At 38.0% G+C, this 72,089-nt stretch overlaps 1 protein-coding gene across 1 annotated transcript; it reads right to left on the bottom strand.

Annotated features, from left to right (window-relative positions):
* Window positions 1-18,857: 18,857 nt before the first annotated feature.
* On the bottom strand, window positions 18,858-47,867 carry LOC149165225 (uncharacterized). The gene is made up of 3 exons (XM_089429751.1): window positions 47,316-47,867; window positions 46,953-47,229; window positions 18,858-19,034 (listed from the first exon to the last, which is right to left on the bottom strand). Exons 1-3 carry the CDS (start codon window positions 47,744-47,746, stop codon window positions 18,858-18,860), a joined length of 885 nt encoding a protein of 294 aa, XP_089285877.1. The 5' UTR covers window positions 47,747-47,867.
* Between the last annotated feature and the right edge of the window lie 24,222 nt (window positions 47,868-72,089).

Raw genomic sequence — 72,089 nt, 5'->3', positions numbered from 1 at the left:
ATTATTATAATGACATATATTGATTGTCACTATTTCATAAGAACAATAGTGATTTATGGTGAGACCTCTCATGACCCTCACTATTAATGCATGCATGTGGTGACATTCATTTACCATCACATTTTTATATTTTGGCGAGGGTTAAAAATGTCACCATAAGCTCATTGGTGATGGTCAAAATAGCTTCCATAAAAAAAATTAATGTCACCAAAGGCAACGTCATTAAAAGTATAGGTGTTGTGGTGACATTGAAGGTCCATCATGAATAGTGATTATAATGATAGATAATGATTGTCAGCATTTCATATGAACAACAATGATTTATGGTGAAAAATCCTTTATGACCCTCACTATCGATGTATATATATGGTGACATTCATTAACCATCACAATTTCTTATATATAAAATGAATTTTGATAATGGTCCTTTAACTACTCTCGCTAGTGATACATATATAGGGACGAATAGTGATCATCACCAATCATTATAAATATTAGGGTACGGTGGGATCGAACCACCAACTCCATGCTTGTAAAGAATGTGCTCTTCTGTTGAGCTAACACCCTTCAAAGAATTAGGCCTTTAAAATTTATGGACTTCTTTCCTTGGATAGAACATATATTCACAAGTCAAATGGTTTCTTTAATCTGGGCCATTCTGAATTATGTAACAATTCTTCTCTCTCTTCTATGTTATTCTACCCAAATTTCAAAAGTACCTATCATTAAAGGAAATAAGGTAGTTTACAAACATGTAGAACAACAATTGAGAAAATAAGATAACTTACAATCATGTATATAATCACATTAAATAATTGTGCCAAACATTGGTAGTTGCACTACCGTCCAACCATGTCCTTGTAACTATTGTAACCTAGAGCTTCATTTGGCCATCAGAATACTGAAAACTGCATACAAAAGCATTTTCAACATCATGATGGAGTAATTTCCAGAATTATTTTATTGGACACAACCAAACACGTGAAACTGATGAAAAATAATTTAAATGGACAGAAAATAACATACCGTGTTATAAACTGAATAAAAAATTGATGACACATTTTAAAATAAAACTACAATATGAACCTTCTCTTTTAATATGAAAAATATATAATTTCCACTAGCTGGATGGTAGGCATCATCATGTTACCATTCAAACACAATAATTCAACATAATCAATAAGCAATTACAAACACACAAGTACGAGAGATTTAACCATGTGATTTTGTTAAAATGGAGAAAAACCTTTATTATCATACATAATGAGTCATGTCAAAATTATATATATATATATATATATATATATATATATATATATAAACAGAATACCATTGGTTCCTAGTATTGATCCCAAACTGAATAAAAGATATCATCAAGTTCTCATTCTGAATCCTTATAGAAATGTCCACAACTCTTTAGACACATTCTTTGAACATAATCAACAATGAATTATAACCAACACATAAGTGTGCTAGATTAAAATAAATTAAAAAGAAAAAAGAATAATATTAGCATACATAAATACATGTAAAACAAAAGCAAAAAAATATTACGAACAAAATATCAATGATAACTAGAGCTGATCACTAAACATTGCTTGGTGAAAATCATGTTGAAGAATTGATGTACTGTGAAGGGTTGACATCCATAGATCTGGCTCTGATATGTACATAAAATATTATTAATTAAGGTGAGCCTTCCTAGAAATTATCAAGTGTGTGCTCTACCACAAAGCGAATAGCACATTTGAATTCTTGTTTTGCTATACAAAAAGCAAGAGAAGCCTTGCCCCTCTCTTTCTCTTCTAAGCTCAAAAATATATAAAAGTTCATTAATTATTTCCTACTTCACTTTCCTCTCCCAGCTTAAGCTTTAAATGTGGCACACTCTCTTTTGAATGTCAAGCAACACCAAACCAAACAACAAAGTAGATATGACTTCTCCTTAGAAAGGATTTTATGCTGCCACAACTTCCTATAGGGAAACCAAGTACCTTGTTACAACTCCATTCATATAAATCACTTTGACTCCAACATCAAATCCCTTTTGATTAAGATAGAAACTACATGAATGGTCAACGTGTAGACCACAGTGTGCTACATGAACAAGTTTTGTGTTCGAATATGTTGTAGTACTACTACTTCATGAAAGTAAGTTGTGGCCTGCAATAAAAACTAAGGGAAATTTTATGCTTTAAGCTTGTCCCTGTATAGGTCCAATAATCCTTTGTCTCATTCCTAATCATGTGTGACACCTGAATAAATGGTACATGACAACTTGACATCCTTACATTACTCCATCTTATCACAGATAATATCAATCAAAGGTTCTAAGATCAATAGCTTCCACTAATTTACTAAACACATTATGGCACAACATTTTGCTTCAAATCATATACCTTTAGTGTTTACTGCTTGTGTCCTACTTTAATCCTAGGTAGATAGTTCCTTACCCCTTAGGAAACAATCCTTTTATGGCTTGCACAACTTCAATCATTGCAGTGAACTCTACATGTTGTTAGGAAAATTATGCTGGCAATAAAGCTAGCATGTTTGTACCAAAGTTATATGACAAGGGAATGACATAGATGACAATCTATTTTTGATTGATATTAATGAATATAAAATTCGATTTGGGTGTTCCCCTCTAAGAACACGATTGAAACTTGGGTGTAAGGTGATCGAAATCCCATGGATCCAACACACAATAACCAAGAGGATAGCCTAGGTCAGTGGAGTATGGGAATCTATTTATTGTATTCTCTCATGGGATTGAATGCTTCTCAACTAATAAAAATCTCAAGTTGCATCATCTCATCAGCATGGAGTTTCTTAGCATGCCTCTCTAGTTTTGGCCCTTCTCAGGGCAGTTTTCCTAATGCATTGGTAATTTCCTTTGCCAATAACCACCATGAACATTTAAAATACCAGCCAAATAGGCACTATCTGCATTGAGGTCAACCTCAACCTGTCAAATACTTTACTCTTACAAATATATAATTCCAATGTCATAGTCTAAACAAATAGGTCAACCTAAATAATAAGATTAATGACTGGCCACTATTTGGTGAAAATGATGAGGTTCAGTCTCACCCCCCTTTAGCTAAAGATGCCCCTAAAGAAAAAGAATCATGTTTGAGAAAAATAGTAACTATTCACATCAAACATGTACAAGCCAAAGCATCTACATACCTAAAGGCAACAAAGCTCTACCAACTAAGGGAGTAATCTGACTAAAATGGAATAGTCATTGGGTTCCACTACAAAGTAACATGGAAGCCACCCTTAGCTCTTAATCCACAAACCAAAATAACCTTCTCCTAGGCATACCTAATGACTTACTTCTTATTAGAACATTTGGAAATCCTCTAAATAGGAAATGAAAATAAGTTACTGTACAATTTTATAATGAAGCTCACTAACATGATCTCCAAAACTAGCTCAAGGCTCTGCAAGAAATACACAAGGAGGGCATGATCAAAGAGACCCTTGCTCAGAATTTCCAGTGGAAGTAGTCTACTACAATGTTCAGAAAGCCTAAAGGAAAATCATGATCAAATGGGTTCAAAGTATATTAGTTTTCTAGATACTATTTACCTGTGGGAAGTTATTAGGATTGAGGCTACAAAATGTCCTGACACATAAATTATAAACTACTAATATTGCTTGTTAGTCTTATGTTATAAAAATTGGTGAACAACACAACCATCTTGACCAAATGGCCAATCACTAGTGTTATATTATTCCTCTACTACTAAAATGACATAAGACCAACTTAGCAACAAACCAAGTTGGCATGTAAAAGATATATTTAGTGTTACAACTAACAAAAAGTTTGCATCCCTGTTGTCTTACACCGTGCCTATTGGACTCTTTCTACATGCTCCTAATTTCTATCTTTCCCAAAATATATTAATAAATCTTCGTTAGAAATTTAGAGAGAATACCTACAAACCACCAAAACCTCATATGTAGAGGTCTCAACCTACATTCCTTCAAGCAATGTTTACTATCTGAAATGATTTTATAATCTCACTGAAGCATATTCATCTCTAATCAATCCCTGATTTGATATCTCCCCTTATCAAAATTTTCTACAAAACAAATCTTGAGTCCATATGATCTTAGGACTACCCCATATGATAATTATGGTCATTAAAGGTTGAGACCAACAGAACATGTGTCTCTTTCATGGAGATCACGAGCTCAAAACAAGAGAGGGGTCGAGCCTGTACATGTTGAATGATTAATATTGGACCACTGTAATGAGGCTCTAAGGCTTGGCATCCCCCTAGAGTGGGAGCCTTATATGAGACTGTCTCCAAACATCTTGGCCCTTGCCAAGTCACAAGTTCCTGCTAATACTGGTTTGCAGGCAGGGAGTACTAGCTACACAATTTATTGTAGAAGAGAAAGAGAAGCACTAAGTGCACGTATAGCTAATGTAATAAGTTATTTATTATTTAACAACTTCCATAACTAAGTGAAAGATGATGTGGATCAATAAATCTAATTATGGTCCTCAAATTTAGGGAAACTAACAACGCTATTTAACATTAGGAGACTCCTAACAAAACTTCATTAATTGTTTCTACTACCACTATAAACCACTTGAGATATAGAGAGATGTGTTTTTTCAAATAGGAAAATCTCACTATTTTATGAGGAAAATCATCTGTGTTATATTGTTCCTTCACATGCTCTTTCATCCCAGACAAAGAAGCAAAGAAGGTTTAATATAAAAAAAAAAAATTAGGATAGGTAGAGGGTAGTTGTAGGCATATTGCCCCACTTATTTACATGAAAATCACAAGGCTCCAACCTCTCATGTAGAAGTACCAAGCACTATATTGATATGTGAATTTCAAGAAAAATCCCTCCACATCAAGGTAGGAAAACATTAGATGGATGCAAATACCATGATAGAGCACAAATACTTACAAGTATAGGTTCTTAAATATTTGTTGTAAAAGACAAGGTTGATGTTATTCAAGTGGAGGAGAACTTGGTTGAGAAGTCGTTTGGACATTTGCAACCATAGGGGTCAAAAGTAACCAATATGGAAAACCAATGGTAAATATGGGAAGGGATTATGTTACAATATAAGGAGCACCAATATTTCCAAAAGAAGGAAAAGGACTAGTTTTCTCATCAAAGGAGTTATCTTGATTGGTAGACACCTGAATGGTTTCCATTAGTCTCAACCTAAGATCCACTAAGGATTTGTTCCATGGGAAGGATGTTGCTCCGCGGCCAATTAATTGATTTTAGGAATTAAGGACACAAACAAAACAAACGGTTGGCTAGGAATAAAGATTTACCAAGCAACCGTGAACTTCAACATAAACCTTGGTGAACCAAGGACATAACATACATTCAAGAAACCTCCTCCAATTTTGTGTTCGGTGTGATGATATACAAGGTGTCCGACTCATTTAACTATGGAAGGATAAAAACCTATAAAGGATTGCCAAAATATACTCGATGATATGTGGAAGTGAAGTCTATAGTAGCATTGTCTAATGCATAACCATTCGATGAGAGCATTTTGATATACTTTACGTGCATGGAGTGTTGTTCAATATACTGAAATGTATGTGGAGAATCATCTTATACACTCACATATGTTGAACACGATTTCACCTCCGAGATCCGACACTGGAAAAAAATGAAAAATCCTATGTTTAACGACACCAAAACACATTTCTAGCCTATTTTTGTTAATGTTACACTCCTTTTGTTAAATGGGGTGAATGTTATAGTTTATTATGAATTAAATTTCAATTTTACGGCTCAAAATTTGATGTCCCCTAAACACCCCTATGACGCAAATCTAGCATGAGAAAAATCACTCTTTTCAATTTTGATGATAGCTATCTAGTATAGAGAAGTGTTGTAAACAATGATGCAATTATGAAATATGCAGCAAATGAGAGCTTCCTAACTATATCTTTCAATTTCACTAGTCCAATTAATTTAAAAGCATTAAAATATGCCAAACCATGAAATATAATCTATGCAGGATTCCCCTTAAAACTATGCAGATGTAATCTATACACAATTTCTTTCCTGTTTTGGAAAGCAAAATTCTAACTATGAAAATGTGATGTTTCCAAGATAATTATTCAAAACACACAGAAGAGGATTCCAATGAAATCAAACTTTGATATTTCATGAGCAAAGGACTCAAACTAAAATTTGGTGAAAATTTCAAAATTCAAAAGAGATGACACTCAAATTTGATTAACACTCATACACAATTCATCCAAATGGTAGTTTTCGATAGGAACATCTCCCCCATGGACAAATGAATGTGGTTTTATGTTGATCAAATGGGAGTATGTTGATTTCGTTGTATACAGAAAATCCATGCATAAATGAAAATAATTCCTTTATGGCAAAGTCATCAATAATTTGATCAATATAGGAGGTAGTATAGCTAGCCTTTGGACAAGCTTGACTAATATCCCTGTAATCGATGCATAATATAATGGTCCCCTCCTTCTTGTTAACATGCACAATATTGGACACCCAATTAGTCAAGGGAACCGAATAGATGAAACCTTCTTTGAGTCATTTCTCGACATCAAATTTAATCGTAGTAGCTTTTTGTTGATATATTGGACGTAATTTTTGTCTAATAGCTTTTACGTCTAGGTAAGTCTTTATCTCAAGAAAATCAATGCTTGTGCTAGTGCCTAGAATTTCCTCATATGACTAGGAAAAAATGTGGTGGAATTCCTGAAATAGGGCTTTATATGTTCGAATATCCTTGAATGTGCATGAAGTACCAATGCAAATATTTTAAAAAATTGTATTTTGACTGAGATGTAAATGGAAATCACTATAGGTATATTTCCTAAATTCCTTTTTGATTTAGCTTGAAAAACTGAACTGGGCCATTTCGGACTATCTACAATCTCAGGCGAAAACATAGTTGAAAAATCATTCTTGATTTTATCAGGGTTGGGTAGAAAAGATGAATGATGATGATAATCATTCCATCAAATTTCATTTTAACTCATGAGCTCCATAATACTTTCATCAATAGAAAATGTATAGTCGAAACGATAAGGAAGTGACACTGATTCTAGTCAAGGTAAAGGAGAATACTAATCATTGATCATATTCACTCGATCAATCTCGGAAAAAGATGGGTCAGAAAATGATTGAACTACCTAGTAAGCCAATTGAAGCAGGTACAAAGGAAACTCATCTCCATAGGAGGTCAATTGAGACTCTGAAGGCACTATCCATAGATCAGAAGATTCCATAGTGCTTGATGTAATCATGTTAACCATGACAAAATTAGATGGAAATTTAGGTGGAGGGAGTTTAAAGGTTCGCACCAGTGATGAGACTTTGAGAAAGGAAACACCAATATCCTCATAAAGAGTAATCATTTCTCTGACAAAAGGTATGCTACCCGTAGAGTTAAGGTTAGAAGTGCAGTAAGACAACTGGTCTACTTTGAGAATTTTCCCTTTGTGAGGAAATTGTATCATGTTTGAAAACCACTACTAACATATTGTAGGTCCAACTTAAACCAAGAAAAAATTTGTAATCGAATTGAGCATCAACAAATTCAACATTGATTGTGATCACCTTACCCTCTAACTCTATTGGCAAATCATTGAGCATCCCATAAGGGAAAAAACCTCTTCCATTAAAGGATTTTAGAGTGGTAGGTGATTGATTTATAGTTGGAGAAGTTAAATCTTTTTAACAAGAAATCTACATGGTACACGTAGAAGCTCCTTTGTTGACAATTGTACAAAACAATCATCTGGTTTTGAGAAAAAATGGAATCTGAAATGCCAGTTGATTTGGGAATCTAGGCAGATGACTCTCAATATAAAAGTTAATTAGATTAGAATCATGTGGATAAATAGTTGCAATATATGACAACAATAGATGTCATTGTGTTGGAGATGTTTGCAGCACCTCAAGAGTTGACATAGTGAAAGGGGACATGGCCAGTTCTTCAACAGAGTTATAATTTTTTGTAGCTCTAGCATGTAGATTGAAAGGTGATTTTCGAAGAACACCTTTTGGAGTTGGTTGAATCATCCTTTTAGGACTCAAGTTATCAATCTGTAATGGTTCAAAAGGAGGAGGATGAATTGTACTTGAAGGTTGACCATATTAACTATTCTCATTCCCAATGACTAGAGGACCTTTAGATTCATAATATTTAAATCTCGCAGCTATCATAACTTGCTTTGAAGAGATCATTAAGATATATCATGTTGTGGAAGAGGAATATGTGCTATGAGAAGCACTTTTTTTTGTATTCAAATGGAAAAGTATCCTTCAAAACAACGGGAGTTGGAGAACCTTTAATGAATTTTGAAAGTGGGCATTTCTTTTTATAATGATCCTCATGACTAATAAGCTCAGGATAACGAGGTTTTCCTTTCTCATGAGTAGGTTTAGTTTTAGTGGGTTTCACTATCAGAAAATCATTTGTTTTTATTTACCATTCCTCTTATTTTTACCTTTGGACAATTGACTCTTGTCGGTAGATCATTCTATGGCATCAATTTTGTAAATAACCTCTCAATAATGGCTTTTGGCAAGTGAATCTTGTTTGACCAATGTCTGAGTAATTTTATAAATTTCTTTTTCTCCTTAGATTGTTGGCTAAGAGAACCTATTATACCATAAATGAAATTAGGTCCTATAGGATTTGTTACTATTTGATCATTAAAAATTTTTGGGCACGGAAAACTCACGATGTTCTCGTACAAGGTGCTATATTAAGTATAGATTAAGCATGAGAAATCACTTGCTCTTATGTCAGAACACTTCCCTTACAAAAATCCGTGTTAATAACGAGAATTAATGATTTTGTGAACAATTCAACTAAAATATGAACTGGATTAAAAACTTTGACTAACTGACATCTACATCTCCATTCATGTATATGATCAGAAATGTGAGTCAATTTCGATTGTTAGAAGGAAATCAATAGTTAGGTACTAGTATCGTATCAAATCAGTAGACAGAAATTGGTTGAAAAAATTTTTGCTATAGAGATAAAGTTATCGAAAACTTTAATTTAACGTTTTAATATAAAAAAATTATTCGTAATTTTATCAATAAAAACAAAATAATCTAACAAATTTGAATTTTACTATTTTGATTACTTTTAACTCTTTAACGATACTATAGCATCTCCTATGGGCTCTATATTAATTTTAACCCGCATGCAAATTTTAACCAATTTACGTATTATAAATTTGACATATTAATATAAAATCAACATATTAATCTGGCAAGTAAAATTGTTTCCAAAACTTTCGTACATTACATCTACATATGACCCCTATTATGGGTTGTAGGGCACCTCTTGCTGAAATCAAAATAAATAAAAAGATAAATGTAGTTTTTTACTCATTTTAATTTGTTAATATTATGTTATGTTACACATCTCATACATATTGAAAAATATAGTCCATCTCCCTATTGAATCATCAAAAATGGCTGCAACAACGTGGGGGAAAACCAGTCAGTCTGGACCTTGGTTAGCAGCTCATTTTCTATTTGGTGTAGTTGCTCCGACTAGGGATAATGTGACGAGTTTCCCAAAAAATATTTTCATAGTGTTGGTGCAAGGATATATGATGTAACGAGAAAGTGATTGAGCTAAGTGTAATCTAAGCTAACTAATAAACAAATGCATATATCCTAATTTAACATTATTTAACTATAGATATAACCAAGAATTAAATACAATATGCGATTTATAATGATTTCTTACAACAATTAGTAGTAAATATCATTCAACCGCAATAAGAAGTTAAATCATTTAACAATAATGATTTTGGATAAATAGTTAGACAAAATAATTGAGAGAAATTTATATTACATCTAAAATTGTTCATGTATTCAAAATAGAATCAGAGCTAATGCCATATAAAAGTGCAATAATTATATACTATAATTCATACTTTAATATATAAAACAATTGGAAGAAGAAGTATTGCTTAATACATAAATAAAACATAATCATAAGATAAAAGTACCATGTATGATCAGTCCTGCTCATGTGTTTCAGCAATATTGACCCAATTTCAATCAATCCAACACATTCTAAGAGTAAAAAAGTGCATTTCACTAGAGCATGTTAGATATTTAAAGAAAATAGATCATGTTCCATTCATTTCATCAAAACTTCCTCAAAAGTATAGAAGTGCAACGTTTTGAAAAGTGTATCTGATGAAATTTTTGGGCCCCTCTCTAAATGCATTAGAGCGGTTTAAATACTCAACTATATGTCCTAAAATAGATTATTACAAAAAAATAGGTGAGGAGGTTCAAGCGACCTTTCTGAGAATATGTAAAAAATAAAAATAAATGTAAATAACTAAATGACTAGCTCCTTTGAACTTGATCTCTAAGATCTCAAATAACAATCATTGGATTGAGATGAGGTAGTTGGTCGATTGCAGATTTTAACTGCCCAACAAATATCACATATGTAATTTCTAGCACCAATTTTTTTGTAGAGGTTGTTAAACATGTCAATGTCATCCACTAGATGTGTGGTTTCACTAAAAACTGCGGGAATGCTTCCCAATTCAGCATGTTTACCTCTATGATCGCATCCTTTTCTTGTGTTTCCTATCTCCATTGCTGCTCTAACTATTTTTCGTTAGGAAGAAATCCTTGTATACATTCCTTAACAAGATTGGTGCCCTGAAGATTTTCATTGATGGCTTCTATTATGTTGTTTGTTGTTGTTAATGCTATCGATGTTGCCCTTTCTACTTTTTTCAGATGAGAATCCCAATCCATGAATAGAATGTATTTATGAGATTCCTCTAGCTTCAGTAGGTCAGCCTTCCTCCCATCCTCTAATTCTTTCCAGGTGATAAACTTAGAAATCCTTTTATGGATTTCTTCATACTCGAGCCTCATCTTAATAACCTAGTTTGTTAACTCATCAGTCGTCTCACAATAAGGACTTATCTACAAGATTTTCTGGCAAAGTACTTCCTTCTATTGCAATAATAGGGTATTAGGGTTGAGTGCTTCATTAATGAATTCGTCGATTTGTGGATTGTCATTAAACTTATCTATTATAGCTTGTATCTGTGCATTTTTTTATGCTAAGTTGGCTTGGCGTTCTATTTTCATCTATTTTAATCATTTTGGAGTTGGGCTACTTGTAATTTTGATTTTTGATTAGACTTTTCCTTAGCCAATTGTTGTTCTAGCAAAACAATTATTTGTTCCTTTTCTTTCAGGAGCATTTGGACCTATGTTTCTTTATCAATACTTGTTGTGTCATAGGCTCTTTTGAATTCCGATAGCTTTGTAAGATTTTCAGATGGTTTCATGGGCGATTCCTTCCATATGATGTCCATTGATTCATTTTCTAGATCCATAACAGCTACAACATCCATATTTATTGTATTCCTTTGTCTCTTGATTATAATTATGTGGGTAGGGCTATAGAATACATCTAGAGGATGTATTTCTTCAATTTTTAGAAAAATTTCTGATGTAGGAGTAAAAGGAATGATCTCAACGTCCTAAATGCTCGTAGCCACTTCCCTTATCGTCACTAGACTTAACCATTATTGGGTTTACTTAGGAGTTTGTATCTCATCTGTTTTCTTATGGTTTGAATTTGTGTGAAGCTTTTTTTTGAACTGTTCTCATTCCTATTCCAAGTCAATAATTGGGCTTTCACCTGACCGAGTTGATGTAGAGGCAACTTCTGCTTGTTCCTTTGCTAAGGTTTGCTCGACCGTCTCTTCTGTAGTTCTAGCTATTTACTTTTTAGATTTTTTCTTGGTGTTTCCTCCCCCATTTTGAGATTGCTTCTCTGAGTGCTCTAACTCATGTGTAGATCTCTCTTGGGTTTCTTCTTCAGAGTTTTCTTTGGAGCTGCCCTCCAAGCTTACACTGGGAGTTGGCTCCCTTATTGGTTCAGTCTCCAATAGGTATAATGGGACCTTAAATAATCTCTTTTCCCTATCCACATGGAAAGCCTTAACATCATCTGGGGTTAAAAGTACAGATTCCAAATACAACACTTGTGAATATGTTTCTTCCTACTGGAAGAGGTCATTAAAAGCATCCTCTTTGTGGGTGAACTCCTTTACTTTTACCATAGTAGTAAAATCCTTACAGTGTTGTTTGGATCATATTTCCTTCCTGAAAATCTAGCTAATTTTAGAGATTTAATAATCTATGGTTATTTGCATGCATGTGTAAAATCATGTAGCTTAAATGCACCACATTGTAACAGAAATGTAGGCCAAATGGCCTTCTTCTACTTTTTCAGTCTTGTGCTTAATCCGCCTTCCCTTGCTGTTTGGTAGGCTATTTCTTTGGCCATTACTTTCTCGGGGAAATAATATCGAAGAACATGCGGTGAAGCAATGCTTCCAAATACTCTAATGTACGTAAAGGTCTCTTCCCCAAACCATCTGTCTACTAACAAGATATCTACCTCGACCTCTTTAAAAAACTTAGGGGAAGTTCTATTGTACACTTATTTATGGATGTGTAGCATAACTCCTTTACAAATTTTATAAAAATGGGAGTGAAATTGAGATTCCCACAAAATATTATGGTACATAAGGATGGGAAGCGGGTCCTAAACAGTCCACTTCCATCCCATATTGAGAAATTCACAACTAAAACATATTGCATCCTTTACAAAAGCACTCATGAAAAAGGGGAGAAACATTCTTAGATAAGAATTTATCTTCCTTCTATATTCTATAATGGCCCTAGCCAAATTGTCTGATATAATTTGAGCCCAGTTCATTATTGGTACATTCACTACTACATCTATCAATGGGAGCCATTCCAAGGAAAGCTTGGTGCTATGGGGTTTACCAAACAATCACATATCATTGCTACTGTGAAACTATGAGGGGGAGAAACGGATGTCATAGAGTACATACCTAATTTATCTCGTTTGAGCTTTCCCTCGCTTCATTTCCAAGTATGCGTGACATCTACTAGGTCCTCATTTTCCTTGGAAAATTTCTCAAGGAAATATTTGTTGCAAAAATTTTGTGGCTCGGGTAACCAGTACATTATTCATAGGCTACCTGCTGAGAAATACCCCATGACCTCTTGCCTGTGATTCTTGAATGTTCATTTTACAATGTCTACCTCGTCAATTATCATTTCACCATGCCCATGTATGGGATTATTTTGGTTGTAAAGCTATGCAGTGTAGGAAAGAACATACCATTTCGAAATAGCAGGCATCAAATGACTCCTGAGCATCTACCATGGCCTTTGATTCCAGTGTCCAGGTCTTCTCCTCTTCTGACAAGTTGTACATGGCCTCCGATGTCATAGTTCCTCCTTCTCGATTACACGTAGTATCAGAGAAAAGAGGGACCATTTCTGATTTCTTTGAGACAATTGTCTTTCTCTTCTTTCCCATTCTTTCTAACGATGCTCCCTGTAGATTTTTCTTGAAATGGAGCAAAGCAAAGTTATCGGATAAACACAAGCATGATTGAAAACGAGAATGAAAGATATAGATAACCTGAAAAGGTTACACGAAGGGAGTTTTAATCAAACGAAAATGAAAATATATCATATCACGTTGAGCTACTATTTAGCATTAATTCCATTAACCTATATGAAATAGCCACTAATGGTTCCTTATCGTTGCCTTTATTACTCATTAATGTACCGCATCAAAAAAACGGGAAGAAAAACTTTGAAAGTGGCGTACATAAGCTACGAAAATGTTGATTTTGCGATTATGATGCAATATCACCAAGGATAATTTTAGGGGCGAATGTTCGCCCTTTGGCGAAATTAAGGGGTTTTTAATTTTTAGTGGGCGAATATTTTGTATCATAGTACATTTTTACAAATCACCTCAAATAGCCCACCTTATTTTAAGGGAGAGGGTAAAAAAGGTAAATTTAGCCCTTGAAATTAGGAGTTACAACCTTCCATTCGCCCATTTTCAAGAATAGGTTTTATTTAAGTGAATCCATTCGCCCATTTTCAAGAATAGGTTTTATTTAAGTGAATCCTATGGGCCAAATACCATATTCATAAAAGAGGTATGGTAAATTAATAAAAATATAAATAAATGAGAGGTATGGTAAATAAATAAAACATTTTTTATATTTACTCCATAAGTCACCTGGTGTAAACAAATAAAAATATAAATAAAGTGGAGGTATGGTAAATAAATAAAACATATTTTTATACTTACTCAAAAGGTATGGTAAATAAATAAAAATATAAATAAACTAGACGTATGGTAAATAAATAAAACCTCTTTTTATATTTAGTCCATAACCCTCGTTCTATTTATGAAGGCTCAAGAAAGAGGTTTCATTTAAGTGAATCCTATGGGCCAAATACCATATTTGTAATAGAGGTATGGTAAATTAATAAAAATATAAATAAACGAGAGGTATGGTAAACAAATAAAACATTTTTTTATATTTACTCCATAAGTCACCTTATATTTACCAACACTCAAAAAATGGGTTATATTTAGGTGAAACCTATGGGCAAAATACTATGGGACAAATACCATGGACTAGATTGTTATTAATACCATGCAAAAAACCATTATTAACCCTAATATTAGAATTAATAAAAATAAAAATGGCACATGGTATTGACCCATGGTATTCACCAAAATGGCACATGGTATTGACCCATGGTAATCACCTGGAATGTAGCCTATTTAAATGGGGGAATTAAACCAGCGTAGATCCATCTTTACTCTGGATCTACTAACCCCCGAGAGGTATCAAATATCATGATATGCAAACTAGCATAGAGTGAAAAAATATTTGATCCTCTTGGGGCTTGGTCAAGAGTAAAAATGGATGTTGTAATTTAATGTAGGTTAAACATTTTAGCTTGGTTAAAATAAAAAATAAAACAAAAATCAACTATTAATTTTATTAATTTTTATAAATTACTAATAGTAATTTTTAAGCTCCAAGTTTATGATAACCCATGGTAAGCCGCAAGGGTTAGCTCAATTGGTCAAGCCGGGGCCTCGCCAATGGGAGGTCACAGGGTCGAAACCCGAAAGCTCTTGGGGTTAGGTCTGTGATGGCCGAGGGGTGTGACCCCCTTCAGGTGGGGTCCACCCTAGAGACTTCCAATCCTGGACGTAGCGGACCACTGACCATGGTATCCGTGAACCAGAAGTGAAAAAATAAAAAATAAAAATAAAAATAAAAATAAAAAAATTATAACCCATGGTATTGACCCATGGTAATACCATGGTATTCATGTGAGCATAGACTATTTAAAAAAAAAATAAAAATGATAACCCATGGTATTGACCCATGGTAATACCATGGTATTCATGTGAGCGTAGACTATTTAAAGGGGAAATTCTATCGTCTTAGATCCATACAAAGTTTTATTATTTAGTGAAAGACTCGCCAAGATCTTACAAGATTTTATAATTGAGTAAAATATTCGCCATGCCTGGTGAGAGATTCGCCAAAAAATTATATATACATATTATATTTTTGATAAAATCGCCTTCCATTTTTCCTATATACCATGGAGATTCGCCCATTTATTATATTTATAAATTTAGGGGGGGTTCTTAAAATTTTCCCTGAATATCACATATTTGGTTAAGCGATTTCTTGCAATTCATTAGGATTTTGTGAGATGTGAGATAAGCGGGATATACTTTACCATTTTAGAGCATAGCTTGTCTGACGGAGTTATTACCTTATAAAGCGCTTTCCCCTACATGGTAGACTTAACTCTCAATTTATAACACATGCTTCTATCGGGTCTGAGCTTTATTGCATTTTGGAAGCTCACACATTTCATAAGATTGGAATTTCTAAATAAATTGATGCGATGCAATGAGGTTGACCTATCCTATCACAATATTGTGTCTCACATGTTTCAATATGTTTTTTTGGTTTATGTCCTTTATGAGTGTTGATATGCGATTGTGATAAGATCTTCATTTTAAATGAAATTCCTTAAGTCTTGGCTTTTGAATAAAAATTCCAATTATATCTACATTAAGTGAGGTTATCCTTTTCATCACAATTTGAGGGTTTTGTTTGTTAATGAGGCTTGTAACACAGTTGGTCACGCGGTATGTGAAAAATCGAGAGTTGCTAGTTTTCAAAGGGTTTTGACTCGATAGTTTGATTTATTCCTAAAAGTTCAAAGGAAGGAACGTAAGTACTAAACTTCTTTCATGGAGGGTTTTTATTAAGGGGCCCCATTTATTAATTGAATATTAGATATTAAACTAGTAAATGGGGGGTTGTTGAATAACACAACACTCCCTTATCTTTTTCCAATAAAGATCCCCATTTTTATGTAAGGTAAATAATTGTTTCCTAATAATACATATCTCTAAACATTTTAAAGTGAGCGTAGTATATAAGGCTATGATCTCAGCCCATTATTCAAGTGGTTTTTTATTAATGGTTTCATCAAAGTAAACTTAAATATTTTTGATTTAATTTAAAATTATGACTTCAATAATTTCATAATTCTAAATCTACCAAAATACTTAAAATTACAATTGGAACACTGCAACTTAAAATTTAAACAATATTTCATTTATCAAATTTCAACATATACAAGCCCTCAGGGGTTAGAATAAATGTTCATGGGGTGTACTATTAAGAGAGTGTGTGATGTGAAAGCCAAGGGTTTGAAACTCCATGGGGAAATTCAGGATATGTTAAGGTCTAGTGTGGCCCAAACCATGTGTGATCCATTGGTGGTTTTGTGTATTGATCAAACATTTAAGTTTGTAATCATCATAGGACTCACAAAACTTAGAAAAAAAAAACTTTCAACAAGTAAAAGGAAATTTGAGTGTACTATATCAAATACCTACCAAATAACAGAAAAATCCCAATAGATAAAAGGAAACTTAAGTGTATTCTATCAAACACTTGCCAAATAATAGTGAATAGTATTCCTTAATAATAACTTGCTATCAAAGTTACAAACTTACCTATTGAATTATTTGGGACTTATAAAATATCATGAGCTTATACCTATCATTTAGTGGCAATTTTGGGTGACATATAAATAAACTCAATAAATAGTTCTAAAAGGATAAGCTATAGGTTTTTGTGGGAAGGATCAACCTAAAATAGGTTACTTCAAGGGTCAAATGGCAGAAGTTAGTTATACCATAATTGTTGGGAAAATGGTGCCTTAGGAGATGATGAAAGCCAGTATTACAGCAAGGGTGTTGCAACTCCTGGCTACCAACTTTACTTATCAACCTGGGGCTCGTACAAACTTGGAGGTGATAGTGCTATACGCACAAGTAAAAGTGAAGGTATTGTCTGTTGTCACTGTTCACCTGGTGAGAGACCCCAGGGGTTCCAAGCCAGACTTCTATAGAGTCAGAAAAAGCTTAATTATTTGATGGAAGGAGAACAAATCTATTCTAAGAGAGCTACTCTACTGCAATTGCATCAGCATGAGCCTCTATGTCAGGGCCACCATCTACATGGTCCCTTTTATTTCATCGTACTTCTATTATAGCTCACACACCTCTATTTATAAGAGTTGTATGTTCGGGTCCTCCTGTAGAGTGGTGAGAACCTCGAATGACTCCTCAAGCAATTTTGTACAATCCTTCACCGCAATGTTGATCTTTTCTATTCCTGTTGTACTAGCACTGATGCGCTGTTCCTTTACCTAAGGTGGATTTGAAGGTTTCACCTTCAATTACAACTCAGCTATCTAAATTTTTAGCTCTAGCTGAGCCTTAGCCATATCTTATTTTGCCTCATACACCCCTAGTACTAGACTCTGGATGCGCACCTCTATTGGTTCCTCTCCTGGGATGGCCAACTCAGGGACCATCTGGTAGGGTTCCTCAACCACCTACACTAGCTATCTGTTCTGTGTCATGACATCGTCATGCTTCGAGCTCAATTGTTTGATATTAATTCGCTGCTCACTCATCACCTAGAGCGCGCGACGCTTCCTGGCCTGTAGTTCTGTAGTCACTCTGTCTTGCAGAACATAGAGCGTCTCCTGAGAGAGCACAACCATGTTTATCCCAACTCCCTTCAGTGCACTAACCATAGGCCTGTCGGCCTCATTTTATGTAACCATTGTTCCCTCTTGTAGCACTACAGTGTTGTTCATACTGGCGCACAAAATTTACTAAGATACGTCCATTCATACTATGTGGTTGGTCGACATAGTACCAGCCTAAGGAGTGTGCACTTACAACTCCTGTATTTGTGCCTGCAGGGCCCACAACACCATCTAGCTTTCTTCCATGAGCTGTTGGAGGACCTCCATAGTGATGTTCCTCACTGACTTCGCTACGTCATGGAGATCCCTTGAGTGAGGGTGATCAGGTCGAAAGAAGCCTTGGAGGCTTTCGACTTCTTCCATGGCCCCACCTACTCTCTTGGGTGTTGTCACTTCAGCTATGTGGATGTTGTTTGTGGGTCCATGCAACCTTCCTCTATCTTTGTTTCTTATTCAGGTGAAGGCAACCTCTGATCCTCGCGCTCCTTCTCTGGTGCCTTTTTTTGTTCTTATACTACCTTCACAGCATCCTGCACCTCCTACACCTTCGCTGCTGCTGCTTCATTCCGTCGCTTCTTTGCCAACTATGCCATCTATAGTTTTTCCTCCTCCTTCTTCCTTTGCACAAAAAAGTTCTCTGATTCTACTATAGAGCTAGCTGGAGTGTGCCACTCCAATGGCCATAATTCAAGGATGGCGAATATACCATTGTCCATGGCCAGGTAAGGTAGCTCATTCCATTTCTTCATGGGGTACTTACGTGCCCTGATATATACATGATGGAAGTCTGTCTTGGACTCGACAAAGCTCTGTAAAATATTGTAGGTGGTGGGTGATAATTATGGCTTGCGATTAATCCCCATTCTAATGTTTATTTCGATGAACACCCAAAATATTTTACTGCCTCTGATCATCTGCGCATCTTTAGTTGCCCACAGCGAAGCGTACTTCGCTGCCTCCAAAAGATCTTGTGCAATTGTTCGGAACTGGCTATCCTTGGGCAATTTCCAAGCCACCTGCACTATGGACAGCAGCAGTCATGAATAGTGGAAAGTGTTCCCCTGCTCCTGTGCCTTGTAGCAATTTTCCAGGAACTCCCTACACAAGTAGTTCGCCTGGTTAGAATGGACCCCATCTGTGTATTGTGTGCCAAGTGCAACCACCGACATGGGCACCTCATTCCCACGACACTTCCACATAACCTTCCCCACCAGTATCTGCGTCATGACTTTGACGTAGTGTTATTGATACTGTAGATCGCATATCCTCTCTTCTTCTTCTACAACTTTAATTTCTTCTCCATGGCCTCCGGGATGGCCAAATCATGACTTTTACCCTCAAAGATATATGCAGGTCGTACCCCCTCCCCCAAGGAAGTTGGGTAATTCTATGAATTAGGTGGTTCGTGATGGGGATGGGCTCCTCCAGCCACAAGCCGCCATCATGCAATAGGTAGACCAGCTTCTTGATGACAAAGATAGTCACTGGGGAAATATGGTAGTGAGACACCAAGAACATGTTTAACAACACTACCTTCTCTACACCTCGCAACAACTTGTGCAGCTCCACCTCTATGACTCCTACCAGTGTGTTTTTCTTCTAGAGAATTAGCTGTGCGGTTGCTAAATGTAGGAATTTCTCATGGTCCACGAGATCCCAGTCTTCAACTTTTAGAACTGTCACCCATCCCATTTGCGGTCGATAAAAATGGTGTCATCAGGGAGCAACGAAGTTCGCAGAGAGCACTTTCTCTCATCTAGGTCCTTGGGCACCCTTTCTTTCCCCTTCCGCCGAGGAACATATGCGGGCAGCATGGTCAGAGGGTCCTCACACTGGGTTTCTTCCTCCATTTCTTCATCCTCCTCCTCTTGTACCAAGATTTCCGCAAGGTCTTCCTCTTCCTCATTGACTTCCAAATTTATCCCCTTCCCCTTTTCTTCCACGGTAGGTTTAGTCCTCATTGGGTTTCTAAGGAACATGCACACCGGTACCATAGGCTTCTTGTCTTTCTTGGGTCTCGACATGCATGGCGATTTAGGGATTTCTAGGACTATCCGATGCTTTTTAGGGCATCTCCTACCATCATGGCCTGCATGGCCTTTTGAATAGTCATTTCTCCAATATCACTGGCTTCTTCAGATGTTGTCATATTGTTGTTCCACAAATCCCTCAATGGCTTAGGTAAGTGCTCAAACAATGCCTTCAACTTCAAAAAATCACACAAATCTGGGTTCATGAATCTTTGGGTGCACAAAAGCTCAATTATCAAATGGCCAAGTGTTTTTTGCTGTGAAGCTCTTTGCAATTTATAACACTTTTTGAATTTGAATTCGACCATTCCCCCCAAATTCAGTTCATTAATGCTCCCTTGGCAGTAGATTTTCCCAACTCTAGCCCATAAAGTTCACCTTAAATGTCTGTTGCATGCTCCATTTGGTCTGAAACCAAGCATCACATCGTGAATAGTGAATGTAACGGTCACTTTCCAACCAACCCATGCAGCTACCCTTGCGCTGTTGCAAACCCTGTGAGACCTCACTACTGTACACAGTCTTGATATTGCACAACTCCTACCCAGAGTAGTTTATAGTCCTGTGCCTCCTTTCAGCTGCCTAGAGCACTAAGGTTATTCTTTCTATGGCTAGTCAGATGGCTGGGCCACCTGTATATGGATTCAACTGATTAACATTTACTTTTCCTAGGAAGAGTTCACCATTCAGTTTCACCAACTACACAGTGCCACCATCTGTGATCTCCTTAGTAATGTACGGTCCCATCCAATGCATTTGGAGCTTCCCTTCGAATTTATATAAGAATACCAAATCATTCACCTTAAAGGTACGCAACCTAATATGTCAATTATGCCAAGCCTTTTCGTGCTACTTTTGTACCTACTGATGGAATCCAACCAAAAACCATTCTTCTTTGAGTTCTTCCAACCATGTGAGAATTTCGTCCAGGTCTTTGCGGTCCATCATACCTGTGAGTGTTGTTATGTGTAGACTGGGGATGATATATTCCATCAACATTTTAACTTCCACTCCATAGACAAGCTCAAAAGGTTTCTATCTTGTTAGTTTCTTGCATGTTGTCCTATAAACCCATAGAACTGCGCGTACGCATAGGTCCCAATCACTTCGCTGTGCATTTCATACTTTCATCAATGCGGTCTCTAATACGTTGTTAAATTATTCTACTATCCCATTAGCTTATGGGTGATATGGTGTTATTTTTTGATGATACACTTGGAAGTCTTCCGTCAGTGTGCTGCTCATTTCATTCAGGAAATGTCTACAGTGATCGCTCATCAAGATCTTCAGAGAACCAAAGCGTATTAGTATGTCTTCAAATAGAAGCTTTGTGGTCATCATGGCTGTGCAATCTTTTATGATCTGTGCTTCTCCCCAATGAGTCAGGTACTCTGTTGCGGTGATAATTTATCTCATGACTATCTTTCCTTGAGGTTTGATATGTCCTACAAAGTCAATCACCCACTTTTCGAAGGACTACAATGTCATTTTTGGATTCAAAGTCATCTCATCCCTTCGCTATGGCTTACTCGTTCTTTGGCATACATCACATGCCCTTTAATGTGGTTTTGAATCCTGATGAAGGGTCAGCCACCACAACCCTCCGTGGAGAATCTTCTACGTGGTTTCTCTCCCTGAGTAATGACCTCCCATGGCACCCCCATAAGCGTCTAGAAGCTTCATTTAAACTTAGGTACCTACCTTTGCAATATCTCATCATTCCCCATCTTGTATAGATGCCCCTAATGATAGAAAAGTATGTCTTGCGCACCACTAGTTCCTTCTTCTGATAAATAGAGTAACCTTAAGGCATAGTTTAGGTTGTTAGAAAGTGTATTATTTCTTCAAAATGTTCATCCACTATGCACACAACAAAAGGCTGCACGTTGGGTAGTCCTTCCTCCAAACTAGTAGGTTCCTCCCTTGTCTCAATGTGCAATACATCATCTGGTCCTGCGTTCAACCATGGAAGTTTCACTACAACCTCAAAATCATATTCTTGGAACAATAAAGCCACCTACATATGTGCCCCCTCAACACAGGCTTATTGACCAAGTATTTTAGCATGGAAATCTCTGTATACATCTTGAAGTGTCCCCCTAATAGGTAGTGCCAATATTTCTGTAGTGCATACACCATATCTAGTCCCTCACGTATAGTGGTGAAATAATTCTTCTCTGCTTTAGATAATCTATGACTCACGAGTGAAATAGGGTGATCTAAGCCTTCTCTACCCTCCTGTGTGAGTACTTACCCCAACGCTATACATGAAGCATCCACATGAACATGAAATTATTTCTTCATTTGGGAAGACAAGAATCGGTGTAGTAACCATCTTCTCCTTCAATATATCCAAGCTTTTCTTACAATCATCTTCATAGCAGAGCGTGACATCCTTCTTCAACAGTTTTTCCATCGATGCAGTGATCTGTCTGTAACTTTTGATAAACTTTCGAAAGTACCCTATATGTCCCGAGGTAGCACGCATTTGTTTCACACTACGTGATGCTTCCAAATTTAGAATCACCGTGATTTTCACGGGGTCTACCATTAGCGCTTGTTTACAAGCCACATGTCCCAACAGGTTCCCAAGAGGAACGAGGAACATACAGTTCTTGAGGTTGAGCATGATTTGGTATCTTCGACATGTATCCAGCATCAAGCACAAGTTCACTACATGGCACTTAACCAGCCGAGATATAGTCTAGTCATCAAAATAGACGTCCAAAAACTTATCAATATATTCCCTAAACATTGCAACAACCAGCTACGAGAAGATAGCCAACACATTCTTCAATCCAAACAACATGACAATGTATTAAAGGTGACCCCATTCTGTCACGAAGGTTTTCTTTCTCCTATCCTCTAGCACGATTCTGACTTGGTGGTACCCTGAGAACCCATCAATTAAAGAATATGCCTCCTGGCTGCCTACATTGTCCAACACCTCTTCTTTGAATGGAGTTTGGAATGGATCATGTACACATGTGTCATTCAACTTTCTAAGATCCTTGCATATTATTATTTCATCGTTCTGCTTTTTCTCTTTTACCACAATCGGGCTTACCTAATTAGATTCCTCCATAGGCTCAATGTTGCCTTCCGTGCACATCTTGTCTAATTCTATGTAGATCATTTCCTCGTATTTTGGATTTAAGTGATATGACCTCTACTTAATTGGCTTTGTGTCACATTTCAACGGGATCTTCATTACCCCTAAATCCCCGATTATTACCTTTATGTTCATAAACTTGGTCAAGAATAAGTCCTAATATCCGTGAAGTAATTCATGACCTTGTCCACTGTTGCATCGTCCCTCTATCTCTGGAATATTAATTTTCCACGGGTCTTCATCCTCTTCCTCAGAAGTCACATTATAACACTCTAGCGCGCAACTTAACTGAATATCGCATTCAAGCTGAATTGATTCTACTATTTCCCGTGGTATCCTGAAGATGGTTGCTTCTACCTCCTGTAGTGTTTCATCAATACTATCCCATTCATCCTCAAAGTTGAAGGTCATCACAAACCCTTCTCCCAAAACATCCCATTCACCTGTCCCATGGCAAAGCTCTAATTCTATGTACCAGTTCATTAGTACAACATCTAGTTTATGGTAAAATATGTGCACTCACGTAGGTTGTGGCCTTTCCCCATAGGCCTGCGTCCACTTAGCTAGATGCATGCACGAATCATCCTACCCATTGTACTTATCCGTAAAACACACTCTAGGCTTCCCAAACTATGTGCGCATCATTCTCCTACATTTGTGCCAATCTTCAAAGCTCCCTTTTTGCGTAGCTCACCACCTCATGGGCGTAGCTTGTACTACCCAATTCAAGGCCTAAAATTTTTTCTTTTCCAGCACCTCGCTTTCAAACTTGTCCAAGAAAGTATCTACCTCACTTAACCCATCACAAGTAGGTAGGTCTTTCCCTTTTGCTGATATGTATCGCAGTGATCTTGTCATCATATTACAGCTCAACATGGCTACTTCGTGTAACCGATTTTGCCATCGCTCTACCTCCTCATTTGAATCTATAGTATAGGATCTCTCGTTCTCCAATGAAATTTGTCCATCCATGGTAGGATTTACCCAGTCTTGCTCTTGCACAGTTATCTTGTAGATACATTCCAAATAATCGTCACTTTCATAGTCGTGCATTGGTTCTGTATAGAATGATCCTTCAGCAGGATCCAAGGGTATAATTACGCGTAGAGACTTCTTCTCAAAAATTGTCTTATGCTTCTTTAGATTAATCACCCCATTCATGTCAGTGGCCCAATCGATTCCTAATAGTGCAGGATAGGATTGTTGCCATCAACAATCTCTATCACTTCAAAGTTTGTTAGCATGCTCACTCCTTCAATATCCACAATAATTCCCTATAGTCTCCCCATGATAGTGCACTCCTCAAATATGGCGTTAGAAATGCTACAAACTATTCATAGTGTTGTCCATCCATTACATTCATATTAGCTTCACAAAGCATACGCTTCAGCCTCTGATGTAGCTCCCAAGGAGTCTTTCCTGGTAGCATCATGATCTCTTTGAATCCAGTGATCGACTGTGCTTCATACTTCAGCCTACTAAATTCCTTATTTAGCACAATTTGGATATCCGCAATTCCCACATTAGGATTATCATTTGAGTTCTTAATGTACCACGTCAGCGCTTGATCCTGCAAAGCGCTAACTACTGTCGGTTTCTTTATATTGTCAACTATGACTCCCTGTGCTTCCCATGCAACTCTTACCATGAACCAAAATTGGTCTGAATCCTCATTTACTAATCCCTTGAAAATAAGCAACTTTATCATTCTTTCCATATCGAAACATGGTGGTGGCGGAGGTGGTATGAGTGAAGATGGAGGTGATGGTGGTGAAGTTGGTGGCAGTGTGGGTGAGGGTGGTATGCACAGAATTCTTTGCCTTATCAAATTGATCGCACTTCACGGCGAGACCTTCGTGATCTCTTCCTCATCCCCTCACGAAGGTGAAATCAAAGGGCTATTCTCTAGTTCCTTACTTCCTTCATTCATGTAGGTTTTTCCACTTTGCATAGCTCTGAACATCAAGGTAATTGGACAACCCTCTCTTCACACAATAACATTATAATCCAAGTCTTTGGAGACTTTACGTACTTACCTCATGGTCCTTTCCGAAAGTTTCGTTGTGCCTCGTTATATGCTCACTGAAGTGTCTACCGTGAACTCAGCAATGAATTTTCCTATAATCTGATTGAGCCTGTGATTAATAGTTCACGTGATCTTCTCCTCCAATGCTTCCAACTTGCGGACTAACTTTGGGGTCCACACAATAGGACCGTCGAGTTTCCACCTTACTTGTCTATTTTCTAGCTTCGCGATCCACTCATACAACTCAATAGGGAAAGATGTGAAGAATATTTTGTGGATCTTTGTGTACAGGTATCAATATAAACACTCTTCTTTTGAAAGTCGTGGATTCTTATTCTCCTGTGCTGCGAACTCATGAATTATCCTGTCCAACTAGCATTTAATTTCCTTCTTAGTTGGATTCCAATGATACGACATTGCACATCTCTACGTAGATTCTGGTCTCAGTAATGGAACCATTTGTTGGCTTATTGTGGCCTGACCCAGGTTCAGAGTTAATTAGCAAAACAATTCCCTACATTGTTAGTCCTTTCGACATCAGCCCGCGGTGTGAAGACTAAAGTCTCACCCAAAGTAGTATGGGGGGATGCTGGAACCAAGTTTCTGCACCCTATAGATGTCTGAGGTGTCGATCTAGTCTCACTATGCCTACCTTTGTGCAGGTCACTTCGTGCACTGTCTGACCTACGATAACTTTGTGATCTGCTATAATTGTCCTTCACGTAGCCATAACCAAGGGCTGAGGTGATTTGACACTGTTATGGTAGCGATATGTGCTATTTCCCTAAGTTACACCACGTATATTACTTATATTCCTAGAAATGTTAGTTAACTTCACGTAAACCAATACTTTATCTCACATTCACTTAATCAACACATTCACGTAAGTTCATGCACCACATAAACAGTAAAAATACAACTCATACCCAATACTCAATGCATAAAAACAGGAAATAGATACACATAATTGATATGAAACTTCTATTTATTAATGATTCAATGTTTACAAACATGACTCACCTACCCAATACTCAATGCATAAAAGCAGGAAATAGATACACATAATTGATATGAAACTTCTATTTATTAATGCTTCAATGTTTACAGACTCGACTCACCTCATGCACTCATCTGCAGGGGTTTGCGCACTCAAATGCAGACTACTAGGCCTCTGCGCACTCATCTGCAGAGCCTTCTCCTATTCTACAACCCCAAAGACTAGACTTTACACTTAGATCTTCCGCTATTCTTCTATTCCATCATCATTACTTCAATTAGATTATCTCTTAACTAATTAGAGCCTTGATCTATTTATACACTCCCATGGTCGTAGACTATGCGTATATCTCTAAAGCAGACATTATATTACAAAATTGAGGGCGGATAACCCTATGACTCATTTACAACTTCGCGCTCCGTGCCCACAAAGTGCAGAGTCTTTACATCAGATTTACAAATTTTAGCCAAAATCTAGGCTCTAAGCCCCAAAACATTGCTTGGGGGATCCCACACCCAACAAAAACCCTAATCCCACATTTTCCAAAGCAGCATCCAACATTTACCAAAGCAGCCAACCAACCAAGTTAAACATGTGACGAGAGGCCTCTACAACATGATTCAACCTCCTAAGTCACATTAAGGAAGTGGAACCAATGGTGACGCACCATACAACCATTAATAATTAGCTATAGGATCCCCAGGAACTAGTCCAATGCTTAAGATAATGTGCCTTGGGCTCCCATTAAAATTTTCGCCAACTTAAGCCTTAGTTTCTCTCATTTTATAGGCATGAGGGAGACCAGAAAGCCAAAGTCACTCTCAAAAGCTTTCTTGCAAGTGACCAGAGACTAAAACTGTTAGTTATATTTCAATCAATCTGGGATTTGAGCAACTTTTTTAGGCCAAGAGCCCAGGTCACTACCCTGAATTGAACCATCTCTTCAAATCATAATAATAACATGGAAATGATAGTACTACAGAAATCACTTGTTCATGACCTTGGTTGGACCCCTACTAGCCATAACACGAATTTCGTCAAACATATTACAAATGCTTAATATACAGGTGTAATTAACAGTTCTGAGCATAAGGGTCTCATACTTAGTTGAGAATCACTAAGAACCATTGATACCTCAACACATCAACTTCCATTTTGTCCATTAGGTCATAGATACATTAATCATTTAATTACAAGTAAAAACATGATGAAATAAATACATTGTTGCTATCATAAAACACATACATAACCACTGCAATAGAAGTAGAAATACTCATGAATGTATTGACATATATACCACATATAATCCATAAAATTTATCATAGAAATACAAGGATAATTACCCTTTCATTAGTGATTAAAAATCCAAACCTAGGATGGGACTCCCACATTCCACCTGACCGTAGAATGGCTGAGCCAAACCTGTCTTCAGTCATTCACCTTTATGCCATATTACAAGAATGAATGTGGGATATCAGAGAACACATTAGTTAAAACTCATGAAGGGCTTCGATAGGCCATCCAAATCAACCCATAAAGAAATGATTCCAGCTCATGGTCGGACATCAAAAAACCAACATCAGGTTGGTCTCCTTCTAAGCCTTTTAGGGCTTCGAGAGTTATTGTTGCAACCAAGGTTTCCAGGATTAGTAACTCTACCTGTTACACAGTATTTTGTCACACCTCCTACACTTCACTATGACATATATCGAAGTGCCTGAAACATGAACATTGTGTAGTGTACTCATTCAAATATGCAGCTCATATCCTCCCTAGAACATTGATTGGAAAATTCCTTGAGCTTTCCCTTGGACAAATAGCTCTAAGACCCTAATGTTGAGACTCATCGCTCTTATGAGGTTAAAATCCCCGACGGTCACTTGTTTCATCATGATTGACCCATGATGGTATTTCTTTGTTCCCTTTCATACCCTCTATGATCCCAAATAGGTAATTTTTCCAAAAAGGATGAGACGCTTCGTGATCTAGAAGATTCCAGAGCGGTGTGCTGGAGGTTGTTTGGCATAGATGAGGTCAAGTTCTCCCAACTTGGCCTCTTGGTCTTGTCCCTATGACCTACCTACTTGAGATGAGAACCTACTCCTATCTTTGGATATATCCTAGCTCCCTTTCCTTTACTATATATACATCTTCTCCCATTCCCAAATGCTTAGAGGTTGGTTTGTGTATGTCTATTTGCACCCTTATGCTAAGATTGTGCCTAGAGGTTATTCATTTGACATGGAGAAGGAGTGCCTCCATATTTCTTGACTTAGAATTGGATTAACACTCAAGGAGAGCCTATTAGCATCAAGGCTTTGGTTGTAAGGTTCAATTTTTTTTCTAATAATACAAAACTACTAGTTCATCTTCCCAAAATGCATATGTTCATATATCATTTAGCTTGACATTCCTTGATCAATTAATTAGGTTGCTACTGGATTTTATATTTGTTTTGGCATGCCTTCGTGTGTCCTGATCACTTATGTAAGTGCATAACACTGAGAGAAGTAGGAATAAGCCCATGATCCAAGTGGTTCAAGGTCTTCAATGAAGGATATCGAAATAGCATCAGAACGAGGTAGGCGATCTCCTTTGTTCTTCTTTTCAATAGTAATTTACGAAGATGTATATTTGATTTTCACTTTAGTTGCTAGAACCACTCATTGGGCTAGGTAGATTGCCTCTATCCATAGAGAGGATTTACCTTCACAAAAAAATGGTGACTCCACTGGCGAAGCTATGATCCTTTCAATTCAATCCTTCACCTTGTTTTTGTGACAAGTTTGACCAACCATCCATTTTCTAGCTTGTTTATTTTTTTGTAACTATTTTCATTTTGTGGTGATTGCTTGAGAACATTGTTAGTTGTCTTGTCTTGAAGATTTCTTATTTTTTATTTACTTTTCTCACCCATCATAGGTTTACCTCTCACATTTGTGATGGCATCATGGATGTTTTAATTATGGTCATGATGATCGCTCAATTTCCTATGATAAGCATGATGATCCCAGAGTATAAGATAAAATAGGGTTTTTCTTCTTATTTCTAGTCCGTGTCATCTATGAGTGATTTTCCAAAGTGTCTATGGTGCTTTTGATTGATTGTCTTGATTAATTTGGAAAATTTGTTTCATTGGCTTTGATGTGAAATATGATTGAGTTCTAGGGTTTCTACTCAATTGGTCATCACTTGCTTCTTGTTGATGTCCTTGAGATTTTTGTTTTGTTGATTGATTGAGAGTTGTTTTCTGTAGAAATGATTCAAAACATCATTTTTCATTTGTTCTATCTTGTATTTCGAAATTTACATTTCATGGAAATGCATTAGATTAGTTTCATTGAAAAGTTATTTTTTAAGATTCATCATTGAGAATAGATCACATTTTTTAGTGATTGAAAGCTAAAAAATTGTATTAGATGCATCCGATCATTCAAAATGGAAAGAAAAGAAAAATTCATCTAAGTGCATCTTTATAAACTAATACCATTTTACTTTTGAAAAAGTTGCATTTAGTATTGTTAGAAGTCAATATAATGTTTACTTTTGGCATTGCATTTAATGAAATCAAAGATTAGATTTCATTTTCACATTTTTCATTTGGAAGACGGAAGTGAAAATTAGTGGAAGGCATTTTTCATGACACATTATTGATTGATATTTATTCCCTTGATTAGTCTAGATTTAATTGAAATGAAAGTTTTTTTTTGTCATATAGTTGCATCATAGGTGTTCATTTGACATCCCTTTGAACCTATAAACTGAAACATAATTTCAAGATTAACTTTAAAATTTACCTTACTTAATCTCAGGAGAATTTGAATTATTAACGCTTCATACTTTCTGATCTAGGCTAGAGACATGTTCCAACATATTTAAAACATAGTAGTTGTCATTCACTCTTGCATTGGACAACACCAGCACAGACTTTTGCTCCCCACATGATCAAGTACATGAAGGGAGACCCTTATAGGTTGCAAACCTCTATCCATAGGAAGACAATTTTTCCACCCTATAAATGTGATACACCAAACACAATATTCATGAATATTTCCTACACGTACGTCAAGTCCTTCGTAAATCTATCTGCTAAGGTGTATACTGCAGTTTACAATTACTTGGTACTCCTTTTTTCCTAGAGTTTCCTGAGTGGTCCATTCGATCTTTTCTGACTCCTTAAAATTGAAAATATCGTTGAACACATTACCTTTCATGCTTTCTAAGCCAACGAAAGCGACTAGAGAGACCTTTTTCTCCTTTTATTGACTCTTAAAACATGAAAAGGCCAAGTTTTCATTTCAAATTATAAAATTAATTGACCACAGAACAACATCCTTCCTGTGGAAATACTCCTTACGAGATCTTAGGTTGATACCAATGGAAACATTTCCTGAGCCTACTAGTCAAGGAAACCCCTTTGATGGGAACAATATTCCTTTTCCTTCTTTTGGAAATACTAGTGCTCCCTATATGGCAACATTGTCCCTTCCTGCATTGACGATTTGTATGCAAGTTTGGTTATTTTTAGCCTCGGTGGTTCTGAGTGTCCAAGTTGCTTTTCAACCAAGTTCTTATCCACCTGAAAAACATCAAACACATTTTGATCCTAAGTTTGACCCCTCGACTTCTTTGCCTATTTCTTTACCCCATTCTTCCTCTTTTCCTGATTAGAGTTTGGATTCTAGTAACCAGGAAGCTAAGAAGAAGAAGGAGAGGAAGAAGAAGAAGAAACAAAATAAGCAAGGGGGCAACCAAGAAATCATCACTACCGGTGCAACTAATGATGAAAAATCTTGCAACGAGCCCAAGAAAGTAAAATTCCATTGCATGTCATGTAAGGGTCACCACCTTCTTCATAATTGCCCTAGTATTTGGAAGGTATTAGAAGTGTGGTCAATAGGTTCAAATCGACATTTTTCATTAGCCTCTAGAGATCATGCTCGTGACAAACCCTCAACTAGTAACAATAAAGCTCATGGGAGAAATGGAAAAGTTAAATTTTGTTGGGCAGGGAGTCCCCCCAAGGCATGTTTTGGGGCTCAAAACCCAAGTTTTCACCAAATATTGTTATAGAAACTCCACGAATTGCGAGCACAAGGCGTTAAAGTATGATAGAGTAATAGGGTTGTCTGGCATAGTTTTGTAATATAATGTCAGCTAGATAGACCTACCCGTAGTCCGCTGATAATGGGATTGTATAGAAATAGCGACGCTCTAAGAGTAAGAGGATAGGGGAGAACGAAGAAGTAGGGAGGAGTCCAAGTGACTAAGTTGAAGTGTAAAGTGTGTCTTTGGGTCATAAAGTAGGTGAAGGCTCTACAGTTGAGTGTGCAGAGGTTTGTAGCTAGGTGCAGAGGGCGGGTCGAGTCTGTAACTGAGGAAGGAATTAATAAAGAGAAGTTTTGTTATAATTATGTATATTTGTTCTTGGGTTAATGAATGATTGATATAATTTTCAAATGTACCATTTATTTACTACACACACCTGTATGGATGGTTTATATTGTTAAGTATAGTTAAAGCACTCAAGTAAGCAAAGCTAATTAACTAACATTGGAATACAAGTAAGGGCTTGGGTAATAACGCAGAGCGTGACGTTTAGCCCATGGGTAGGGTTGCACGAAGGCAGTATATCAAGCTACGAAGTACGGGAAAATTCCTGAAAAAACCTATGCGGAGGGTCAAACAACGAACCAATTGAACTACTAAGACATCTCCAGGGTGCAAAAACCTGGTTCTGGCACCCACCCATACTACTTTGGGTGAGACCTCAGTCCACGGACTATTATCGAAAGGGCTAGTAGTACCAGGATTTGTTTGGCTAATTTAACTTTGAACATGGATCAAGCCCCAATAAGCCAACAAATTGTTCCATTTCCAGGACAGAGATCTGCATAGACATTCCTGATGTCGTATCATTGGAATCTGACAAAGAAAGGAACTGAAGAGTGATGGACAGAAAGATTCATGAGTTCACAGTGTAGGAAAATAGGAACACATGATTATCAAAGGAAGAGTTGTTAGATTGCTACTTATATACAGAAATCCATGGAATTTTCTTTGCATCCTTCCCCTCTGAGTTGTACGAGTGGATCGCATAGCTACCAGATAGTTAAGGAAGGTGTAGGCTCGAAAAGCCTATTTTTTGGACTCCAGAGTTGGTGCACAGACTGGAAGAATCGGAAGTTAAGATCGCGCGCACTATGGATCATTGCCTTAATCGAATTATAGGAGGATTTATCACCAAGTTCGCGGTCGATACTTCAGTCAGCTATAGCGAGGCAGAACGACACTTCCTCAAAGGACCCTGAGGTAAGTACGTTAAATCTTTGAGCACTGATTAAAATGGTACTATGGAAAGTGGGTTATGAAAATAAATTGATGTTTTCAGCTACGTGGAGTGGTAGGATCTACATAAATGAAGGTAGCATAGAACTAGAAACTAGCCCCTTAATTTCACCTCCACAAGAAAGCGAGGAGGAGCTCGCAAAGTTTCCACCAAAAAGTGTGATCAATCTGATAAAGCAGTGAATTCCAGGTATACCACTCCCACTGAGACCGCCGCCAGTGTCACCATCTTCACCCCCATCTTGCCTGCACCACCTCCACCACCACCACAGTTCAATATGGCTAGTCCGATAAAGTTGTCGGTGTTCAAAGGAGTAGGGAATAAGGATCAAAACCGATTTCGGTTTGCGGTAATGGCTATATGGGAAGCGCAAGGTGTCACGGATGACAATATAAAGAAGGCAATGCTAGTCAGTGCTTTGGAGGATTGCGCACTAACTTGGTACATTAAGCATTCCAATGAAAATATAAATGCAAGGATCATGGATATCGAAGCTACGTGAAACAAGGAATTTAGTAAGCCAAAACTAGAGACACAGTTGATCATTGGATTTAAGGAAATCATGATGCTTCCAGGTGAGACCACTCAGGAGCTGGATCAGAGACTAAAGTGTACAATTCATGAGGCCAATATTACCTTAATGTATGGGCAACACTGTGCATGGTTTGTAGCATCGCTAACACCGCATCTAAGGAACGCATTGTCACGACAGAAGATAACCACCCAGGACGAGGCCTTGGATATCATAATGAGACTGCACCAGACCCCGATACAAGATCCTAACCTAGGAGTTCAACAGATCCACGTGTAGTTGAAAAACTTGTGCGTTGAGATGCAGAGTTGGAAACAAGATAGGACGACTAGACTAGAAGCATGCAAGGAGTTATGGTGCATAAGGTAAAAAGGCTAGGGACATGACAAGGACCATTGTTCAGTTTTTGCGAACTACCTAGTGGGAGGAGGACTAATGTCATTGAGACTAGAGGAATAAGCAGGACTGAGCATGCCGCCTGCATTATGGTGCGCGATTTTTCAGATAGGAGGGAAGCATGCTATCGATAACTACCATCTATTATAGAAGTATATGAAGAATTCCCAACAGTTGTTCTGTAATTTTTGCACGTCATATGGACAGGATGAGCGTACATGTAGAAGTTATGAACTGATGATAAATCAAACTCCTACCTACAGAGTTCAGACCGAAACATGGGCCCTCAATCTAAATGCAGGGATGATGCTCACTGGATTTCAGGGGTGTGGACAAGGTCAAGGTGGAATGGGATCAAGAAGAGGTCGCAGATAGTTGATATGTTACAATTTCGGAGGGCCAGGGCATTATGCCCATGATTGTACAAATCCAACGAGACCATCGTTCTTATATTGTACCTAGTTTAATCATGAGACAGAGGATTGTCCCATGTTGATAGCGAGGTTAATGATAAAGGAGCAATCCAACCTCCCCCGACTCATAACCTGCAAATTATGAGGTCTGAGCCACGCGAGGAAGACTCGAATGTAAATATCTTGCTCCGAAGAAGTATCATGACAGGAGATTACAAAGGAAAGCATCACAAAGAGAGTGCCTAGGTTCGCAAGGCTCCAACAAAGGAACCAGAATTTGATTTAGAGCGCGCTAAGGAGACATTCATGGAAGATAAGAAGAGCTTCGCGGATGCCTCCACTTCAGGAAGTAAAGACAAATTGGAATCGGAAATGGACGCATAAATTCTCACTACATTTTTGGAGACATGCACGAAGCTGTTATGTGATAGCAAAGCTGTGAAGGGGTTGCAAGGACTCGTCACCAGATTTGTTGGAACCATGCCAGGAGAACTTCGTGTAAGCTCAGGAAGCACACAACACGAGCAAAAAGAGAGAAGAGATTGACCACTAGATCGGGGAATATGGAATGGATCAAGTGATTCTGGATCTAGGATCAGATGCGAGCATCCTTCCAAAGTAGACATGGGAGCACATGGGCAAGCCTACACTACAATGGTCACCTATCTAGTTGCGAATGACAAACCAACAAAAGATCCTACCTATGAGAGGATTGTAGGGAATAACTGTAGCTATTGAAGGTGCGGGCGTGCTACCAAATTTCAAAGTGATAGAGATTGTTGATGGCAACAATCCCTATCCCGTGCTACTAGGAATATATTAGGCCATCCCAAGGAGATTTTTCTTTCAATAATTTCAACTCTGTCCAACAATCTATCCATTCCTTTAACTATAGCATCCATCTTCAATTGGTGTATTCCCTTCTTTTGCAGGTATTCTTCCCTCATTCCTAGCTTTGGCTCATTTGGAAAGTAGGTTAGCCTCAACACTTATTGCTAGACTTTGCATTTCTTACAGAGTGGGGGGATTCCTTTCTCTTAACTGGAAAGCCATATCTAAATCAAATCCATCAGGAAATTTGATTAGGGCTAAACCAGGTGGGGGTCTAAGGTGAAGTGGAATGGGACTATAAACACTATTGAACCTAGTGCAATATTCTTGAACGGTTTCATGAGGTCCCCTCTTAAGGTTGTCATATTTAGATAAAATCTACAAGGGGTCCTTCCTTTTCTCCCACCTATTCAAGAATTGTTGGTAGAGAACTCTTAAGCTATCTATACTTTCATGGGGCGAAAGATCTAAACCAAGTTCTAACTTCCCCAGTCAAACACTGAACAAAAATTCTCATTTGAACGTCCACTGTGTCAATTTCATATATCTCAAAATAATCGGTCATTTTCTTAGTGTGCTTCTGAGCTGTGTAGGCTCCAATGCCATCAAAATTAGTAATTTTACTCTGATAGTCCTGAGGCATGGCACCTAGAGGAGCAGGCATCACAAGGGCAGCATATCTATTGGCCATGATCTAGGCTGGGTAGTAGTATGAATGGGAGTTGGACCAACAAGAGATGTTTGGGTGGTGGATGAAGAAATGGAGGTGGTGATGGGATGTTGGACGATGATTGGTGGGAGAGGAAGTGAAGGGATTAAGGGAGGGGTGGAATGGATTTTAGAAGAGTGAGGAAATAGTGATGAACTAGGAAAAAGAGTAGTTTCAGAAAGTTCAGGTGTTCTACTAGTGGTAAGATATGACTGAGTGGAATTCTGCAGGTATTGATCAATTGACAATTTGGCTTGTTGGGTTTCAAGTTCTCTGATGAATTCTGTATCTTGGACAAGGTCCAATAGTTCACTGTCAGGTGTGTTTCTAAACAGAAAGAGTTCAAAATGTTCATCAAAAGGAATATCTTCTAGGAAAAGCCACCTGAAAGGACATGAATGTGATCTGAACAAAGGTCTAGGGCTCAATGAAATTTCTTGTCTTCTTATGATTCCGGGAATTAGGTTGGGATTTTCAAACACAGGGGGAGGATTTGGATCAGGGTTAGCCCTGATGTAATGAGTTCTTACTAAAGCCAGATTTCAAGTTTTTCAATGCTTTTCTTTTATGGATTTTTCAAAATAACTTCTAATAATCCTTTAAGATGCTTTATATTTAAACTTTATGTTTCTCAAAGGTTTACTTCAACTGAGGATTTGTTCTTCCCCAGTATGGTCACCACTATGTGATCACTCAGATTTTCCTTAGAAGTTATGAAAAGAAGTAAAGGATCCAAGGTAACTACAAACTAACTTTTAGACTTGGGTGCTAGCCCACCTAAGTCCACAGAGGGCTCTCTCTTTATGATTTAGCTATGTTTGAAAAGATTTTAGGCTAGTATTAATGATCAGTGAGGTTGTTTTGTTTGAAAGTGGTGGAGCTATAAAACAAATGGGAAAACTAGGCTTTTAGGCCATTGGGTTGTGGATTCAACGAGGGATAGTTCATTGGATTAAGTCAAATTGCTGAGGTATGAGTTCAATAGTCAGGATAGTAGATTAAAAACAAACTTTTGGGGTTGAATGGGTGATAGGTCTGCCCAAAACTAGAGGGAAATCAAGAATCCTCAAGTTAGGATTGGAAAGAGGAAAGGAAGATAGGTCAAGTAGAAGAGGGCAACTAAAAATCTTATACCAGGGACCTATTAGAGAAAAACTACAGGGATAGAGGAGCAGTTAAGAATTCCTTTATCGAGATAGTTTAGAAGAAAACATAGAAATGGTAGATTGTTGATAGCAAAGAGCAATAAAGCTAATTCTTATATATTTTGACTATTTTACAATTTAGATTTAAGATGCATGAAACATTGAAACATATAGAAAGAACATAAAATCACAAGGACAGAATACTTATTTGTAATTATACTACACGGGAATCTGATGAAATGTCCTCAAATTTCATTCCTTTTCCAGCAAAAATCCAAATTTGAGTACAAAATATTTCTCAGATTGATAGCGTAGATTTATAGATATGTTATAGAATCCACCCATAATACTTCGAATGTAGAAGTATGTATACAAATATTACATCAAAATATCTCATAACCACATGATATTTAACATCGTCTAGCGAAAATGCACACACTGCACCATCCAAACCTAAATCTTCATGTGTCATCTACAAAGGAGGCCACTATCACCGAGATTGTCCTTGCATCTCATGGATTCTAAGGGACTAGTCTCCCCGCTTGCACAATCCGGTGTCGTCAACCTCTGATGATCATGTTGAAAGTACATCGCCAACTAGTGAAAGCGAAGTCACCGAACATAAAGGAAAATCTAAATTTCCCTGCAAACTGTGTGAAGGTGATCATGCCCCCCACCATTGTCCCTTCCTAGATGAAGCTAAAAGAGTCTTGGATAATCATCCTACATCACCGCAGCGACTCCCTCCTGGATACAAGAAACTCTTGCTGAATCCATTGCTAGTTGAAAATCCGACTGACCCACCTTTGGTGTCGGTCGAAGCACCTATCATTGAAGAGAAACCCTCTGAGTCCACATCAGACCAAAGTCAATAGGTCGAGATGGAAGTAGGCCACATCTTGGCTTCAGAAGATTTACCTTCAAATGATACAGTCACCAAAGAGAATGAGAACGACACTGTTCAAATACTTTTCATAAACACAGACTTTGATGAACATGGGGGAAATCTGCCCATCCCTTTACCGGAGGAAGGAAGTTCGTCAGAGTTGTATCCGGCTCTTTATTTGGTCCCACCTCCAAGCAACCTAGTCGTTTCCTTCGATTGGAATCTACTAGGTAGACCCCGTTTACCATCTAATGTACCATTTTGAATCATAGTGCAAACTTACAAAAAGGTCATGGTTGGTATGATCATAGATGAAGGAGCTTCTGTGAGTATCCTTTCCTCAATTTCTTGGAAAGCGCTTGGATTGCCATCGCTTTTGCCTGAGATGCGAAATCTGATAGGCTTCGATAAAGGAACTAGTCGACCGTTAGGGATCGTTCCAAGTTTGCCTATAACTTTGAGAAGGAAAATCATTTATCTGAATGTAATGGTAGTCCAAGGGCCTTTAGATTACAATCTACTACTTGGGCGTGACTACATTTATAGCATGGGAGCCATTGTATCCTCATTCTTTAGAGTAGTGCATTTTTTGCATGAAGGCAGAGTGGTCTAGCTCATAGACCAGCTTTCATTCCCTGGTCCACACATAGCTAATCGTCAAATTCCATCCCTAATAGGTATTTATGTGCAAGGAATTTCTCATCAATCTCCAGCCTGTCCACCTAATGAGCGTGAGTGATTCGGTGGTCGTGACTGAAACCCAGGGGGCATGCACCCTGGTCTGCTTCGGCAAGAAAAATTCAGGTATAGGGTAGGTTTCCGTAGAGGATATATGATTGGTCTGACACACCCGTCCGTTTATGAAAATGGGATTAGACTGGAATAAGATACCTCTATTAGAAGGTAGGACTTTCCCGATAGAACAAATTTTTTGTCTACAAATTGAAGGGTAACTTGGAAAAGGTAGGCCTTTCCCGATAGAACAAATGTTTTGTCTACAAATTGAGGGGTAACCTGGGAAACTCTACTTCGCTATACCTGGGGGCATGTAAACCTTTTTGCGTGAAAGTGAAAAATGACCATTTATTTTCTTAGTTTGTAGGTTCTTAACCCTTTAAACTCGTAGGATTAGTTGTTCTTAGCTTAGAAAATAAAAGGAGTCGGAGCATAATCTCGAATCGTGCAAGATCCCTAAAAAATGAACCTATCGATGAGACATCCTTATTATACGACTGGCACGAGAAGTTTTACGCGAAGTTCAAGCTTGTTAAAAATTAAACCTAGCAATGCATATGTTCCACTATAGTTTAAGCTCATTAAATAATGAACCCACCCCTGGTAAATAGCCATTGTGAATGGTTATCATCAGCTTTTGAGCCTTGGTCGTGTTCTTACCATCACCTCCACTCTGTTTTATCCAATCATTCGCCTCCATTTGATTGTTTACCCCTTTTGAGGAACAACTGCGATGAGTGGTCCTATTAGCCATCTTATTTACACTGCCATGATTGGAAAGTTCCAAACCTTACCTAGAACCAGATGCTATCTGAAAACATCACTTGTTCCTCAGAAAATGAGTCTCCTTTAAGCTCTTTTAATTTGACTCGTAAAATATGAAAAGATTGCTAAGAAATTAGCCTCTCCAGCTCGTTAAAGTGATTGGAAGTTCTATCCCTCCTCTAGATTTTAATCTTTTTGGACTTGAGGGATTATTACATAAGAAGATCAAGAGTTTGTCTTGTTTAGCTCATTAAAACTATTGAAAAGTCATCCCTTTCACATTGTTTTATACTTTTTCAGACTTAAGGGGTTATATTATGAGAAAGGAATATTGGAGTTTTCTTTCCGTCTCTTTTCAGAATCTCTAAAATTGAAAAGGACCAAGTTATCCTTGTCGTTAAAATCATTAAAACAATAGCGACAAACTTTTCCATTCAGACGCAAGAGCGAGTTTCACTGTTGCTAGGCTCGTTAAAACATAGTGACGGTGTTATAGACATTTTTGTGCCTCACGACATGGAGCATGAAATGTCAATAATTACAGGGATCCTCAGTCCCTAAACATGTTGTTCTTACCCCTAAAAGAACAAGGTCATCAAACAACAGCACTTCCAATCAGTTCTCCACCTGAAAACACTTCAAAACAGGCTAATTTTCGATCATGTCAGCTGCTCCACTGAGCATCTGCGCTGGAATGCAACTGCTCCTCCTTGTACCTGCGCTGGAAGTCAAATCTAATGAAGGCTACCTGCGCTGGGCGAGATTGGCCAAGTGGCACAGTCATTCTGCAAGGTGTCAACTGCCCAGGAAGCTTCCAAACTGACACTTGGTTCATGAGATTCGCCCTGTGATGAGTAAGAGGTACTTGATCACTATGTGTAAGCAAGGATCTCCAAGTGGACTCAAGAACTGAAGATTAACTGAAGAGGGAGAGGACACTAGTCAGCTCTATGCCAGCCTCAAGCTGACTCATCCTCTCTTCTTCTCTCCTATATATAGAGCTCTTCTATGAGGTCTAAGGAGGCTGGAATTTTGTGTAAAGCAAGGAGGTGCTGTTGGTTTACAGTTAGAGCTATTGGGTGATTGTTTTACTAGAGGTGAAGAGGAGAGTTCTTGCTGTTGGGGGGGTGCTGCTGGATTGGAGCCATCAATGGTTGTAACCTTCTCAGAACCCTGTTACTTCTATCAATAAAGTTTTGCATGTTCTCCTATATACTTGTATTGCATTGATGTATTGTATTTACTTGTATATTTGATTCACTCTAATCCATGCATCAGTTATGAGTACATGTATCTTGTAGTTTCCTCTCTTGTTTTGCGCAGATCTGTGTGTAGCTGGACCGGCAAAGAGAGCAAGGAGCTGGGAACAAGAGACAAAGAGAGAGGATAAGGATCGACCAAGCGAAAGACACCAGGTTGGTTAATCTTTTCTTCCTTCTCTCTGTACTTTCATAAAGGAAAATATCAAAGCTTTACTTTCAATTGTTGCTAAAGACTGTCACCTTTAGAGTAGGGATAGGGTCATCCGAGTCGGATACTTTTCCCCACAACAAACTGGCGACTCCGCTGGGGAGCCTAGTATCTTGTTGGTGTTTGTAGTATTTTGCTATTCATTTCTTGAAGAAAAGAGTACCAAATCGAAAAGCTTTTGACTATATCAAAAGCGAAGTAGAGGAACTGCTACTCTTGCTCATTTGCTGAGCAAATTCAAGATTTGAAGAGCTTATCTACAAAAGACTCTTTACTCTTTGTGATAGCTTTTCATCCTCTTGATCATCCCTTAGCCTGTACTTGACCTATAGCTTTTTATTTCAGCAAAAACAGTGCATTTTTGAGCTTTTTATGACCCGGAATTCCTTGTAAACGCAACTCTCGTGTCTCAGTGCAGGCTGTCCACAGGCAGTCTGCATTTCAGCGCAGGTACTCCCTTCGGGAACTGCGCTGAGAATCAAACTGACAGACCAGAGCCTGCGCTGGTCCAGTTAGCCAGTGTCTTGCTAAGGTTTCCCTTTGTGTCTGAGCCCTGTTTTCACTGAGTTTTGCTGATTGCTTGCTGGTCATTATACTTGCTGTAAACCATTCTCCTTGACATTATTCCGCCTCAGTTGTGTGATGAAACTGTGAATGTTCTTTTAGTATTTCTTGTTTCAGTTACAGTTTCCCATTGTGAAAAACGAACCAGTATAGCTGTGGCCTCTTAGATCCTGAACTGTAAAAGTGTCTTTGTGATCTGAAGAGCTAGTTTTATTACTGTTCATGGCTATTTGAGTTTGTTTGTTTTTCACTTTATGGTTTGAATTCATATACTTTTAGTGTTGAAACAAGTACCTGTAAAGCGTCTTTTCATTTTAGACAAAACTTGTTTGTTTACGCTTCAAATTGAATTCAAAAATTATACAACAATTTCCTTTTGTCTACATCAACATTAAGGGAAAAGAAAAGAAATACATGCATCTTGCATTTGCATTTTTGATAAGTTTGTGTGTCTGATCTAGGAGAAAGTGCATTAGTTTGTGCTTTGTGCTCTGTGTGGAAAGATATTGTTTTTCTCTCCCCTCAGTAGTTAGGATTTTCAAAGCTAAAAAGATTGTGAAAGCTTGCTTATCATTTTAGCTGCATTTAGGAATTTGTACCAATACATCTCGTGGTGATCCTGAAAGACAAACTGATAAACAAGATCAACTTAAAATATATTGAATGAATCTAAAAACGCATTGTAACATAACGCTCACAATAGAGGTCTAGGTAGAGACGTGTTCCGGCGTCGTTAAACGTAGTGACTGTCGATCTCTACGAAGGTGGGTGATTCCTCCTGAGGGACGATAGCACTAATACGGACTTGAGCTCCCGCGTACCGTCGCGTATATTGGGAGACCCCTATAGGCAATTATCCTTTATCCTTAGGAAGCCGTGTCGACCGCCCTACTGATCGCGATGCAGTGAACACAACATTCACGAAGATCGACCACCCGTACCGTAAAACGTATTCTGTGGTTTCGCGAAAGGTTTGGCACACCCTCTGCCTAGATCTCCAGAGCAGTTTCTTTTGGCCCTTTTCAAACTCTATAACTGAAAAGGTCCAACCGAGCATTTGTCACTTCGGGCTCGTTAATACATCGAAGGCGACTAGAGTCATCTTTAGCTTTTTCTCGACTCTTAAAACATGAAAAAGCAAAGTTGTGTCTAAAAGCGTCTAATAAAATTCATTCAATACGGAAACATAATTCCCCTTTTTGTATTTTAGTTGATCAAGTAATCCGCAACCGTGGAGGAAAGTCAATTAAAACTCCGTCGTTCGGGGAGACTTGCGAGTCAACCGCCTTTGTCTCCGGAACCGAGAGTAGTACGGACGAAGCGAACTCGCTGGACCAGGTCAAAATCTCCTTTTAAAGTTAGAACGGAAGTTCCAACAACATCTGAGATTCTGGTCACTCCCAATATTTCTGGAATCCCTGCCTCTATTGAAGAAGTTCAACAGCAATAGAAGGACAGTTGTACTGATCCTAGTCTGAAGACAAGTACTTGCATAACTGAACCAGTTCCATCTGAAACCGGTCCACAGAGTCTTGTTGTTCAAACAACTGTCGCTGTCGAAGCAACCCCTTCTTCGGCACCAGAAATCTTTTACGGACCTGACGGTCTTCCTCTTCCTCCTGGTCTGATTGCAATAGAGGAAATCGTAGAGGACCAGCAAGCAAATACTCCAACTCATTTTGGAGTAGGCACCACTCTTTTTCCTTCTGCACCAGAAGTTTGTCCATCGCCACAGGAAGTTCCTGTAGAATCGATAGGCAGTTTATTGGATAGACTTAAAATGTCTGAACAACCGTCGACATCTAGAACTGTGCCAAACGACACAGCGACAGCAGAAGCTCCTGCTGCCAACCCAACGATGTTTGCCGGCATACCAGCTGTCCCAACTAGTTCTCATCAACTAGAAGGAGTCCACCCAGGGACTATTATGACAACTTGGTCTGTTCCAGTTTGTTCTTCCGGTATAATACCCGGTAATTCTTATGTTGAAACTAGACAAATTGATCCCTTTGGGAATCAGTTTAGACCATCCAGTCCTCAAAGGCAATCTACACCCTTGAGCTCCGGATTGTTACCGTATGGGGGGCAATATGCCCTTTCACTTCCTCTTCCGGGGGGATACCCATACGGCAGTTTTCAACCACATTCAGGTTTGACTGAAGTAACGACGAGTGGTTGGGTACCTATGTTACCCCAACAACCAAGAGTTGTATATTCCATGCAACAATGTGTACCTATGTCTAGTATCCCGACGACGCCAGCAATTGTAACCGTGTCGCAAGTTCAATCGATGCCTGTTGTATGTCAACCCCAAGTTGTAATGCAACAGCCTATTGACCCTGCAACACAACCACAATCGCCGACTTCCGGGACGACACAGATACAAACGGGAACCATAACCCCGCACCTTGGTCCGTCGGTTAGTGTCGCACAGCAAAACATGGCTTCACAACCATGGATGGTGCAATACCAACAACCTCAGTTTCAACAGGTGTACCAGGGATCTGAGCAACAGATCTTTGCGAATAGTGGGCAACCCTATATTCAGAACGGGTTAAATCAACCACTTTACAGTGGCCAAGCCCACCAACCATATCAGTCATATCAACATCAGTTGCATTATGCTGGTGTGCAAAGGCCTACTGCTCAAGCGATTCCATCGTATCCTGGGTACGCCTCGCCAAACCTGAATCAGCAGTTGCCATTCGTGGCGACCTTAGAATTACCAGACTTACATCGACTGACGAACGATCCAATCGCCTATGCCCATTGGTGGCCAGCGATCCCTCACAAACTTCCTTCGGACATTCCTAAATTCAATGGAAATCCGGGCGAAGACCCGTCGAATCATGTGATGACATTCCATCTGTGGTGTTCGTCGAATACCTTGAATGATGATTCGATAAGGCTTCGCCTTTTCCAGAGGACATTGACTGGTCCGGCGGCTAAATGGTATATTGAATTACCTAGAGCCTCGTTCGACAATTTTAGTTCCCTAGCCACGACTTTCTTAACACACTTTCAGTTACCTATAAGGTACGAAACTGGAACAGAGATCTTGACCAATTTTAAGCAAACAACGGCCACACATATATCAGATCATATACATGAGTGGCGTCGTCGGCGCAGAATGGTAAAAACCTATGTTCCAGATCAGCTATTAGCTGAGTGGTTTATAAAGTCGCTTCTGCCTGCTATAACAGAAGATGTGGCCAAAGGAGGCGTCGTAACAGAGGAGCAAGTTATTGCTCGTGCTCAATATTTAGACTTAGTATATACTCAGTCAGGCACGCTCTATGATAAGATACCTGACGCCCCCAGACCAGAATTTTCAATCCCTCCTCCTCCCGGATCGAATAGTGACTCTCATGCCGGTGATGGCGTGATTGGAACTGCAAACGCTAAGTCGACAAGGGATTCGAATAAGAAAGCCCGTAAGACTTCGAATCAAAAAGCAAATCAAGAGATTCTTGCTTCGGAGGTAAATGCTGTATCTACGGATAAAGGGAAGAAGAAGAAACAGGGTGAGTCATCCCTTCAAAAAACTTCTTCAAGCTCTCCTAAGAAAGGGAAACCAAAGAGTCCATGTCATATATGCGATGAGGATCATTGGACAGCAGATTGTCCATACAAAGCTGAGCTTAAAAGATTCTTTAAGAGCTCGAAAACCTCAGCCGTGTTGACTGACCCGTTTCCCAATCAAGGACAAAATCTGGTTGATAGTAGAAATGCTTCCCCGTCGCAAGTGCTAATGTTATCGATCTCTAAGCAACTAAATGATGCTTTGATTTCGACAAGGAGTAAAGATTACGGGAATCCACAGGTGTCGATCGACAAAGGTAAAGATCAGCCTAGTAGTTCGACAACAACTTCAGCAGAAGTTGTACCCCCCATCACGCATGAGTTAACAATAAAACCGCCAAAGGGAGTAGTACACAAGTCGACATTTAATCCTCGCGCCAGGGCGGCGCAGCATTATAACATAGTGGAAGATTTGGCCCAATCGCCATCCGCTATGTCGACTCTTGAGGTACTGCAAAATTGCCCATCCCAAAGGCAGGCGTTGTTATCAGCAATTGGTGGGGTGGATCCTAAGGATTCCAATCTTATATCCTTTGATCACAAAGGATATGATCCTCAGTTACCAGCTCAACTAGCTTTCCTTATTCAAGTGAAAGCACTCAACAAAACTGTTCACAGAACGATTATTGATGAGGGGGCATCGACATGTATCATGTCGATGAGTTGCTGGAAAACTCTCGGATCTCCAACCTTGTCGCGATCTTCGACGACATTAAAAGCATTCGACGGAAGGACGTACACCCCGTACGGCATCCTAAATAACTTGAAGGTTGAACTGGGGGGCAAAACAGTAGAAATTGATGTTGAAGTCATTGATGGTAATCTTGACTATAACATCCTACTGGGAAGGCCCTGGATATATGCCATGGCCGCAGTTGTGTCGACCTACTTCAGGAAGATTGCATTTCCCTTCCAAGGAGGAATTACAATCGTCGACCAACAAACATTTCTCCCCAACAGTTCACAAGTTATGGGAAGCGTTCCGATGATCCATGGAAGCAATCATTCGCTCCAAAATATCGAAGTAGGTCTCCTAAAAGACCCTAAACAATGTAAACTTTGAAACGGGAACTGATACTGTTACCCGTTTTGTAGAGGTGGCAAAAAAATGACCCGATTTTCAAAAGTGTTGATGCAGAATACACATGTTTTTTTAAGAACATGCTTTTTGGAACTTTAATTTTTTTCATGTGCATTAAGTGGGTGAGGCTCGGTGAATGGTAGTGATTTTCATCCTGATTTTAAAAAGTGTGTATTCTGCATCACACCCTTTTTTTAAAAGACCTATTTTTTGACTTTAAATTTTCTAGTGTGTGAAATGTAAAAAATTATTTTCTAAATTTGATAGTTTTTGAAGTCGTCATTGTATTCATATTTTCTTGTTCTCTATCTATATTTTTTTTTTTTTTTTTTAGTGGGCTTGTTATTGTTTTGCGTTTTTAAATTATAAAGTCGATAGTTTGAATTTTAGATAATCTACATATTTAGACATCTTTTCAACCCCCTTAATTAATTTTTCAATCGACATGAAATAATTGTTTCTAAAAAACAACATTTTTTAACAATGGACATAAAAAATAACCATTTTTAACATAAATATAACAAAAAAACTAAATGTTTTGATAATTTTTTGCTAGAATTAACATGTCAAAATCACAAATTTTATACAAAAATATTAACTAAAAATGGTCAAATAATAGTTTTTTTTATGAATTTCATGTCAAAAGGATAATAATAACTACTTTTTTTTCAAAAAAAAATGATTAACTTAAAAATCAATGCAAAAATCACATATTACCAATATTGAACGTATAACAACCCTAATTGAGTGTTTATTCTTCTCATAAAATGTCAAAGTCAAAACATTGCAAAGCTTGAGTTACAAGCATAACTTAAATTTAATCAAGAATGTCACATAATCCAAACTCTTCGTCCTCTAGAGTTTCATCATTGTCCTCTTCCACAATATTTTCTGTTTCATTTTGCTCATTTTGCTCATTTTCCTCTTCTAATGGGTCTTTCATGTCTGCAAATCCCCCAATATGTGTCTTTCCATACATTCCATGTAATGGTGGTTGGGGTTCCTTTGCCTTTTTTGCCACACGTGATTCACTAAAGTCCCCTTTCTTCAACCCAATTTTTTGCATTGCATCTGGAAGAAATTGGAGAGCATTAATTCTTTGCTGAATGAAATTGCATTGTAATGGATCTTTCTCAATTGCAATGCAATTTCTTCCTTTTTGAAGGCAGCATGCTAGTGTTGTACCTAATTATCAAGCACAAAAAAATAATGAAGTAAATTAGTACAATGACATATTAATTAAAAAAAAGAACATATTGAAATTCAATTCCATGTGGCAAAACGTACCTGAGCCAGAAATAAATCCAGAACCCAATCTCCTTCATTTGAACATATGTCTATAAGATAGTTAATCAATAATTGTGGTTTCTGATAAATGTTAACTATCTCTCCTTTCATTTCTTTGTCTTCATATGTTAGTTTTCTCACAACAGCATCATAAGACAGTATTTGGCTATGACTCTTTTTGTCCACCCGATTAAAAATCATAGACATATGGCTATCATCTTTTGCCCAACTATCAATATGAATGAACTCACAGTCATTTATAAATTGTTGATCTTCATTGTCAAGAAGATTTGACTTTTGCCTGTAACATAAAATAGTAAAATTTCAATTAACTTGTACATAAATTAATTTTTCAACATTAATCAAATATACCTTTAAACATCTTACCATGTAAGCTGCATCCTTGAATTTGTTTTCCCCTTGAAGCTTGACAATAACATTGCCAACTGTGTGTCTGAATGAAATGTCACAAATCTCCATAATGGTGATGACGTCACTTCCTTAAATCCCGCCACCACTTTATTAAAAGCTTGATAAGTATAAGGGTCATTATCATAGCAAATGTTTGGAATATTGAAACCATGGGGAATATCTGCAATAACGAGGGCATAATCCCTTTTTGGTATGAGTTTCGCAATGTCTTCACAGTCGCCTTGTATTACTTGATATTGAATAGTGTCTAGCCCATTCCAAATGAAATGATTAAGAGTTGGATCAAGTTCAACATTCTTAATACGTTGCTTTCTCAGTCTTTCAATCTTTATTTTTTCAATAAAAGTCTTGAAACTGTCTGGTGCTCCATTATCTTCTTTCTTCATCTTTTACCAAACAAACAAATGTATGTGTAAGTTTTAATTTAAATTAAAAATAGTACACAGATGATTAAAACTGAATGTATAAATCAAGTTACCTTTTTAAATGCAAGATAAAAAGCTTTCAATGTTGATGTAGAACTTGAATCTGGATAGTTGCGTACAACATCATCCCAACTATCTTCATTCAACAATTTAACCATTTGTTCCTGAATTTTCATGTAAACTTTGTGACTGCATAGATAAAGTAAGAAAAAGTTAATATACTGATATGTATAACAAATACTACCAATAACAACATGTTTTAGTTAAAAGATAACTATAATCCTGGAAATAAGTAAAAATAATTCAGCAAACTTACTTTTGAAATTCTTCAGACATTTCTTCCAATGATAATTCCCCCGACTTCACACGAGATAATATTGTTTTGACAATTTTTTCATCTTTCACTCCTTGCATCGCCCTCCAAGGCGTGATGGTCATATCGTCTGGAAGTTGCTTCAGTTCAGGCGCTGATTTATTGTTGCTACATATCAATGGCTTAGACTTTCTGACCTTCTGGTTTTTAATGCCAATGTCTTCCCACATGCTAAAAATGTCATCAATCAAATTCCAAATATCTCCAGTTCTAAATGCCAATTGGAAAATGTTATCAACACCTCTGAATAAATCGCTAGATCTGTTGTCTTTTCCATTTTTTGAATTGCCTTTATCTTCAATTTGATAGCCTATTTCCATACAACATTCCTTTCGGAAATCTGTAGTAATATTGATCTTATCCCCACCACATTTTTCTAGGAATTCACTATGAATAAATCTAACCTTTTGGACCAAATTCATAGACATCCTATATTCATTATCTGAATTATGATCCCATGCCACTAGCTTTGCTTCTGTTTCATTTAAACCAGCATAAATGATACATTTCATCGTTTCAAAACGTGGGTTATTAGGATATTCCTCCATCAATTGTCTTTGAGCTTCAACAGAATGGTTCCCCCCAAGCACATAATAATTGTATTCAAAACATTTTGACTTATCAAATGCTTCTTTGTTGGGAACTTGAAGTGGATCAACAAGAAGCACATAACTAACCACATGAGCATATGGATTGTACCTCATCAATGTCTTCAAGTTGTGAACATGCAGATGGTGCGGCTTTCTGACTTGATATTGGCATTGTCCTTCACTTGCCTTATAGGTTTGTGTCACATTTAACTGAAATGTACGACCACCATCAACTAGGTTTCTCTTTGTCAAATTCTGTCGAATGGCATTTTGTTTTGTTTTGATAATGCCATCACCTAAATCAGCTCCTGGTGTAATGATTTCTCTGCTTTCTTTTGAAGTTTCACTAGGTTCTTGACTGCTGGTAATGACTACTTCAAGATCTTCAACTCTACTTTTTTTCGTCTTAACATTCTGAAGAGATCTATTCTTGGCCATTGTTACTTTTGGTCTTTTACGACCTTCCACAATTTCAATGTCATCTTCAGTAATGGCAACATATGCTTCATTGTCAACTTCATCGTCTTCAAAAGTAACTTGTTTACCCTTGCTAGATTTATCCACCAGAGGCCTTTTTTTCTGATTCTTTGGATGTAGTTTTGTAGCATCATCAATTACTACATTTTCCATGTTTTGCATATCTTCCTCTGACACTGAGTAAAAATCGCTGACAACGTTCATGATATCATTCTCTATGTAATGAATGCCTCCCACCATAATTGAACAGCTTTCAACAAAATTCTGCCAAACAAAATATCATATGTTAATATAATCAAAGTTAAAAAATATAGCGAGACATTTTCAAAACGCAAAATAAAAATACAAATAACAATACTTACCGTGTTTTGTGTCATATCATTTACGATTTGTTTACACAAATTTGTAGATTCCGGGGTGGCGCTGCGCCGGCGGCCCGGGGGTGGCCCTGTGCGGGCGGGTGGGCTGGGCGGGCCGGGCGGGCGGGGTGGGCGGGGGGGGTGGGCGGGGCGGGGCGGGCTGGGCCGGGTGGGTGGGGTGGGGCGGCCCGGGGGTGGCCCTGTGCGGGCGGGTGGGCGGGTGGGCCGGGGGGGGTGGGGCGGGCCGGGCGGGCGGGGTGGGCGGGGGGGGGTGGGCGGGGCGGGGCGGGCTGGGCCGGGTGGGCGGGCCGGGCGGGGGGGGGTGGGCGGGGCGGGGCGGGCTGGGCCGGGTGGGCGGGGCGGGGCGGGGCTGGGCCAGGCGGGTGGGCGGGCGGGCGGGATGGGAGGGTGGGCGGTGTGGGTGGGATGGGCGGGGTGGCCGGGGTGGGCGGGCCTTGTGGGATGGGCGGGTGGGTGGGCGGGTTGGGCGGGGTGGGCGGGCTGGGTGGGATGGGCGGGGTGGCCGGGCCGGGTGGGATGGGCGGGGTGGGCGGGCCGGGTGGGATGGGCGGGCGGGCGGGGTGGGCGGGGTGGGCGGGCGGGCGGGTGGGATGGGCGGGGTGGGCGGGCGGGCCGGGGTGGGCGGGCGGGGCGGGTGGGATGGGCGGGTGGGCGGGCGAGGTGGGCGGGCGGGCCAGGTGGGATGGGCGGGGTGGGCGGGCGGGGCGGCGGTCGGGCCGGGTGGGATGGGCTGGGGGGGCGGGCGGGTGGGATGGGCGGGGTGGGCGGGCGGGGGGGATGGGCCGGGTGGGCGGGCCGGGTGGGCGGGCGGGGGGGATGGGCCGGGTGGGCGGGCGGGGGGGATGGGCGGGGTGGACGGGGGTGGGCGGGTGGGCGGGGCGGGGCGGGCGGGTGGGATGGGCGGGGTGGGCGGGTGGGCTGGGCGGGGCGGGCGGGGTGGTGGGGTGGGCTGGGCGGGGCGGGCGGGGTGGTGACCACCCCGCCCGCCCCGCCCAGCCCACCTGCCCACCCCGCCCATCCCCACCCGCCCACCCCGCCCGCCCCGCCCATCCCACCCGCCCGCCCCGCCCAGCCCACCCGCCCGCCCGCCCAGCCCCGCCCATCCCACCCGGCCCACCCGGCCCGCCCCGCCCAGCCCACCCGCCCCGCCCGCCCGCCCCGCCCACCCGGCCCGCCTGCCCGCCTCGCCCAGCCCACCCGGCCCGCCCGCCCGCCCCGCCCAGCCCACCCGGCCCGCCTGCCCGGCCCGCCCAGCCCACCCGGCCCGCCCAGCCCAGCCCACCCGGCCCGCCCGCCCGGCCCACCCAGCCCACCCGGCCCGCCCGCCCCACCCAACCCGATTCACAGTTACCGATTCACCATGTGGTATAAAAAAAAAAATTTGGCTTGGAAAATTTTTTAATTTAAAAAAAAATATATTTTTCATTAGCGTAATTTAATATGAAAATTTCGAAAAAATAATTGTACTTGCCTTTCAATTGCGACAATTCTTCGTTGTATATATTGTTGATAGCAATATCGCTGCTCCACAAATTCACGAGTCTTTCAAGGAATTTCAGAAAACCTAGATGTGAGGCGAGTAATAGTGATAGCGAAATTTATTATATAAGTGAAATTACGAAGATGTTTTTCCATACGATTAATGTGGGATAATTTGTTTTACATTAGTATAGAGAGAATATTGTAGAGTTGTTTTACAACGGATTGAATGTGGGATTAATATGTTTGAGAATATATTATAAAAATTAGAAAAAAAAGAAATTGTTAAGTAAATATGATATACTTTAACTATTAGAATAATTAATGTACAAGTTGTGATTTACAATTTGAATTTTAGTGATTTATTTCATAAAAATAAATTAGTTTATGTTTTTCAATCAATTGTAGAATAAAATAATAAAGGTAAATAAATCTAACAAACTTTTGGAGGGAAATATTTTCGCGAAAATTTTTGGAGGGAAATATTTTCGCGAAAATTTTTGGAGGGAATAATTTTGGAGGGAATATTTCATTCTTTAAGCTATATAATACGCTCAGGTGACTCCATTTGTGTCATTCAACATTTTCTATTTGAAAGTGATGGATTGCTCTGATGGTGAAGTTTCGGTTTATACACCATCAACATCTTCATCGCGTAACAACTCTATTCATATTGATGAATATAGTGGGAATCCTTCCACTATGAATAGAAAGTCAATTCTTCCACTTAGTCCCGATTCTAAGGACTACGAGAGCAACACTGATGAAAGAGGGGATGGAGAATTTAAAGAGTCACAGATTCCACTTAGTCCAAATTCTAAGGACTATGAAAGCAGCGGTGATGAGGAGCATGATGGTGAAGTTCAAAAGAATGGGGTGTCACAATGTCCACTTAGTCCTAATTCTGAGGACTATGAGAGTAGCAGTTTTGAAGAATGTGATGGTGAAGTTCAAAAGAATGGAGGGTCACGATGTCCACTTAGTCCTAATTCTGAAGACTATGAGAGCAGCAGTTTTGAGGTGCATGATGGAAAATTTCAAAATAATGGAGTGTCAAAGTGTCCACTTAGTCCTAATTCTAAGGACTATGAGAGCAGCAGTGATGATGAGCATGATGATGAATTTCAAAAGTATGGATTGTCACAGTGTCCAGTTAGTCCTGATTCTAAGGACTATGAGAGCAGCGGTGATGAAGCGCGGGATGATAATTTTCAAAAGATTGGAGTATCACAATGTCCTCTTAGTCCTAATTCTATGGACTATGAGAGCAGCGGTGGTGAAGCGCGGGATGATGATTTTCAAAAGATTGGAGTATCACAATGTCCTCTTACTCCTAATTCTAAGGACTATGAGAGCAGCGGTGATGAAGCGCGGGATGATAATTTTCAAAAGATTGGAGTATCACAATGTCCTCTTAGTCCTAATTCTATGGACTATGAGAGCAGCGGTGATGATGATTTTCAAAAGATTGGAGTATCACAATGTCCTCTTACTCCTAATTCTAAGGACTATGAGAGCAGCGGTGATGAAGCGCGGGATGATGATTTTCAAAAGATTGGAGTATCACAATGTCCTCTTAGTCCTAATTCTAAGGACTATGAGAGCAGCGGTGATGAAGCACGGGATGATGATTTTCAAAAGATTGGATTATCACAATGTCCTCTTAGTCCTAATTCTAAGGACTATGAGAGCAGCGGTGATGAAGCACGGGATGATGATTTTCAAAAGATTGGAGTATCACAATGTCCTCTTAGTCCTGATTCTAAGGACTATGAGAGAAGCGGTGATGAAGCGCAGGATGATGATTCTCAAAACATTGGAGTATCACAATGTCCTCTTAGTCCTGATTCTAAGGACTATGAGAGCAACAGTGATGAAGAACAGGATGATGCAGTTTGTCCTAATTCTAATCAGTATAAAGGTAGCAGTGACAAAGGACAGGATGTAGCATCTTCAATAAGTAAACAGCCACATTTTCAACATAGTCCTAATTCTATGGACTATGAGAGCAGGACTGATAATGTACATGAGGAAGAATATCCATTAAACATCGAGTCAGATTTTCCATTTAGTCTGAATTCTAAGGACTATGATAGTAGCACTGAAGAAGGGGAAGATGAAGGGTATCCTCTCAGTCAAAATTTGAAAATCAGAGCAGATCATAGTGTGGATAACGTTCCTCTTAATGATGAAAGTCCTTATAAAAATGAAGATCCAATGATGGAGATGTTGCCAAGAAATATTGTATCAAGGAGTAGGAGTAGACCTTCTTGTATCAATGCAAGCTATTCTAGTTATACAAGGGGTAGAGCAGAATATCTGACGAGAAGAAGTTCTATCAGCGCTCTCATTTCAAGTGAATGTTGCCAAAAAAATTGCTTGAAACGTATGGATTTCACATTTGCATTAGAAAGCAGGAAGAGATATTTGTCAATGAATAAAAGCATGCAAAACTCATATTTAGTTGGCTGCATGCAATCTACATTGTCAGGTTATGATTATCATATTAGGAATTTTTTATTGTGTAGAAAAGCTTTCAAAATGTTTCATTCACTTGGGAATTTTCGTCTCTCGAGAATTCAAGAAAATTTGGAAAAGGATCCCACATTTTATTCAGAAGTACGTTATAAAAGACAGTTTGGGCCATTATCAAATACTGCAATGTCATGGATGAAAGATTTCTTTTCAAAGCATGGAGAGTGTATGCCAAATAGAGAGACAATACATATTCCAGATAATTTTTCAAGACGAGAAATCTACAACTTATACAAAGAATATGCAGAAAGTGCTGAGGGACAGGGCCACTTTATTACATATCAATATTTTGTGAAGCTATGGAAGAAAGAATTCAATAATGTTCGTATTCCTAAGAAGACAAGGATGGGGATTTGCAGTACATGTGCTTCTCTTAAATCAAAAAGGGACAAATGTGAAGGCTCAGAAAGAGGTAAGTGTTCATAACTTTTACTTTTAAAATTGTATAGTCATCAACTATGAAAACATATTTCTTAATGAATTTCTTTTATGTTGTGTAGATTTAATTGTCAAAGAACTTCAGGAGCATCGCGAACAACAAACAAATGAAAGGAAGAAGTTGTACAAGCATCGAAAGAAGTGTTATGATAATCCAAATAAATATTTGGGTTTGATAATTGATGGTATGGACCAGAAGAAAACACTTTTACCACATTTTGTTCGCACACCCAAAAATCTACAAGAGGAAAATTTTATTCAGTTTCACTTGGTCGGTTGTATGGTCTTCAATGGGAAAATGTTGCCAAGGGTGTACTTCACAGCTCCAAATATTCATAATGATGCAAATCTGACCATAACCATAATTCATGATGTCATTTCTCCTTGGTCTGGTAATCTTCCTGAAGTTTTGTATCTACAATTGGACAACACTTGCCGTGAAAACAAAAATCAGATTGTTTTTGGGTATCTGAACATGCTTGTTGAATTGAGAATTTTTCAAAAGGTAAAGGTTGGTTTCCTTCTTGTTGGGCACACTCATGACCATATTGATCAGATGTTCAGTCGTTTTTCAGTCACATTGAGGAGGAAGGAAGTTGGGAGCTTGCCATCACTAATTCAATGTATTAAGAAATCATACATGCCAGAGCCTGCTTTTAAAGTGTTGGAAGAAACTGTTGACATGCGAAGGTTTATTCTGGGATCATATGGTGAGGGGAAATGCATTGAACAACTTAATGACATTAGCTTCCAACATCAATTTCGTATCAAAAAAATTGATGGGAAAACACTAATATGGGGCAAGAAGTATTCAACTACTACAGAGTGGGCACCGTCATCAGGATTGCAATCTTTGAAGTTCATTCCAGATCATCCAATATTTGCATCAAAAATATTGTCATTACAATCAGTTGGTGAAGTTCAGAATGCACGTAGACAGAACAGGGCTATAAATTATTCTGATTGCCTGGAAGAAATTAAAAAATGTATTAGATATACATATGAGTACTTTGACATTGCTGATTCAGTTTGGTGGGAGTCGTTTTTCAATAATCAAAGTGATCTCATTTCGACAACAATAAATGAAGATATACCTTTGAAAAATCCATTTATTTGGCCACAAAATGTGTCGAATGAACATGAGGAAGTAAACATTGTTGAACAACAACAATCTCAGGGTATTATTAATTCTTCACAGGCAGAGGAAAGAGAGATGTATATAGGTTCCAGAAGATCTCGTGCACAACGTGAAGCCATGGAAGACCTTTATAGGGGTTCAGTACATGATATTAAGGAGGGTTGCATGATTGCAGTGCTAGCAGATGGAGATCCTAATGGCTATCCATTTTGGGTTGCTAAAGTTTTAAAGGTCTTTACAGAAAATGAGGATGTTACAGGTGTTGAAGTACATTGGTATGCCACAAATACACACCCATTCAATGGTGTGTATAAGCCAGAGATGGTAGTTGACAAAAAAAATGGTGGAAAAAGAAAAAGAAAGGGTACAAATATAAATCGCCGCCGCACAGACATATTACAATTGAAGGATGTTGACATACTTGTTTATGACTTCAATTTAACAAAGAGAGGAACTCTTCGCTTCAAGACGACAGAGATTCTGAAAAGGTTGTTACCAGAAGGAACAGTGTTGACATGGGACTCTGCTGAAACCAGTCGTAGATCTAGAAGACTTTTGAAACCTGGAATCTTGGGCATGCATGTGGACTCAGATGGGGCACTAGTTGATGACAGAGAAGAATATGGAACATCTTCGTCAGCATCCAGTCACTCATCTGAAGATGTGAATTCTGATGGTGTGCAAGAAAATATGAGTGATTTTGAATAATTGTTTAAGACAGTTTATATAACTGATGTATGCATCGTATCTTCAAATAAAATGGATGTTTTCCATATTTTGTTAAATGAGAAGTTATGAAGCATTTTTATGTTGTTGGATTATGTCTTAAGTATGATAAATCTTATTGTTTAAATATCTACAATGCAATATCAAATTAGAGATATAATGTCTCTTTTATTCAGTGTACAAATAAAGACTTTTAAATTCATTCAGTGAAATAATTTGTTCATAATGTCATGTTTTTTTAGTTTTGTGGTTGAAAACATGTTAAATTTATACTTAAGAAAGAAAAATGATATTCTACCAGAAACATTAATGTGTTTTTCCTTAAAAGTTAACTTTGTTTGAGACATAAAAAATTGGTTTTATTAGCATTGTTTAAAAAGTATGAAAATTGACCCCTAAAAAAAAAATCATTATTCCAGTATCAACACTTTTTTTCTGAAGCTATATTTTGCAGGAAAATTTCGTAGAAAATTTCGTAGTCGCTGCCATTTTTAAAACAACCGCAAAATTGACACCTAAAAAAAAAAAACATCGTTCCAGTATACACACTTTTCGTTTTGAGCACTGTTTTTGTGGTTTTTTTGGGGTTTTTGGGCCAGAGTTCTCGTTTTGAGTTTATAGTTCCCGTTTCAAAGTTTACATTGTTCCTACCTTAATGGGTACTTTTGCCCTACCGCCTCCGAGTAATCTGGCGGAAGTGGCCACAGTGGAATATGAAACCTTCTATATCTAATGGATCTGGACATCGAGGATAGTTCCTAACTCATGTCAACCTCGTTAAAAAATGAAATAAGGAGTCCTGAGGACGGTTCTAATCTTGTGTCAACCTCATTAAAAAATGAAACAAATCCCCGAGGTAAACCTTCATTCCAACCACCAAGATGAATGCAATGAAGCTTGGGGGGCACCCTCCTTTGACATGCGTCATTATGATGCTGGGGGCATGCAAAAGAATCGAGCAGTTTTTGTGCAGAAGTTCATGCTCGTTAAAAAATAAACGTAAATTGTGAGCAATATTTCCCTAGCAGTTCAAGCTCATCCAGAAAAATGAACTGGTAAACAACCTCGAGAAATGTAACCTTTGAAAGCCATATTAAAAGCCCTTGGTCGTGTTTGTGCACCGTCACCTCCACTTTTCATTTGGCCGATCATTCACCTCCATTTGTGTGTTTACCTCTTTTGAGAAACAGCTGTGAAGAGTGATTTCACCTAGCCATCCTTGTGACACTGCCGTGATTGGAGAATTCCAACCTGTACCTGGAATCTGCTGCTATCCCTGTTTATCACTCGTTCCTCAAAAGACGAGTCTTCTTTGAGCTCTTTTCACTGACTCGTAAAATATGAAAAGTTTGCCGAGTTTTGGCCTTCCAGCTCGTTAAATGACCGGAACGCTATCCCTCCTCTAGATTTTAATCTTTTTGGACCTGAGGGATTATTGCACAAAAGGATCGAGCGCTTGTCTTGTTCGGCTCGTTAAAAGTACCGAACAGCCATCCCTTCTGTATTGTTTTATACTTTTTCGGACTTAAGGGATTAGCTGACGAAAAAGGAATTATGGAGTTGACTTTCTATACCTTTTCAGACTCTCTAAAAATGAAAAGGACCGAGTTTTCCTTGTCGTTAGACTCGTTAAAATGATTAAATAGCGACAAACTTGTCTTTAGACGAGAACGAGTTTCCCTATCGCTAGGCTCGTTAAATCATAGCGATGGGCTTGCCCGAAGGGCAGGTTATAGAACAAGCATATGTTATCCTCCTCAAGCTTGACAAAAATAAAGAGGTACTGGTCAGAAATGACTGGGGAAAAATTGGGAGAACATCAAAGTTTAATGGTAGCAAGTCACTCTTGAACATGACACTTTTCCTCCGTACCACATCGGGTTGGGTTGTTTCATTCACCGGTCTCATCACCATGGTCCTCGCCAAACCATCAACTTTTGGGGTAATGCTACCGATCCATCACATCAGTGTCGTTATATGTTCAAGAGGGGTCATTCTGAAAGTGTCAACCGTGTCCCATCCACTGCCATACATTATCCTTCATCCATTCATAATCGCCACCCTGAATCATATGTCACAGTTTGTTTTCACCTCCACTAAAATCATTAGCTCCGTTCCGTGTCATTGATGTGGGATTCATTAAGGCCCTCCTTTGACGGATCGCTTCTTGTCGACTTCAGCTCATTATCCAAGAAGTTGATCTAGGAACACCCCCATCAGTACTTTGAAGCTTGCATGCCTCAATGGCAAGTTTCTCACTTCCGGCGACAGGTATACATCAATGACCTTCGACCAGAAGATTTTGCGTGGCGTTCGACACCAAGTCCTTTATTCATGCCACGTGAATTGTACTGCAGTACCTTGAGGGTCATCGTCATTATTGGTGATTCCTCTCGCGCTTGTTAACGGTTTTCATTATTGACCGGTAATCAAGCGATGTCTTTCCGTGTTCGACTTCAGCGAAATTCTCACATGGATCGACTTGTACTTAGAGTGAAGATCGAACGAGTTTGAAGACCCTGGATCTAGTTTCATCCATCCGGGCTGCGATATATATTCAGGAAATATAAAAGCATTTGTCATGTACATCATTGCAGCAGATGATCATCCTATTCAAAGGATGATAATTTCAGCAGAAAATTATCAGTCTACCTTCAGACGATCGTCTGTCATATGTACCAAAATGTATTTATAAAAGCTGAGCATGGGAATGCCCGCCTCAGCTAGATCATGAAAATAGAATGAAAAATAATGTATTGTATTGTATTGTATTACAGGGCGCCTCCTCAGCACTGGAATGAACTTCGGACCCTCTAGATAAAGCATTTCACCCGATAAACGGCCTCATACTTTAGGGGGCAACTGTTATAGACATTTTTGTGCCTCACGACATGGAGCATGAAATGTCAATAATTACAGGGATCCTCAGTCCCTAAACATGTTGTTCTTACCCCTAAAAGAACAAGGTCATCAAACAACAGCACTTCCAATCAGTTCTCCACCTGAAAACACTTCAAAACAGGCTAATTTTGGATCATGTCAGCTGCTCCACTGAGCATCTGCGCTGGAATGCAACTGCTCCTCCTTGTACCTGCGCTGGAAGTCAAATCTAATGAAGGCTACCTGCGCTGGGCGAGATTGGCCAAGTGGCACAGTCATTCTGCAACAACTGCCCAGGAAGCTTCCAAACTGACACTTGGTTCATGAGATTCGCCCTGTGATGAGTAAGAGGTACTTGATCACCATGTGTAAGAAAGGATCTCCAAGTGGACTCAAGAACTGAAGATTAACTGAAGAGGGAGAGGACACTAGTCAGCTCTATGCCAGCCTCAAGCTGACTCATCCTCTCTTCTTCTCTCCTATATATAGAGCTCTTCTATGAGGTCTAAGGAGGCTGGAATTTTGTGTAAAGCAAGGAGGTGCTGTTGGTTTACAGTTAGAGCTATTGGGTGATTGTTTTACTAGAGGTGAAGAGGAGAGTTCTTGCTGCTGGGGGGGTGCTGCTGGATTGGAGCCATCAATGGTTGTAACCTTCTCAGAACCCTGTTACTTCTATCAATAAAGTTTTGCATGTTCTCCTATATACTTGTATTGCATTGATGTATTGTATTTACTTGTATATTTGATTCACTCTAATCCATGCATCAGTTATGAGTACATGTATCTTGTAGTTTCCTCTCTTGTTTTGCGCAGATCTGTGTGTAGCTGGACCGGCAAAGAGAGCAAGGAGCTGGGAACAAGAGACAAAGAGAGAGGATAAGGATCGACCAAGCGAAAGACACCAGGTTGGTTAATCTTTTCTTCCTTCTCTCTGTACTTTCATAAAGGAAAATATCAAAGCTTTACTTTCAGTTGTTGCTAAAGACTGTCACCTTTAGAGTAGGGATAGGGTCATCCGAGTCGGATACTTTTCCCCACAACAGACGGGTTTTCTTGAAGGGAAAATTAAAGAATAAGAATATGTTATCCTCCTCAAGCTTGACAAAAATAAAGAGGTACTGGTCAGAAATGACTGGAGAAAATTGGGAAGAAAACTTAAAGAAGCTTTATTGGTAGCAGGTCGCTCTTGAACATGATTCTTTCACTCCATCACCATGTTTGAGTCGGGTTGGGTTATTCCGTTCACTGGTCATATCACCATTGGTCCACCATACCATCGAATTTTGGGGTTAATGCTACCAATCCATTTCAGTGTCGTTTGTTAGAAAATTATATATTACGGAGCAATGGAACACATAAAATATTGCAGAAATATAGACACAGAAAACACACAAAACAAGAGAGACACAGATATATGTGGTTCACCCAGTTTGGGCTACGTCCACCCCGAACAGCCAGTCCTTCCTTTCTATTATCCAGCAAAATGAAGAGACACAACCTACAACAAATCCACTGTAATATCCTTTGTTTTCTCTCACAGTCTCACCTCTCTGTTTCTCACTCACAGAATACACATTTATCACACAGCCTCAAATACAATGCCCTCATACAAAGAGAGGGGTTTCCTTCTAGGGCAAAAAACCCTAAACTAAACATAAGTTCTACTGTCACATCATCCGCCTAATGAACAACCCAGATTGGCTAGAAATTGCTATACTTTTACAAGGCAATTTTACATTTATTTTTGGCTTCGGGGGCGCTGGAGGGGTGTACAAAAGTTCCTGGGGTATACATCCAGCTAAAAAAAAGACCTCTGAACGATCATGCTCCACACACAACATCATTGACATGTTCAAGAGAAGTCACTCAGAGAATTCACCTACCCATGTTGTGTCTCATCCACTACAATACCCCCATGCTTCATTCTTTCATGACTGCCACCTTGAACCTTGTATCATCAAATCATTTTCACCTCTACAAAATCATTTTCTCCATTCCATGTCGTAGATGTGGGATCCATTAATGCCTTCCTACGACGAGTCACTTCTTGTCGACGTCAGCTCGTTATCCAAGAAGCTGACCTAGGGACAACCCTTCCAGTACTTTGAATATTGCATGCCTCAATGGCAAGTTTCTCACTTCTAGTGACAGATTTACATTAATGGCCTTCGACCAAAAGATTTTGCGTGGTGTTCGACATCGACTCATGTATTCACACCATGTGAATTGTACTACAATACCTTGAGGGTCATCATCATCATTGATGATTCCTCTCACGTCTATTAAAAGCTTACATCATTGGCTGGTAATCAAGCGATGTCCTTCCATGTTAGACATCATAACATCTTTTCACATGGATCAACTTGTACTTTAGGGTGAAGATTGAACGAGTTTCGAAGACCTCGGATCTAGTTTCATCCATCCAGGCTACGATATATTCATGAAAATAAAGACATCAAATGTACATCATTGCTGCATAGATAATCATCCAAACTAATCGATGATAACTCTACCAGAATCGTCAGTCTGCACACAAATGGTTGTCTATCCTATGTACATGAAAATAAATTTATCAAGTTGAACATGGGAATGCCTGCCTCAGCTAGATCGTGAAAATATTATGAAGATAATGTATTGTGTTGTATCTTATTATAGGTCACCTTCCAGCGCGAAAAACCTCAGATCCTCAAAAGATTTACGACCTCATGCTTTACGGGGCAACTGTTATAGAAATATTTGGGCACTGCAACCCCACTCACATATGTCCATAAACAAAGGGCTTCTAAGTCACTAAAAGTGTTGTTTCATAGACTAAAGGAGTAAGGTTAGCTGATTACAACATCTCCCAGATGTTTTCCATGAAAAACCACTCAGAACTAGTGAAAGCAGGACAAAACAGACTTCCCAGTGCAAAGGGTGCGATGCATCTCACCCGCCACATGCAAAAAGTGCAATACATACTGGATAGCCCTTCTGTGGGGTGTGATGAGCGATAGTATACAAATGGCACAAGCAGTTTGTTAGGTGGACACCCTGAGAATCTTCTAGAAGCTGTTCATTTAACACTTGCCTCCCTGAATTCACCCAAGGATGAGTAGAAGATCATGAAATCTCCATGGAACCAAGATCTATTAGAGAGATGACACTAATCAAAATCCCAGAAGCTGACTCACCCCCCTGAAAATATCTATAAATGGATCCCTCATCCCAGAGATCCAAAGGTTGGAATTTGGTAATTTGCAAAGAGTTGTTGTTGGTTTCTCTTTGAAGACATTGTTGGGTGATCTTGCTTTGTGTGAGGCGAAGAGGGCTTTCAAGCTAGGAGGATGGCGCTGGGTCAGACCAAGTGGTTGTAATCCTCTGTTCTACTACTTTTACTAATAAAGCTATTTGAGTTTTCCTCCATATTCTTGTGTATCTCTGAATATTGTGTTGATATATGCATTTGTATGGTCAATATATATCTAATCCTATATTGTTTACAATGAAATATCTCTATGCTTTGATGGCATTATGCTGCTGTGAATCTACATGTGCTCTTTGAAGCAGGATAAGTAAGGAAGTAGTGGCGAGATTCTGTGAAAGGGGAAAGGAAACAAGCAAGGAGCCAAGCGGAAGACTAAGGTTGGTACTCTTTGCTTCTTTGTCATCTCTCTCTTGTAAAGGAAAAACAAGTGACTTTAATCTATTTGTTTCTAAGATAGTTACCTGTCTTAGTGGGACTAGCAGCTCTGAATAGAGACTAGATTTCCTGATAACAGCTTGGCTAATCATAAATTTATTTAGTTAATGATGAATTTGTCTACTATGTAATTTCATAACTCATTGGTGAAGTACATTTATTAATGTATATCAATCGTAATCATCTATATTTTGTGCATGCCTTTGAGAAGCTCAAATTACTATATATAAGCTTTTTTATCAAACATTAAGTCTAAAGTCAAAATTGATTAAAAGAGTTTTTTTTTTCCAATTTTTAGTACATAAGACTCTGAGTGACAAATATGATTCCCAATCTAGCATTAAGAAATACATTATTGATAACCAAAAAAATATGAAATATTCAAATATCAACCATATGTAATTATATAAAACAACTGAACATAATAATAGAAACAATTTTACTAAAATATTTTTATTTTTTTCTTGGTGAAAGCGAATGAGTGGTCTAATCTCTTCCTTTGCTTAAGATAAAGTTCATGTATAGAGTGGGTCTATTTTTTTTTTGGGTGAAAGTGAACGAGTTGTCTAATATCTCCCTTTGCTTAAGATAGAGTTCATGTAGAGAGTGGGTGTTGTGTATATCCATTTTGATCGACATTTATCAAGCATTGAAAGAAATTAAATTTCTTAAAGTGAAAACCCTTTACTTTTGTTACTCTTAATATTTTTGATAGTTGATAAATCCATACCCAAGATTATTCTATTTATCATATATATTGATGTTGAAATAATAATAATTCGTTTCCTTTTACTATTTATTTAAAAGAAATTTTTATATTTTGGTCTATATTTGTGTCTTTATTGGAAAGAGATTTTTGACTAATTCTATTACATATATTTTGTAGGTTCAAAATTTAATAAAAAATAATATTGTTAGCCATCATTTTTTTAATGAACGATTATGGTTGTATTTAATAAGATACTTGCTTTTCATAAATGGGGATTCATAATGAGACCACCCAACGTTCCTAGGAAAAGATGGAGAAAGTTCAAATAGTAGATGACTAGATGTTCAATGAAAAGCATGCCCCTCCTGGAAGTATTTTCCTCCATCAAACAATCTTTACAATCAAAATAATCTCTTGGAATATCAGGGGTTTTAATAGCCGAGGGAAATAAAAGTAGTTTACAGATAGAGTAATAAAGAAGAAATCTTTAATTGTTATGATAACATAATTTGAGAAACCTTAGAATATTGTAGCTCATTATCAAAATCGATGCCCCATCATGGTTGTAGATGCCAAAGTAAATTACAGAGGACAGGCCATATTTTGCAACCCTTTAGAGGTATTCTTCTCATACTCAATAGTTCATCCTAAAATTTTATCATGATGCTTGTAGTACCTTGGCTAAAAATAAATGGGTTTATGTTTACATTGTATGGTCCCCATATCTTGATAGATACGATAGCCCTCTTGGAGGATATTTGGATAAAAAAAAAATTACATGAGGATACAATATGGATAATGGGAGGAGATTACAATTTAATTACATTTCCTGAAGAGAAGAAAGGAAGGACCATATGCATGGATGTCGAGGCACAAAAATTTATGGCTTTCATACATGATCTCCAACTTGCTAATGTAGGAATGAATAATGGGATATTTATGGGGAGGATGGAAATTGAAGGGGAGGACAACAACATGTAGCGAGAATGTTAGACTAATTTCTATTATTTGAAGCATTTATTAGTAAAGAACTCTTTGTTGAAATGTTATTCTAGCAATGATGGGTTAAAACCACTGGATAATTCAACTGGATTTGGATCTCAACATATGCCCCAATAATATCCCCTTCAATTATGCGAGTTTTTGGTCCCATGATATTGGTTTCCAACATAAGAAATCGTTGGAAAGTAGGATGCATTGGATCCAAAAATAGATCATCCCAAGCATAAAATCAAAGGAATTGATTCAAAAATAGCAGATAATTCTTAACCATCTAGAGAAATAGTGAAGGTAAGACGATTATTTATACAAATAGAAGTATCGAGTTCATTGGCTTAAAAACGTTGAGTAGAATACCAAATTCCTCCTCAAGGAGATGATTAAGTGATGCCAAAATAATAGGATTTTATTTCCATGTGCGTGAGATAGCCAACATCTAGTTCAAAATGCTATAATTGAGTACGAAATGGTGATATATTATCAAACACTTCTTAGTGATCCATCTCTAAATAGAGAGGAGGTAGTCATGTGCATAACAACCTATTTTGAATCTTGTTCTTCTAGATTAGAACTATGCTTTGATGTGAATTGTGTCCTTGAACGAAGTGGTTAAGCAGTAGTGTTGATTTAGCGAAACAAAAATCAATGTCTTCTTGGTTCTACCATTCATTTATTCCAAGCTTGTTAACCATTTCTCTGTCTTGAGATCCATGCACTTTCTCTTTGTAATGATTTATAGAAAATCATCTCCTCTATGATCGTCAACCATTTTAAGCCAATGCTCAATAAAATAATCTCTCCCAACAAGACAATTTTTTTGAGGGGTAAGAAAATACTGGATTTGATAGTTGCAACCAATGAGGTCAACCACTCCTTGAAACAAAAAAGTAGGTATGATTATAAATATGGATCTTCTGAGGGCTTATGACAAAATTTATTGGAAATAATTTCCCTCCACCCTCAAGAATTTAGATTATATTCCTCTAGGATCATTGTCCATGGGAACATAAACAAAATGGTTTCCTTGCAATCGTGTTTTTCAGCTCCATATTGTGCAATTATCTCTCTGTTTTTAAATGTTTCTTCAAGCCTTCTCGTTAAGCCAACATAACTCATGGGTTTCAATGAATTTTAAGGTGATTTTTTTGTGTTACAAGTCATGGTACCCATGAATAAGTTTGTGTAAATATGTGCTTTCAACCCTAGGGAAATCCTTGGTAATTCATTTTTGAGAATTGAAACTATTTGATAAGTCATGATTCATTCCTTAAAGGATAAATGCATGCCTGGTGATAGCCTTTCCATTTTGTAATTTTATATTAAAATCTAAAGCACAATATTGTTTATGAGTAAATGCTATATTTTTTCCTATAAGCCATACAAAATTAATTTAAAATTTTAACAAGATCATAAATATTAATAATTATCTTTTTTTAATATCAACTATAAATTAAATATCTCTAACATATATCTCTTTCTCTCTCTCACACACACACACATATTAACTCAAAGTGAAAAATTGCAATTTCATATAAAAAGGACCTTGACAACACATTATGGAAGAGATTTGTTTCGTGTCCTTATATTGGTAAAATAAAATGATAACTACTTTAAATAATTAAGAATTTTAAAAATAAAATCTGAAACCTCAAACCGCTTTCTGAATTCATGGCTCAAAATATCAAACCTCTCGTTGGTCACACTAATTCCCTTGTTAAAGAATGTAAATATATTCAACTAGACCTAGGGGATTTGTTAGTAAACTTTTAGGATGTTTCCCTTTGTACCAAAAATATCTATTCAAGAGGTCATTGGTGTCATAAATTGGATCATCTACCATGACAATACCAAATTAGTTGGCCTCTTCCTCACCTCTATGTTCTTCAATTTCCAAGGTGAGTTCTACGATCAAGCATGTTGGGTGGCGCTGGGTTCCCCTCTTTCCCCTATAGTTTCTAACTTATTCATGGAGGATTTGGAGACAAAGGTTCTAGCCTTAGCTTAAATTTTCCCAAAAACATGGAAGTGGTTTATTGATGATACTTGAGTCATCTTGCCCCATGGTCATGGGAAATTAGGTTTGCTACTTAACTATCTTAATTCCTAACTAGACTCCAACAAATTCAAGATGGAGGTTGAGGTAAATGGGCGCCTTCCTTTCCTTGAAACCCTCCTCACCAGAATGAATGATGGTTTGGCTTCTCACCAAGGTTTTCACAAAAACCCCATATGGAAAAATATATTTGTGCCAGTTCTCATCATTTTCCAGCGAAAAAAATTGGGGTCGTTAACACTCTTCCTACCCATTCTCTCATAATTTCAGGGTTAAAACTAATCGTGATGGTTCTACCTCAAAGTTTCAACTTCCATTTATCTAAGGGACCATTGACAAGATTGCCCATATTCTTAAAAAATAATAGAGTTTCTTATTTATTCAAACCTCTTAATACCATTATAAATTCTCTTACATCCATTAAATACCTTATAGAACATGAAGACATGGAAGGGGTGTACTTGATCCCTTATTCCTATGGGATTCCCTACATTCGAGAAATTGGTCACTCCATTAAACATAGAATCCAAGATGATGTTGCAAACATTAGGAATAATCGTTCATGCTCATCACCTCTAGCTAAACATGCAGAGAAAGCCAAGCACCATGTCCCCATTGAGGATTCCAAAGTCATTGCTAGGGTTGGTCATTTCTGCCATAGGAAGCTTAGATAGGCTATCGAGATTTAGAAGCATGCAATTAATCTCAATAAGTATGATGGTCATAAATTAAGTAATATTTGGATTCCAACCCTCTCTTCCTGATTTCAACCCCTCTTTCCTCTTTAACCTTTTTTTAATTAAATTAAATATTATGTATAGAAATTTACGTAATTTTCTTTTTCTAGTTTCATTAGTTATTTTATTTTAATTCAAATTTAATAAGAACATCGAATTATTTTAATTTATTAATTTATCTTAGTAAGATTATTAAACATATAAATATTCTAATACTTTCTATACAATTTATAACCTCTGTATTATTATTAATTTTATTTAATAAATTTTTATAATATTATTATAATTTAATTTATTTAATTAATTTAGATATATAACAAATATTTCCCAACAACTAGTTTATAATTAAATATTATTTTAATTCATTTAATAGTTTCCTTGGCGTAGCTCAATTGGCAATGGGCATGGAAATGAAGTCGCACTAAACTAAAATTATTGGGTTCAAATCTTGTGCTATTCCCCTTGATCGAGGTGGGAAGTTGGGCATGATGAATATGTCATCCTACCAATATTACAAAAAAACAAAATACATTCCTAACGGCTAACATTGGACCCTAATGCATCATCGCTAATTATTTCTTACGATTGATTGATTTTTTCACCTTTGTCCTCACGATGAATCACATTATTTGGTTTGAAACATCAACCAAATCCTACTGATGTGATTGATCCAAAAGGCATTCTCATTTGTAATAAACTAAAATTCTATTGTCAATAAAAAATATTAGTAATCAACCTAAATTCATCTCAACATGGGATTTATCAAACCCTTACACAAATCAAACCTCTTCAGTTGCAAACCCATTTTAGAGTGTAAAACAAAAGGGCTTCTACTTCTAGATATTGATTCCTTTCAAAACATGTTAAAATCAATCCATGTTGGTTGTATATATGTTAATTAAGAAAGAAATTACACATGTCATACATTTTAACCAAATCAACAATAAACAATTTTATACATAAAATGTTTTCCTATTTTCAATTACTTTATATAGTATATACATAGTTGACATTAAAGTATTTTACATAATATAGCCATTGAAATATTTTTTATGACCCCCATTCCTCACATTAAAATGTTTATATGCTTGCAACTTCTCTCTCGCATGTTCTCTCTTGTTATAAGTAGAGAACACTTATCGACAAGAGGAGTGGATGTGATGCAGCATAGTCCCTACCTCTATTGGTAATTAACTAATCAAGGTAGTGTTTGTTGTCGATTTCATCGTAAACCTAGTATTGGCATTTAATTTTTCATTTCCAATATGTTGTTATTTCCACATTCTCTCACACATAACGAAAGCCACCTTTACACATTATTTCATCTCTAGATAACTATCTCCAAAATGCTAATCATTTTGTCATATATAAGTTATCAAATACTTATGTGAGACTGTTTTTTACACTTGAATTTTCTTGTTATTTCCACTTTCACACAACTTCTTCCACACAAGTAGCAATCATTTTTCCTTTTATTCATAATTATTATTTGTTTTAGTTCAAATAAATTAAAATGAAACTATTTACTCCTAAAATATAATAGTGTGGAGCATCTGCACTTGTCCAAACAATGAAGCATGATTTGTATTTACCTTACATAACAAGTTTATGAACTAAGAAACTGGAAAATGTGAACAAAAAATCAACAAAGGTGAATCGTTAATGTGGGAGTCATATTTCGTTTTATTATTCCACATTTTCTATGCGCCATTATTATTGTCTTTGTAGATGCATAATGTAGATCACCTTCCAACATCTTATTTAGGTCCGAAAAGCATTTTCCTGACACTTTTACACATATTATTTCATTTTTCCATAGATTTTGTTGCACAACTAGTCATTCGGTCATATATATGTTATTAAATACTTATTTGAGAGTGCTTTTCACACTTGCGATTTCTCATCACTTATGCCTTCATAAAGCTTCTTCCGCATGATTAGCAATTATTTTTCCTATTGTTAACAATTATTATCTATTTTAGTTAAAATAAATTAAAATGAACTTGTTTATTACTAAAAGATAATAGTACGGAGCATATGGACTAGTCTGCAAAATGAGCCTTACAAAAGTTCATCAACTAAGAAACTAGCACATGAAGTTAAATTATGAGAAAAGGTGAATCATTAGCTCTAAAGCTTTCATTGTATGAACTTCTAGACTCAACCCTTTTAATTGAAACCAATTTAAAAACACACTACAATTAAAGGAATCCTATGAATTCTCTTTATTTTTCCCATGAATTTGTTCACCACATAGCCTCTGCACATGAATAACCATCTCCACACAGCTAGCTTTTTAAAAGAACTTCTGTGTGTGTGGAAAATATTTCTAGGTAATGATTAAATAGTCCACTATGTGGAAGAAGCTTTCAATCTTTCATTGTGTGGTTTTCCTTTCCCCCATTGCTATTTAATTGATTTTCTTTGCATAAATATTTTTGTTGAAAAAAAAAATTTTTTAGACTCAATAACACCCATCAAACACCCTACATTCACATTAAAGGCTTTTATTACTAATGTTTGGTATTCAAAATTAATACTTTGTGCTTTTATTATTGATAATATTTTTATTTTAAATAATTAGTCATATGTGTAGAAGTGCATATGAGTTGTATTTTGTGGAGGAAGCTTTTAATGTGTTTATTTCCTCACTTAGCACAAAATTATTTTATTGCTATAATTTTATATAGTATTAAATAAGGTATACTTGCTCAATAACATTGTCTATGCTTAAATTATTATTTAATTGGTTATATATTTTAGTATTAGAAAACATACTTTATGGTTATCTTATCAGTAATACTTAAATTTATGTCTAAGTGCAAATGAAGTCCATTTCAATGTGCGATGAATAATCCGTATCTCCTTGTCTCTATAGCTAATTAAGTGCAGTCCACATTTCATCCACATTTTTGTCTCGGCGTATGGATAGACTATACTAGAGAAAGTATCTATTTTAGTAAGTGATTGATGTATAAGAATTTATTGCTAATATTTTAATTTTAAATAATTCTTATTTTCGTATATTCAAATATTTTTTTGTTAAAGCTCTTGTGAAAAGGTTATCTTTATCCGAATTTATAAACTTTGAACTAACTACAAATATTATTGCTCATATTTTAGTTATAACTATTTCTCTTTAAGTTATTATGTACAAAACCACCTTAATTTTGAATGTGGGTGTGGTTGTCCATGTAGATTTCACCCATTCTTTGGTGTCAAAGCATGCTTGTTTTAAGTAACTTGCTCCACACAAGAACATCTGCAAATATTCATTCACACACGTTATATATTTATGCTTATGTTCGTATTTTTGAATATGTTTCAAATAAGGCATATGTGTGGAGGTGCACATGAATTCCATTATAAGGAGGATGTTTTCAATGTGTCAATAACTTCACTTGTGACTAAAGGATTTTATTTCTAATATTTTAGAATTACACATTTCATATTTATTGTTCATAATCAAAGCAAAGACATTGTTAGACTTATATGTTATTGTTGCTAATATTTTGCTGGTAAATAGTGCATATGTTGGGTCCCTATAATACTAGTGATTACCCCATTAGTTATACCCCTTATTAATATTGTTGTGCCCCTATTGCCCCCATAATGTTATTACTGTGCCCCATAGAATCCCTCTATTGTTATTTTTGTGGCTTTATATTATAATTGTTAGGTCGTCTCGATTATATTGTGACTCTTTAGACTCCTATATATAGAAAGGAGGTTTTGTCATTTGAATCATCCAAGAATTTTTCATTTATGTAATGTAAAGGAGGTTGCCCCTTGAAGAGACTGAATCCTAAGGTGTTGATCTATCTTTTCTATCTCTTTGTGAGCTGGTTTCATAACATTTGGTATCAACACTTTGGATTCTAGGGTTTTGTTGCTCCAAACATGTCATCGTGGCATTTTAGATATAGATTTTTTCTTCGACGTTTTAGAAGTTTCAAAAAAACCCATTTGAGAAGAAATCGCGCTAAACCTCAGGTCCGAATTGCAAAGCCTTTTGCGCTATATTTGCGGAGATATGATATGAGGAAGTTGGTCTTTTGGAAGAATCCTGAATTACATTCCAAACAGGTGACCTCGGAAAAATCGTGATAACTTTCTCTCTAGGGATCAAGTTGAAATTTCGTAAGAAGGTACAGAAAGAGGACGAACTGTTGCATGTGGAGCATGATTGTTCAGAGGTCTCTATTTTGGCCGGATGTATACCCCAGGAAGCTTGTACACCCCTCCACGCAGGGGGGTGCAGGGGGGACTTGTCCCCCCCGCGGGGGTCCGGGGGGGCCGATCTCCCCCGGCTCGGGGGTCCGGGGGCCAGCGGTCCCCTGACGAGGGCTCGGGGGTTCGGGGCAGCGCCCCCGAAGCTAAAAACAGATGTAACATTTCCTTGTAAAAGTATAGTAATTTCTAGTCAATCTGGGCTGTTCATTAGGCAGATGATCTGACGATAGAACTTATGTTTAGTTTAGGGTTTTTTTTCCCTAGAAGGCAACCCCTCTCTTTGTATGAGGGCATTGTATTGGAGGCTGAGATATAGATGTGTATTATGTGAGCGAGAAAGAGAGAGGTGAGACTGTGAGAGAAAACATAGGATATTACAACGGATTTGTTGTAGGTTGTGTCTCTTTATTTTTTTGGATAATAGAAAGGAAGGACTGGCTGTTCGGGGTGGACGTAGCCCAAACTGGGTGAACCACGTATATCTGTGTCTCTCTTGTTTTGTGCATTTTCTGTGTTAATATTTCTGCAATATTTTATGCATTCCATTGCTCTATAATATATAATTTTCTAACACGGACTATAGTTTCTTTTATGCATTTTTTAGATCCAAAGGTCAAAATAGTCACTCATGGCATGTCGTACAAGTTCACTCTACTGAACTAGTCTATAATCAAGTCACTATGGGAGATTTCTCATAACTCTTCCTTGGAGAATCCAATTTGTGTCAGACTTGTGGCATTGGAAAGAGGACACAAAGGGCTACTGCAGGTCACAAATTCAGAGCTAGATGATCGGAAAGTACAGAGGTACTTCAGAGGCAATATCGAGCTCCTACAAAGTGACAAAAGTTGTGTAGATTTTCTTAAATTTTTTCT

The sequence above is a fragment of the Pinus tabuliformis genome, chromosome 5_1 (assembly GCF_031772625.1).
Source record: "Pinus tabuliformis cultivar Carrire ecotype Pingquan chromosome 5_1, CPIR1, whole genome shotgun sequence".
Classification (NCBI taxonomy): domain Eukaryota; kingdom Viridiplantae; phylum Streptophyta; class Pinopsida; order Pinales; family Pinaceae; genus Pinus; species Pinus tabuliformis.
Note: the sequence above shows the minus strand (reverse complement) of the source record. Positions and strands in the feature narration are given on the sequence as shown.

Excerpts from the sequence above, each read along its gene's own strand:
- LOC149165225 (XM_089429751.1), bottom strand. The coding sequence starts at position 47,746 with ATGAAGAAAGAAGATAATGGAGCACCAGACAGTTTCAAGACTTTTATT. Across the intron at positions 47,230-47,315 it reads TCAAGGATGCAGCTTACATG|GCAAAAGTCAAATCTTCTTG; the intron begins GTAAGATGTTTA and ends TTTATGTTACAG. Across the intron at positions 19,035-46,952 it reads GTTCAAATGAAGGAGATTGG|GTGGCTTGGAAATTGCCCAA; the intron begins GTTCTGGATTTA and ends TCCATAGTGCAG.